Below are 72,089 nucleotides of genomic sequence, written 5' to 3'. Positions count from 1 at the left end.
TTTCAGACTCCCCTCCATATGTTTTGAGCACCTATTTTCTTCTACCCATACACTTTGGCACTTTCGTAAGTCCGATAGAGTTCAGACTTGGCACATACTTAGCCATCATGATCACCCACAGATGGTCCTAGAAGAATTTCGTCACGATGACGTCATCGGGTGACAAGTTACGCTACATTAAAGGTGCATTTATTCTCCATAGGGTTTGTACACGCTTTCTTTACCGCCAGTAAGCTTTGGCACTTTCGCAACTGTGATCGACTTCAGACTTAGTCTTGGCCCAAGACGTCAGTGATCAAGAGCGATAGTTGCAATGTTGTGTAGCGCCCTCGCATAATTGATGTTTGGCCATTTCATGTAAATAGGACCGTCTGTATATATTCGAACAAAACGGCAGAGCTATTTGCCGCAGTAGTCGGGAGCACTGCGTTGCATCATTAGCGGTGATGCTTGATCCCCGCACGTATAGCGCGAATGTTTACAACCGTCGGGCGAGCCGGCATTGAACCATTTCTCGATTGGTTCGATTGGTTCCCCAGAAAAGCGATGATGCTTGATCACCGGACGTATAGCCCGTATATTTACAACCGTTGGGCGAGCCATTGAACCTTTTCTCGATCGCTAATTGGTTCCCAAGGAAAGCCTAGGGAGAAAATAAAGAAAAAGTTAAACCGCTGATACGAAATGGCCAAGACGTTAGTGCGATTAGGCCCGCTGGTCTAATTGTTGTGCCATTAGAGGGCGCACTATGCACCGTCCACTATCGATCACTAGCGTCTTGGGCCAAGACTACTTCAGACTTGGTACACACATGGACCACCACCCGCGGATGGTTCCGGAGGATTGTCGTCAACATGACATCATCAGGTGTCAAGTTACGTCATATTAAAGGTGTTTTTTTTCCAAAGCCTTCTATCTTCTGAAGTACAAGCCCGATTAGGTTGAATCTTTGTAGGTAGTTAACATAGGGACATGCACAATAGCTGGTGTTTGTCCACAAACACATTTCTAGTTGAAATTACGATCTTTATATTAAAATGGAGGATACAGGTTTTAGGTTTTCAAGGTTACGGCGTGTTGTATTATTAGCAGACACCAGAAGCGTGAATCGGCGCTGAGACATGGTGATAATCCATGCATGTCGATACAAGTGCATGTGGGTACCAAAAAACCACAAGTGCAAAAGTATTTCCTGTCATTAGCCTGGACAGTGTCCTTCGGCTGGCGAAATATACAGAGTTGGAATTGAATTTACCAGTCTATCGTGGTCTCTTAGACTGTAGGCCTAAGCACTTGTTTGTCTGTCTGCCTACTTCCTTCATAATTTCCCACCAGTTTTGATGTATCCTTGACGATTCAGCGAAGTTGCTCGTAATTCTAATTACGGGGGGGGGGGGGGGGATGTTACCTGCACCCGTGGCCATGGCCATGTGCAAGCGTGGTCTCTATTGTGTCTGACATTGGTTCGATTGGAAATGGGGTAAGTCCAAGAAAAGGTCCCCTTTTTTGTTTCATATGTAACGCCATGTTTTCTTTAATTACATAATCATCGCAAAGACTAATAACATACACATTCTGGTGGATATTCTTCTTGCAGAGGCCCCGCAGTAGAAGACAAAAAAAACCCCTGAATCGATGAATATCTTAGTGGGTTAAACTTTCGTTACGTATGGGACATAGCGTGCGCGAATTCTTGGACTTTACCCAACGAGATACCTTAACCGCCAAGAGTGTCAAATAAATATGGACGTTGTGTTGAATGTTGAAGACTCCTGTCTGTTCTATGCACGGTACGCACTTTGGTCTATGTACTGAGTGCGCAATCATACCTTAGTGCGCAATCATACCTTAGTCGTGGTGTGTCTTCAACATCTATAACACAATGAAGAAGTTATTCCACATTTGGTTATGTAGGTCTCTCATGTCATGCAACAATAATTGTACAACCTCGCTAGTTTGAGCATGCACTGAATTGCTACTAATAGCATACACCATACATGTAATGTGAAGTTTGACCTCAGCACGGTTTGACATTTTAAAGGAAAAGGAGGTGAGCAACTTTAAGACATTGTACTCTGGAGATTAGTATAAACGAAACTTGAGATCATAGCCATATTTTTGCAATCATTATGACGTTTTTGAAAACAAACTATGCCCTGAACATCATAAACACAGCATGACTACCTAGTGTACAGGGAAGATTTGATAGGACTTCTCTCATGCCGCATCAAGTCCAGCCAGTAATTGCCCTGATGAAATTACATTGATAAAACCTTCCATGGTTTATCTGGAAAGCAAGATGTCAAACTTCACTTTCCCTGGCCACTCTTTCAAGTTTTCCGTCCTCGCCTCTTTCCCCTGAAAATTTCCCGCTCCCATCACCTTTCGGCAAACAAGAAAAATTGAAAGATCAACATGTCGTTATTGATGGCTTGGCTTCTCCCCTCTTTTAACTCTCGATTTTAAATCTCCGACAGAGAGTGAAAAAATCACTATGTACATACGTTTCCTCGCGGTTTATGATTTAGGAGTCCATTAAAATTCTTCAGTCATCCGTTTTAAATACGGCGTGTAAACAGCGCTTAATTTCCTCCCTCACAGCGCCGGAAAATATTGAATCTCGTGGCGCTTTTTGATGGAGACGGTTGTGAAGTGAAGTGGAACAAGAAGAAAGTCCCGCGCCTTTGTAAAACGATCGATAATCTAAAGTCTCTTGTTTTACGTCATCCGTTTCTTTCCTTTATTTCTCATCAGATTGGCTGAATTTAATGGGTACCCCTTTAATCAACTTAATTGTTTATCTTCACTTAAGACTATGTTGCGTAATAGGAGATTTCGTTTTCTTTGGCGTTGCAGAGTGATCCTTTTAAACATGTATAGCCTTTAAAACAATGCTTTAAAACAGAAAACATTTAGTGTTCCCAATAAATCGATAGCCAGCAAAGTGGAATTAAATATTTTGAAACAGTGACCGTTAACACTCTGTGCTAACAGTCGAAGTGTGTCAGCCGTTCAATTAAAAAAAAAAAAAGGCCTTTTGTAAAGTTTTACTGTATGGTTTGTTGCATTTGTTTCTTTCCAAGATTAAGAAAATATCGTTAAAACGACTCTCTACAATTGGCTTACTGTTTCTCATTTTACTAATAACTTTGGTTGCTGTTTTTTAATTCGATAAATTGTTAACAGTGTATTTCTATACCTTTATATTTGGTTCATTTCATCATTCTCTACGAGTTAATTCTTTTCATGCCAACTTTGTAACAGTTTGAAACTTCATCGAAAACACCCCTCAATTTTTCATTGCTCTTCTGTGTTTCGGTTGTAATGCAAAATCCTTTGTTCAACACCCCCCCCCCAAAAAAAAAGACTCGGCGGGCCTTAACAAATAACTTGACGTACCCCGCCCCATTTTTTTCTCATTTGTAACCCTTCTGCCTTTGAAAAGCTAGTGAAAGGAAGGACCCCACCCTCTATACTAGCACACGAGAGAGAGAGACAGAGACAGGAAAAAAAATCATAATTAATTTCTCAATTGAATTATCCCAAAGACAAACCTTTTAGGGAGTTTCTGTCCGCTTCCTGTGCGAGATAGCTGGGGAACAGGCAAACACGACCCAAGGCCACACGGCTCTACCGAGGTACCGGCCCATCAATACCACGATGCCCGTCCGCTGTCTTCCAGGTTTGCCTCCTCTTTTTTATAATACTTTCGACAGAACACTAAAAGCATTTTGATTTAATTTGCTGTCGCCAGGGACGACAAAGCAAAAGTGGGTCGCCAAATATAATAATTCACCTCGGTCTTTTCTGTAGTTTGTGTAAGTTGAAAGAAATAAGAAAGAATCAAAACCATTGTGAAACTCTTCCTTAATCAAAGACATAATGCAGGCAATAATTCAGGGAGAAATGCAACTGTTTTATTTTTCGCTTAGCATCGGCTGTACTATGGTTTATAATGATGTCATCACCTCGATGTCTTCAGTGCTTTAGGCTATCCTACTCACGCAGTCACGTCTCTACAGTACCGATGCAGCCCAGCTATGATGTCCAGCTAGCTGTTTAATTATTCGCTTTGGGTAAGCTTAACAAGGTGTCTGTAGGTGTTCTAATTTCACTGGCATTATATTCACACCAGGAATATTTTTCCATGTACTAGTGAAATTGCATGATGGACTAATTTCCTACTTGTTCTTAGCGATTGCTCTTCCTGTATTTATTTTTAGTATATTCCAATGGTTCGCTCAGAAATATATAGCGCCCTCTGTTGGTATAAGTGGGGGTTACTGAAGCGATTATTTTTTTCCCTCTTTGCACCTACATCTGAATGACTAACTGACTGACTGACTAACTGACTGACTGACTGACTCCCCGACTGTTACTTGCGACCTGGGCAGTGCTATCGTATAGGATTACCCGTAACGCTATTTAATGGAATGGGCTACTAAAATCTGGCCATCATGTAAAACAGATGCATTAAAAGATGCATTAAAAGCTATTCTGAATTAATAGAATAGAACATTTAGGCTTGATCCCAAAATACCCTGATATATTACTTGACTAATTCGTTATCAGCAAACACACATGACTGGATTTTATCAACAGATGGGCATATTTTAATGCACGTCTGATCACACATTTGTCATCCTTGTTATACGGATATGATCGGTACTTTGCGAAAGCTTTTGAGAAAAAGCCAGACAAGTTCTTTGTTTTTATTTGACTATATAAAACTATAAGACAGAGAGTATGAAATTGGTAATGCAAAAACAATGGGTTAGTACGTGAACGTTATGAACTTGAACACAGTGAAAGTGGTTCCATCTAACAGGGTAGGTCGTTAGCTTTCTATCGATACCATAGTTGCATCTCTACAGTCCAAGTTTACCATGCCGTTGCAGTGGAGAATGTGTTGAATAGGGAGGTAGACATGTTGAAGATGTTGAGCATAAATGGAATCTCATGTCTCATGATTAAATAAATCATTTCAAAGATTGTTTGTGTATGAATTAAAATAATAACTTTGCCATGCCAAAATGTACTCAATATATAGCTTTGGCATCTGCAAAATCATTCAGACTTCAACCGTGTAAGCTGAACTTTAGCAATTATTGCGCTTACATTTTGGCTCACTAATATATACATATAATTTAAACATAAAAACCAGTTAGAGTCCAGGCTATGTTTTAAAAACAGGTATGCCAGCTCCAAGCCTCCGTGTCTTAAATATCACGTGGGTGGCATGTTGTGCATGTTGAGCTGTTACCGCCAGCACTTTAGAAACCATTAGCAACACCCTCCTATGAACCTTTTAAAAAAAATCAAATTTGATATTATAATTATGGGCAAAATATCTGGGCCACATTACAGAAACGTATCTTGCCCCCACCACCGCCAAAATGCGGATATGCCACCGGCTGTATTGTGTTGTCACTGATTATAAATCAAGAAAATTAGGAAATTACACTTGTTTTCGTCAACAATGTTGGCGGAATTTTATGTGTCTGTGTTTATTTATCCTGATTGGTCATCCAGTCTTTTTTGGACTTTTTGGTCCATTTCTTTGAAATATGATGCATCTCAAAATTCCCCCATTGTAATATGGACAACATCAGTGTTTTCCAACTCCCTGACTTCCCGATAATGGCCGCCTGTTTTGCCGGAGATGTACTCGGCCTTTTGTTCATTTCTTCCTGCATGTCTCTAGCTTCCAATAATGCAATCCCCTTGTCCCTTCTTATCCCATCTTTTCTTCCTCTTCTTGCGAAACGATAAGCGATTCTCGCATCACTTACAGTTCGCCGAAACATCAGTAGGGAAAAAACACTGGCCACATTTTACAACCGTTTCGTGTCATACAGTCCATTTCCCTTGCGAGCAAACCGTCAAAAATTATACCCAGGAAACACGGGGGACAATAACCGTCTCAAGTCAGAGGCAGTCGGGAGAACTCTGGAGAACAAGGCAAGAGGAAAAGCTTTCAAAAGCGTTTCCGCCAATCGTATCCCTCTCGGTACATTTCCCTTTTCTCTACTTTTACCGCCAAAAAGGGATGATATAACAGTTTCATATAAGAAGGGCGTCAGACTGCATTTACTCTGAAGCTGCGATTTTACGCCAATAATCCTCCCTGGGTGGTTGGGTTTCCGGGTCACGTGACACGGAACTCTAGACCACGCAAATGGCCAGCTGTCCGAGCGCATCAATAGGCAGATAACTTATGATTACGTGGAAATGGACGTGTCGAGTCGCGGTATTATGCCATATCTCTTTCCCGCCAACTGCTTTTTTTTTTACCCTCTCTTTATTTCCCCCGATATACACAGTGCCCTTCTGTGATTGATTTATAGGGCTAATGAGGGCTGATGAAATGTTGTTTTCTTGGATTTCCCGCGTTTTTGGATGGGGTCTGAATGATGGGGGATTAAATAGAAGTATTGCTTGTCTGTGGCTGGTCAGGACTCGTCGTAAGCCAACCGTTCCGTATCATCTTTCCTTCTTGCCCTCCCATGTCGCTCTTAGACAGCCTTTCTGAATCCACGCCGCATCATTCATCTTCCTCCAGACTCTTTTCTGACTCCATCTCCGCTCCTGTCACTAGGGCCACACAGAGATGTATCCAAAATAATTGGCGGGAATCTAAGGCCGAAATGGGATAAAAGCGTCATCAATCTCTCCTCTCTTTTCCCCCACCCGGTGTCTATGTTCGATGATTATCAATTCCACATCCTGAAACTTTCGTTCTGACCGTAGTAATGTGGAACGGATGTGGAGTCCTGCGAACGTGCGCCGAATCATCTTCGTTTATTGTAAACACGAGTTGAGTCTGCTTTTTTCTCGCTAAAAAGCCCAGGGCTACTGAAACACCACAAAAAGGAGAGAGGTATTTCCACACTATTTACGGTTTTTTACCTAGAAAAGCTCTCAAACTATTTCAAACGTAATAGGTTGAAAATGGATATAGAAGTCGCAAAAATTGAAATGAAAAGTTTGCCTGTAGCAAAGTATTACCTATTCCTATACATTTTCTTTATTAGGAGTATTATTTCTCCTAATCCACAAACACTTTCAGAAAGGTAGGATTCGATTTTGCACCGGGTTATTCGAAATCTCAGATTTTGGGGTCTTGACGAAGAAAGATAAATTCCTTACTCTATACAACTGTACCTGGAAATATGCATTTTAGAGTAAAACTCAAGAGACAGCAGGGGTATTGTTATTAAAATGTTACCCAATTTAAAGATAATAATCGTACCGATCAAAATGCGACGGTTTCATTTGACGTGCTGTTACTGCAAAGAAAATCGTAATTATAAAACAAATAATGCCGAGGGTTTTTAGGGGAGGGGGATTTCAGCCACTTGATGGCCTTTTGATAACTGCTCATGAGTGACCCATTAACAAATATTTTAAAAAGAATTTGTAAGATTTAAAACGACAGAAGCATTATCGAAATAAAGCACGATGTTTTATACTGTTTTCATTCTTCTATTATATGCACACACATGTTCGAGTTTAGATTTGACATTGCTGTCTCAAGCTTCGAAGATGTAGCTTTGTCTTTCTCTCTGACTGCTTGATCTCTCTTGATTTCAGAATTTGTACTATACCGAGTCTGATTATGATTCTTAAATGCTAGTTTCTCCATTTAGGCTGGCTTAGAAAAACGTACAATCTTGCGATACCAACTCTCTCTTAAGCAACTCCCAATATTTGTACCGTATACATCACCCTTCACAGTCCGCCATACTAACCCAACAAACTCTCCGTTGCACATGCCGGTTCTGTTGGTTCTCGACAGAAGCCAAGGGATTATAATTGAATTCGTCCCACACATAGATCTCTCACTCACTTGAATTCAATTTCGAATTGGGTCGAATTTATTCAACACCGAAACCAAACAGACGAAATTGTACAAGAATAATCGAATGTCCTGATTTCTGTTATCCAAGGAAACAGTGCGTACCAATGATTTGTGATGACTGTAGCACAGTGCTCTATTTTTATACTTTATAAAGCCTCGTATACTGCGATTTCGTATAGTTTTGAAAATGTGTTGCTTCAAATCTAATAGGTTTTTAGACGTTACATTTACACAGATCGGCCTTTCGTTGAAAACATACCATGTCCACATCAGCCTTTTGGGGGCTAGAGTAGGTTGGTTGTTTACATTTGATGTTTCATTTTATTCGTTGGTTAGTTTGCTTTTTGCTGGAACTTGGTTGGTTATTTTTGTTTATATAGTTAGTTAGTTAGTCGGCCAGCAGATTGATCGGTCTGATTGTTTGCTAGTTTGTCTTTTCTTAGGCTGGTTGGCAGTGGTTAGCTATAAAGTTTGTCGATTAGGAAAGTCATTTGGTCAGCATTAGTCGGTGCGATCGTCACGTGCCCATCCATTGGTCAGATATGTTTAACCGTTATTCATATCAAAGTTTCAAACAGCATTTTTACTTTGAGTGTTTTTTGTCTTGCTTTGTCTTTTGTCCATTTCCTCTTTGTAAGAAAATCAAATTTGAGTCCTGTTCTTTGCTACATAATCGCGGCGTTGCTTTCTAAATAGTCTCCAAAGACTCTAGGTCCGCTATAGTGGAATACGTGCTAGCCACACACCGTGGAAAATACATCGACAGTCGAACGTAGCCGCACTAATTCAGGCACACTTTGAGGCACTTGGTTTCCTTGGCAACGCCAAGGCGATTTTCTCCGTCTTAATGGATTCTCCTTGTCTGATTCCCTCCTGATTCAAGGCCAAACGCTTGTAAATGCCGAGAAATTGAATTAATCGCGGAGAAGTGTCCTTTGTCAGAAGGTTAAAATTGCTTGAGTTTCCCGCAATCAGACAATGGATTTTTCAAGTGCGTGTCATACACTGAGAGCTGGTCGCAAGGTTCGCCGCTGTAGACGGACCGTTGACGATAAGAACGCAGGGTGGTGCCGTCAAATTGTCATTAAGAAGCGATGTCGTCAGTGTGAATTCCAACTCATTATTGTGCAGTAGCTTCTTCATTTTGTGTGCTTGGAAATATTGGGGAAAACTAACACAGCATCCCTGTTGAGATAACTTGATGCAATCTTTGCTAAACCCTGCAGAACCACGGGATATGACATGTTACAAAATGTTACAAAAACGCATTCGTCGCGACCAAATAATTAAGACCCACTGCGGCTTTTTGTGTGTGTGTAAGTTAACAAACCCAGACTGACCAAATGAAGCTTACTTAATTGGTGTCAATTTAACACGATGTAGTAACTATACGTCGCCTGACGTGATGTAATTTTGATGAAGACTAAAACTGGACGTCCAAAAGACCTTTCAAGTGAGAGACCATCGGAGATCTAGTGGTCAACATGCCTTACAACCAAGCAAGGTCCCCAGTGTGAATTGTAATTAATATAATCGCACTACATGCATAATACTGAGAGGCTATACTGAAAATAACTACTAGTTGAAGTTTACCCCAACATTGGGGCATGGTGTGAGCTTTCACAATAAATTTCACCGATACCTAATTCTCCTATAGACACCAAACAAAAAAATGGTGGCTTGGGTAACTTACTCATGTCAGAATAAACCAATCCGACAAGATTATCTCGCCAGCTTGTCACGGTGGTTCTCTCGTCATTCTCTTCTCTATACTATCGTAATTCTCTCGATATAGGGCCTACCTATAATACTTCCCACCTCACAACTCACTGATCAAATTATTGATCACGGGCCGAAATAATGTGCTCAGCTATGTCCGTCCACACAAATTACATTCAAAAAGACCAACGACAGAACTTGAAAAAAGTGATTTGAAAACCAGATGGATTTTGTGATATGCCTACCAAAGCCTCATACTATAATCGCGTAATAATAATTGTATTTTATTTTATGTATTTATTTATCTTACAATTATTTCCTTTTAAAAAGAGAAACATAGCAGCTCTGTCTGCCTTCCCACAATACCCAAGCCCTGTCTCTGATCCCGACCCCACCTCCCACCCCAAGCCCGCACGTACACCCCTACATTATGTATACCCATTGCAAATGTAATTCCTCTTTATCGAGCGGAACCCTGTGAATGTTGAAGAGACGGTTAATCTCCTTGCCTCAATTAGCCCCATCCCATGCGGCACTCGGTCTCAACCAACAGCAAACACTCGCTAAAACAAAACTCCCTAATTGTTTATCACAAATTCCCCTGTGCTCCTCGTCAGCCACAACCCGAAGGTAAGTCGCTCTCTTCGAGCGCGAAACACCAATCTGTCAGGGTCGAGCGAGGCTGAAAGAGGGTATAGTGAGGGCTTAATGTGGACATCATGGGGTTTGTGATGGCCTTTGAAGAGAGCTGGGGCCGTTCCCTTGTCAAGCACCATCACTCACAAACAGGGAGATAAAAGCACCAATCATCCTCTTCAAGTGTTTCCCCTGCCTTTTCACCCAATGGCCGCAAGCCATTGTCTTAAGCACACATCGTCTGACGTTAATGATGGCTGGCGAGATGGATCGGGCCCACATCAAACCATCCGATTGCCGTATTTTCCGAAGTTTTTTTTTTTTTTACCCGTGATCGACTTTGATGCGCTCGAAAAGTCAACATCACGGTTAGTTCTCTTTTAATGGCCATAACTGATGTCGTTTTGAGGAGAAGATTTCATTCTTCAGAGTAATGACAACGGGGTTATAATTATAAAGCAGAGACCAACGAACAACAGACTGAAGTCTGTTAACTCCTGTTATGCGATATTTATTCTAGTTTGACATGGAACATTGAGGAGGCCAACTTCTCAACTGTGACAGTGTGTTGGAAAGTGGGAAAAGCTTTCTAATACTTTGTTAATACTGCAGCGCATTGAATGAAGACAAGGGCTGAGATTGAGGGTTATATTGTAAAGATAGCACTTCATGCACTTAGAAGCAACTGAATTTCGGTACAGAGTGACAAATATTGTCATTGTTTAAATCCAACATCCCTACACATAATAACGCTAAAAGTGTCAAAGCATTGAAATTCTGTAAGCACACCGCCACCACAAGAAAGCTGGGTTTAAAGCAAATAAAGACAGGATTCAAAGCGCAACTCCAGCACCTCCCATACTATCTGAAACCAGACCAAAGTCCCTCCGGTTATTGCTCGTCTGCATTCCACGGGTTAACCCCCTCACTCTCGCCTTGTCACTCCTTTGCAACGCGTGGGTCAAAAACTAGACCAGGCCGACGACAGACCAATTCACACCTCGGGTCGTCCGGGTAAAACTCTCTCTCACCCCCGCCTCTGACTCCGTCGCAAGGGGCCATTGCTCTCCCTAAGTCCCGTATAATTTTCGCGGCGACTCCGGTAATTTCCCCCGTTGCCTGACTGTCCCAGCCAGTGTTATTTTATTCTTAGGCAGTGGCTGTCATGTGTTGACGCGGGATTTGCGGATGATGGCCTGGGACTGAATTTTGGTCTTGGCACCTAATTCGCAAAGGGACTAATCACTGGAAAAGTGATCCGACCGTTGATTTAACGGGGTTTAAGGGCGGTCATCTGGCTCTGTCCCGCTCTAATTTGACTGGTAACTTATTCCGCGGCTCCGGGAAAATGTTGACGATGTTAAGCCTTGCGTCTGAATTTGTTTTCTTCCATAGCCTTCGAATTACAAGTATAGGCCTATAACATCAAGTCGAATGTTTTCAAAATTAACACGAGACTTCATGGGGAGGCGGCCTCGATTTTGTGTTCTTTCTTTCTGATTCGGCCTATTTAACAGCCTTGTTGACCACTTTCCATTTTTCCTGTATGTTTGTGGTTCCTTTTTCTCATTACATTATACAGGGTGTTTTAGTGAATTTCTGCATGTAGCACTTTCAAAATCTAGGATATGAAAGCCCAATACATAAGCGTTTTTTTAGTACAAGAATAATTTAAAGCACTCATGTGTTTTTCAAGTTACGGAATTTTAAGCAGAACCACCGTTTTCAAGTTCTGTCCACGGATCACAGAAAAGGTGTGCGTTCTTTCAACAAAACGAAAACAATTCACACACATCCCTATGTGATTTGTTTTAAAAGTTGCAACATCGTTCATCATAAAGTCGATGAAATTCTGAAACTCTCTCTCCATGGTAGCGATAGAGGGCGTTATGTGGCCAACCGTTTTAAGATCGTAATTACAAAACATGGTAGTCCTATCAATGGTACGTTTTGGATCTCTCCTACCGTTTGATGAGCTCGTATTTCATATGAACGGACTCTCCTCTGTCGATAGTGAATATCCCTATCCAAACATGAAACTCCGTTTGGGAGTGTAGCATTCGAAAGTTTGTCAGTGGTAGTTGGGATCCCCCACCAAGCCCCAAATTGAGTGCTTGTTTAGCAATTTTAGCCAGACACTTCGGTAATAGCTACCACGCTGTGCCTTATTAGAACGGTTGTTTCTCAAGTTGCTGATGGCGCGCGTGTCACGTAATCCATACGGATTAGGATCTCCACAGGGCATCGTAATTAGCCTGCCTGGTGCTGCGCTCCCACTAAACGGTTGTCGTTATGCGCATTGAATGGTTTGTTGCTCTATGGTCCATCCAAGAAGGACAAAGGATACAGATCATGAAAATACAGTGGAATTGTGCAGAGGTATGTACAGTACTATCAAACAAGCCTTAGCAAGCCTCAAACAAATTTTCCGTATATCTTAAGCAGGTGAATAACATGGTTTCTATGGAAACTCATGGGTCGGTGCGCTTACGGTAGCGGCTAAATAACATGGATAGGCCTAACCATTTAAAAAAATTCACGAGCTTCCATGCAAGCTAATTAGTCTTAACGCCAAGATTAATACAAATCTTAGACGAGCAAAGACTCATGTTTGGATATTTTGTCAAAACGAACTTCTTTTTAAAAAATGTATCCCTCACCTCATATTCTCTTTTGTCTATTTTAGTTTTCAAATCTGAGCCTGATTAATTTTTTCAAAGAGATCCCTGATTTGATTTGATCTGATTTTGCAGTATTCATTTGGCTTACAATGACAAAGACAAAGTAAAACAAAAGGAGAAAGCATGCATGCGCAGGACACTCTCCATTTTACATCTCGCTCTGTTTACTCAGAACTACGAACACTTCTGTATCTTGCTTTGCCAGGTCCATACTGAGCCTCACGCTGCGGCAAGAATGGTAACACAAGCAAACCACTAATTGCTTGCGAAACTGGTCGAGTATCCGTTTGTGGCGTCGCTGAATCAACAGCATGCCGATAAAATTATTGGGGAAGAATACAAACACCCAAGTTCTGTCAAGTTCTTTGAAAACCCTATTTATACTTTTGGTAAATTTTCATATATTTTTTTCTACATATTTTAAGAGTGAATAAGAAATTTTCGGCATGTTATGGCTAAGGACAACACTTTAAAATTTGTACGTTAATTTCAGTCAAAACTCCACGAAATGTTCACCATAGAAAAAAAGTAAACCGCTCACAATAAACCATTTCAGTTTTAAAACAACTTTTTTCTTGGCACCAGGTTTCGGAGTAAAATAAAGGAAGTGGAAGCCGACCTAGTTTCGATCGGAATACGAACTATTTAGATTTCTGAAATGAGTGGAGAGGATATCACATACACTATGATGTCATGTACATGGTGTCTCCTATAGATAATAGATAACAGTGTAATTTGCTTTACTTACAGACAATAAATAGGCCTACAAAATTTAACAGTTAACTTTTGTTTCCCGGATCCAGAACCCCTCCCGCCCCCCACCACAATTCCTTTTTTAGCTAATAAACCAGAAAAAACAAGGAAGACAACTGTTTTGAATCGATGCTACACCGTTTTCCCCGCACGGATTTTGAAATAGGAAATAAAAGAGAGATAAGAAAAAGGAGAAAGAGCGCCACCTAGCGTCATTTGCTTAAGGAAACAAGGTACATGTATTAATGGCTGTACTATTTTCGAGTTTCACCCCGAACTTGAAATAGAACTCTATTTTACCAGCAATTCAAAAAGTATTCACTTTTGAATGAGACATCGAACGAAAAATCGGCCAATGTTTTTTATGGAAATTAATATTTACTTCACAAATTTCGAATTATTCGCCCATGGTAGACTGCAGTTTCTGCCCCAATCGAAATCGATAATGAAGTGACCAGTCTTATCTTAGGGAAGATATTTTTGTGCGCTAAAGCAAGCCAAATCAGAAGACGCCCAAATTACCAACAAATTCTTTCTTTTGAACATAAATTATAGGCCAACAAGTTTTAAATTTCAATAGGATTTTTTTGTTTTCAACAGTCGGGTCATCCATCTCGGAAACTGAGTGATTTAATATGCAAGCATAGAGACATCCATGTTTAGTACATAAGCATCGTTGAAACTGTAACGAATATAACGCTGCGTCCACTTTGAACAACCGTCCGCCCCCAGTATTGTGTGCAGCCCCCCCCCCCCCCCCCCCCCCCCCCCACTTTTTGATGTTTTGCGGCAACGGGATAACTTGAATTTCAGGCCACCTTCCTACACGGAGTGGTCAGTCTGCGAATTTGTCTTAACACCCCCCCCCCAACTCTCTTTCTCTCTTTCAAATTGGTCTGGCCACGCCCATGTCCATTATCCGAGTAAAGAGCGCCCTCTTCAAACGGTTTCGCATGAGTCTTTTCCCCTGACCTGAAGACCCCCTTACGATCGTAAGTCAGATAGGCGTCACATTTACAAATCAAACATGAGGCAGCAAAGCCCTGGCCACGTGTATACTTGAGGTACAGCGCCTATTCGCTCGTACCCCCGCACTGCAAACAGGGCGCTGGGAAGGGCTGACAAATCGGATATATTTTGCGTGACCTGTGACCTGCAAGCCATCACGACCACGACCCTGCAAGGTTTGAAACGACTGTTCATCACTCTTTATATTCCCATTCATAAATGCGGCGTCCTTTTTTTGGTTGAAAAAAATAATAATGTTGGAAAATCTGTAAAACTTATCTGTTTTGTAAATTTTCAACTCCCCGTCAGTTGCCCAGGCTCCGTTTCGAATTCACGAAGGGTCGAAAGGCATATCATTCGACGCTCAAAATGTGTCCATATGGTCCGCAATGAAAAAGAAATCACTTCCGGTATGGTGTGTATGCATTTCTATGGCAAACTTTTCGGATAGCATTTGCGCGCATTGGCTAACCGCAATCTACAGCTGCAGTCAGATGCTTTATACATAGGTCATGATAAATTATCCAGAATGCCATCCCCACTTCCTTTACGAGATTCTGTGAAGCTCATCTGCCCTTCCCAGCGCCCTGTTTGCAGGGCGGGGGTACGAGCGAACAGTGCCTATAGCATCGAATATCACTATCACGTTCTTCAATTTGGAAAGCCTGATGGCAGACATTTTGTTGGTAAGCTACAATCATTGTATTCCGAGATATCAAGAACATTAACATCAAAACATCTGGATATCAACCAAAACGTGTTCGGGAAACTTTAACGTTTTCAGAAACGGATGGAATCCGTCCCGTTTTGGTTAAACGCCCGTGTGAACATTGGTTATCGTCCGGAAATGGTAATTAGAAAAAAACTAGCTTTACTCAAAATGAAGATAGGGATGGTACCGTACCAAATACCCTGTGAAATCACTCCGCCTGAAATGGTATCGTTCGGAAGGTGGTCTTAAAAAAAAGTGACAGCGGGAACACTTACGTGCGTTAGCAATGGCATCCAGTTACGGATCCCATAAGTTCATATACGTTTTCTCTGTTTTCTGAAAATGTAGGACTCGGCCTGTAGTGTCCATTGAGCTGAAACTGAGCAATTCGGGTTGCTTCGAAACGATAAAAGTACAAACAAGCAAATGATCACACGTACCTTTACTACGTGACATTGGTGCCTATACCCAACCAAAGATTAGTTATAGCTCCGTATGGTTATAGTCAGAATCTTAAGGTCCGGACACCAGGCTTTTTCAACAAATTGGCCATACTGTGATATGATAAGAAAGTGTGTAGGCCTACACTTGAATCGCAGCTACTAAGCTGACAAGTTTCCGTTGACACGAATGGAATTTTATAGGATCTTGTTAACATGTTAAGCGTCTAAAAAAACAAACTATATTGGCATGTTACAGAACTGAGGGGAATATCGAATGCGACTTGCGATTGCCTTCGTGCAGCTAAACATGTTATAATTACATGTTTGGTACATAATAATATTATGGGCGGTGATCCTGAGGCGAGTTTCACCAGAAAAGTTTGCTGACGTCGCTTCTTACATTGCATTGTTATTCGCATGAAGTGAACCGGCCCCGAGGCTCGGGCTCGAAAAAGATGGGACCAGGGTGTCGGAACAAACATTACAAAAGACTATTTAAAGGCAGAGTTGTAATGACTCGAGTCAATGACTCGACTCGAGTCCGACTCGAGTCACAATTTTTGATGACTCGACTCGACTCGAGTCCCTAATGGTAAAAGTCTCGACTCGACTCGAGTCACTGCAAGCAAATGACTCGACTCGACTCAAGTCCCTCATGAAGAGACTCGACTTCAAAATGACTTGACTTGACTCGAGTCACAAAAATCAGTGACTCATTACAACTCTATTTAAAGGATAATTAAGTTGCTTTGGCTGTGTTACTCGGGAGGGGGTTAACTAACACCTCTGTATCCAAAATCTGAAAAGATAGAAATACCTTTAAGGGGTCCAGGCAATGAAGTTTTCTCAGGAACACATTTTGTGCAAATTTCTACTCCTCTTAAATGTATAAAAACTATCTGACATCAAATCGTGAACCCAAAATGTGTTCATTGTAATCATTCACTTGTGAAAAAAAAAGGTTTGATCGTGCATTGGCTTATTGCCATGAACTGACACAACGGCGAATCACCCCAAACAAGATAATTTACGACAGTAAAGCCAAAACTCTAATAACTTTTTGGTGCTGAAACTAGCTGTAACATTGAGGTTTCTGCCCGGAATAACGTCACAGTTTGTTTATGAATACGGAAACTTTCATTAAAGGCACAAAAAAATACCCTTGAAAATGGCAAGACTAAAAATTGAAAATAAGGTTAAATGGGACGCAAAGGTGCATTCTGAGGATTGCATTAAAAAGAATCGCATGAGCCCATTAAGAAGGTATGCACATTCTAAAGCTAAAATAGCTATCTGCTATTCGGAAGAAACTAAATGTTTTTAATTTCAACTGATAAAATTTCAACAATATTACTTCTATCAATTTCAGCATGCGTTCAGAAAATGAAAAAAAAGTGAAAACAAAAGTGGCACTGCTGACGATTTGCCGAAGTTCCGACATGCTGACACCACAATCGTTGATCAGTGCTGAAACTTTCCTTCCCGCTCTGTAAGCAACACCTTGAGACGGTATCGAACTCCACAAACAAATCTGCCCTCCCCCGCCATGTTTTCCTAAAAACAACACCCCTGTGCAAACCCGGAGCACGACTTCTGTTTGCTGCGGATTGGCGGATTGGCGGGCACACACGATAATCCGCCCCGACCAGACACGTTGGCGACGGTGGGCAAAGTTTGTCTTGTGCTCGGTCAAGCTTCGGGAGTTGTGGGGACTTTATTTTATCTGGTCCTACTTGTCGGCTAGTTCTCTGGATTTTGTATAAGTAAAGAAGTAACTAAATATTCATATCCGTGATATCTTTTGAAGTGAAATCTGTCATCGATTTTGTCTTGTTTGTATACGCGCACGTAAGTTAAGTACATGTATACGCGCACGAAAATCTCTACCAACAATGCACATGTACCAAGCAGTGCATGATAAGAAACCATTTAAATATTGCAACTTGGGTGAATAATTTATTGACTGCAAAGCTCTGTTTACATATACAACGAGAACACACCGGAGCCACAGGCTTTGTGTGTACCACTGAATAAGTCGGAACTTCGCATTTGTTCGAATATTCCCTAGTATTCAGTGGCGTATTGAAGTTTTAGTCCTTGGGCACGTGGGATATTTTCCTCAAAATGTATTCTAATATTCAGGTTGTTTTCATAGAAATTTAATGTGGCAGATTGTTACAGTGCCAGTACATGATATTGAGCGGTAGGGCTTTCAATTCAGACAAAATGGCGAAATGTTGCCAGGGGCTAAATATCCCTCCTATATCCCGGGTCTATATGAATTGTGAGCCTGGCTGACTCCAGTCTGTAAATCCCCCTTGTGTTGAGGGTGTGAACGAGGTGTGAGATAGCTCCCCCGTCCGCTCATTGCGACATCTCCAGGGAGAGTCAACAAAAAGAGAATTTAGCAAACGCAGCCGGGATCAAAGCCCGTTGAAAGAAGCCATCCACCCCCATGACAAGTCCGCCAAACCCCAGCTAATCAGCCCGTCGCTGTTCAAACTATACCAGCCACAGTGAATGAAAGCATGTTAGTTTGCCCTCAACTTGCAGGACAAAGGCAAGCACAGGTTGTGCGCGTAGACTTTGTTTACTTTCACAAGAAGTTTTTTTCTGTCCTCTCTACAATGAAAGGAGGGATTGACTTGGTTGGTTTAATGAATTGTCAATCAATCCGTGCTGCTCAAAGGGTTATTAGAGTGAGTAATGAGTTTGATAGATTTTCTGGAGCTGGACAATAGTACGGTGTAACAGTAGCTAAACTAGGGGGAGGAGGAAGTCCTCTTCTTTTGTCTGGTTGGAACTATCGGCAAACTGTAAAAAAAAAAAAAAAAAATGTAAGGGATGTGCCGTCTTTTATGCTGCAGTTTAATGTGGAGCCTGGTCTGGTGCGGTAAATTCGGTCGGTCACCGACACTCAATCACTCTCTTTTTATCTTAAAAGTTTATGAATTTTAGGTCTGGACATGTAATTATGATGCATGCATAATTATGAAAGCGGCTAAGCTGAAAGAAAGCTTGCAACTACACTCATCACCATGCAGCACGTATAGACAAACGGGACATTTAAAGGTACATGCGGACCGTTACAGACTTTTAAGGGACACTCCATTTTATAATTTTTTAAATCTAAAATCACCTAATTAAGTACGATGTGAGGCTTCAATATTGGAAAGATTTCCGGGAACTGGTTGACTGAGTGCAATAACGATAACGCATTAACGATTTGGGTTTAAAAAACAAAGCGTTTCAAATCAGGCATTTACTGCAGCTGAAATACTGGTTTGATTATAGCTTGCATCAACCGTAAGATTAGTCCATTTTAAACGCGGGCGGTCAATATATTTCATGCTTTGTGTATTAAAGGTGGCAAACTATGTCAAATCAGTAACAAGAATGCTGACACTGCAGTATTTACGCATGGGGAATTGGGAATTAGACCAAACCATCTAAGAGATAAAAGTGGGATCCCAAACAAGGCTGGTACCTAATTTCCCAAGCATTAAAGTCAAGAGCAATAATCATTGGGTAAAATGTGACTCATTTGGGGCAAACGTTAATCGTGGGGAGCAAGGAGTTGGGGTAAATGTCCCCATTATTCGGAGTATAGGCCTATGTACGACATTTTGTCAGCTACGTTTAGTTATTGAACAAGTACAAAATAGAGGTTTGTATCTTAGAGGTTTCCATCTAGGACATTTTTGGGAAAGAATTATACTATTGACACATCTTGTTATATGTTATTTAAAAAAACCACCCAGAATTAAAAAAAAATAAAAATAAATCAAACCCAAAGACGAGCATCAGGATATTGCGGATGGACAGCAAATGGGCCTAACTCACGAGTCGGCCATTGGATTGAGAGTGAGGTAAAATCTTCATTTTTGGAATTTGTGTAGAGAAATGAAAGAAATGACGTTACAAATTAATAGTCTGCTCCGATGAATAATCATTTGTGATTAAACATTTAAGCATTTAAGCCACACTGAAGAAAGAAATGAAAGTGAGGCTATAGTGAATAAATAAATCTGGCACTTTCCCATTTAACAGTTCATAATTTATGAAATACATTCAGTGAACCCAACAAAAATGGCCAACTTGTGCATAAGGCCATTGACGATAATGGAGCTCACCATTATGATTTGCTGCTCTGAAGTACAAGAACACTGCCGGGTCAAAAAGAATGAAGAAATACAAGTAGAAGAAATGATAACATGACTGAATCAGGAGCAAGTAGAAGAAAACAAGTGACACATTGATATTTGTCTAAGCCCGTACTGATGATAATACTTCGGCTTTTGGCCCGCTGTTGACACGCGAGTTTGGAATAACAAACCCATGGTGTGAGACACGCGATCCATCTTGGCCCGCGCCAGGAGCTTCAAACGCTAACTTTGCCTTGCCGTACCTTTAGCTGTTAACCATCAAGGAGAACCCCGAACTCCCGCGAATAGCGAGTTCCCCCATCGGCCCCAGCTAGGCGGGAACTGACGGCGAGGGCGACCCGTGGGCCATCTGGTGAGTTTCGGTAGCTAGCGAACAGTGGCAGAGGTCTGTGACATCTGTCAGATATTGGGAAATGGCGCATACACTAACGCACGCCATGGCGCGCGCTTCTGAAAAAAAAATGTGATCTCTACACTATTACTATATATGATAATTACTTCACTAATGTACTAGGACTCAATGTTTCATGTAACTTGGCAGTCAGATTCTGCTTGTTATTTTTACACTCCGCCTGGCTTTCGATAAATGATGACGGCGTGTTAACATGAAACCACGCTGATGGAAAACGCATTCCGCGAACTGCTGTACATGTACGTTTGACGGTGCCACTACGCATTCTCTTGCGTTTATGAGACGAAATTTTCGTTGTCTTTGCAAATACAAAAAGATACCCCGCTACTTTATAAGTGATACGCAAATGAAAATAAAAAATAATCAATCAATTACCGAAAATGGGACCATAGGGAGACATTCCCATAGACTTGTGCACAACATATTTCAAAAGTGCCCTAACCCAATATTCCCTTGTCCCTTTTGCACGGATTTCGGTATGTTTTCTAATTAGATCACGAGCAACAAATATAATCTAATTGCGACAGCAAAAGTTTGCCTCTAAAGGAGGCTTTGACATTAGGGAGACATGAAAATGCCTAATGACCGATGTCTCCCATCGAGCGAAGAAATTACGATAACGTGTCTCCTTAATGGTACCATTGCATGTATATAAAATAATAACTAATTCTTGTATAGCGCCAAATCCGTCAAAATTGACGCTCAAGGCGCTTCACAGAAATAAAAATAAACCAGTTAAAATTTAAAAACAAACTAAAAATTATACAAAGAAAAACCTTTAAAATAACTAGGTGAACATGAAAAAAATTGTCTAATACAGGCATGTTAAAACGGACAGACACGGTAGTAAAGCAACAGCGAGACGACCACGATAAAGAGACTTAGAAAAGACTTACACAAACAGTGGGAAACACACACCAAAAGGACAGATTAAAAGTCTTACTTGGAGGTACATGTGTATTTTTATGTTTAAATGCTTACAACACGTAGCGAATGTTTACGTCATTTTTTGAGTGGGATAATGAGGTCAGTCACCTGCACATGGTCTTTAGCATGCATAAGGTTTGTTCTCATATCGTTGTTTGTTGACGCACGAATTACGTACTTTAATCTGGCCTATCAAAATTATCTTTGTAATCTAAACTTGATTATAAATCCACACAAACGTGCCATGTCGGTCATTGTGTGGTCATTTTTCCTCCTTATCGAATTGTCACTCCAAACACGATTGCTTGAAAGTAAGAAAAGTAAATTGATAAAAATGTTTAGGAAGTTCGTTATCTTTCGATTCGACAACATCCAGCCTATTGGCTGCTTATGCAGAGGCTAATTGGAAACCATGTTACATACGTAAACAAACTTGAACTCGAAAAGTGGTTGCTATTCAACTCCCGATGCCCGACCTGACCCTAAGGAAGGTTGAGAACTTATTGACAAGTCGGTGCTTAACAAAGATTCAAATTATCTGGTTTAAGTAAACATTATTTGAACCTTTTTGCATATTTTGTTAATATTTATACATTTTTTTTCAAAATTCATTCGAAAAAGTGTTCTATTTTGATTCATTTATTTATTTATTTAATCCTGACCTTTCCCCCTTTGAAGTGGGAAGAGTCAGTTAACATAAAGCAATCGTCCAAAACTCCCCTGCTGCCCTTCTCCATTCTGGGGAACGTCTTGCGGTGTCAGACTTACAACTTCCATGGCCCCTGATTGAGATGAATGCATGATGCTGTCATGTTGTAGCGCGCAGTCTTTTGACAACGTCTCAAGCAGGTCTCTGTGTATAACTTCACACGTCTGATGCTAACCAGGTCTGAAAAGTAGGCGTGCAAAAATGCTATGTCGTGATCTCTTGAAGACATGTGGTTCCCGTTCACCGATTAAGATCAGGAAAGTCGTTACCCTTATGAAGAGTCTGAAAAGAAAACCGATTCCATAGTTCATGAAGATTGTTTTATTTCAGACTCACAAGAATGTCCAAATGGATTTTCGTGGAACGCCAAATTTACGCCAAAGTAGGAATATGCTGGGCAGTTCTAGTGATGCTAGCAGGCAGGCAGCTAGACTTGGAGCCACGTCGGTAATTATTTTAAGTATACGGTACAGGTTACTAGCTCCACGCACGCACAATATCGCTGCAATGCGAGAAGTTGGTTCCCAGACCAAATGATGCTGACTATTGATGTTGTCGCAACCCGGCCGATTACGTACTAGTCTTATACCAGCCGCGCCGATGAAGTTCACGGACAAAATACGACTATCTAACGACTTGTCGTTAAGTCTAGTAGGCAGCATGTACAGTTTTGCGAATTAAGTTCTACCAAAGTAGACTTGTTCCCGACACTCAATGGGTCCGTCAGCTGTAGCTTGGATGTAAACCTTCTGATTGAGCCTTGTTTGCGCGCGTAGTAAACATTTTGCTCTGTCGATTCTATTATCCGTGAGCAAACCTTTTGTGTTGACAAAATTCGTTATAAACTTATTTTAGAGTGAGCCCGAACTTTTGGATTTTCTTTTGGTCCTCAACAAATATGTCATAATCATGCCATGTGCTCGGTATGGTGACCCCAATAGACCATCTTAGTTTTAACCACCCGTCCAGCCCTTCAAGATGCAGCTCGTGCTGTTTTCAGTCAGAAATAGGTCATTGAACGGGACATTCCAAGCAAATTGGAAGGATTTGTCTGGTTTTCGTGTATCAGTTCACGGAAATTGCAGGACTTACATATTGACTTCAACATAATAATCGTCACTTTTTGAAAACTCATGTGTACAATTATTCAGGGTGTATAAAAAAAATAGGTAATCGAAAACAATGGGCTAATATGTAAAAGGTTGGAACTTATACAATGTCAAATTGGCTACGCGCCTTGAAAACTGAACTTTCCCATATGTACACAGGGCACAATTACCATTCGTACATATGAATAATTAATTAGCCATAATCCCAGAACCCTTTGACCTATAGTCATGAAATTTCTTGGGTATGTTCATGATGAGTTGCTCTATGCATGTACCGAGTTTCAAATTTTTTCGTCACTCGATGGCCGAGCCGCCCCCCGGCTGAGTGATGGTCAAAATAACCCGGCCCTTTTAGGGTTAAAGGGAAGTTCATTAGCTTCCAATTAATACCTTATTTGCATCTCTTCAGTGAGCACCATTGATTGGAAAACAAAGGCCAACAAACCCCTGTTTCCAAGCTAGCTGAATAAGTGATGAGTTAAGCTGTCGGATGAATGTGCTGTCACTAAGGACAGTGCGTAAACGTCTTTCAAACATAGCATCTGTAACATACCATTTATCGCACTGTCCTCAACGACAGCGCATTCATCCGAAAACTTAACTCACCACTCAGCAAACTTGGAAACAGGGGTGTTTGTTGGCCTTTGTTTTGAAATGAATGGTGCTCGGTCATCTGTGAACTGAAAAATGCAAACTTAAGATATCGATGAAAAGCTAATGACCTACCCTGTAAGATAGACATCATTTAGGCCAAAAAAAAGTCTCCGGTTTCTGGCATGCGCGCGCGTCGCCGTAGCCATGCGCGTCGGCAAAATGAAAAAGTTTTTTTTTCAATACAAGATGATGTTTCAAAACCGCCAAACTCACTGGTTTGACTGGAATTCTGCTGCTGCACAATTCTAACGTGTTTTTAGAAGGGGTTATGATCGAGAATAAGATTTATGTGGCCTCTCTGGACTCCCATATATTTGCACTAAGTTTAGTCGGGCACCATTTGCAGTCATCAGCCGACATTTGAAGCCAAAAAAAAAAAAAAACCACGTAAAAAAAAAAAAAGCCGCGTCGCCGCACCACTTTTGGGGCAAGCTCCATACCAGAAACCGGAGACTTTTTTTTTTTGGCCTTAAGTTCATAACGTTTACATATTAACCCATTATTTGGATTACCTTCCCCCCCCCCCATACACCCTGTATATTATAGCTAAACCACCGTAAATTAGCAAACTTATCTTAAAGACCAATGAGGTTAGAACAAAAACTGACTGGTCATATCCACAACACTCAGCTGCAAACTATAGTCACCAATTTAGTCAAGTTGTCATTGTATCTAAACATGGTGTCAATTTTACTGCTTTCAAACATTCGAAATGCTGAAACACACATCACAGCCTCTTAATATTTGACAAAAGCTGTATAGCGAATGATACTGTATCAAAAAGTGTTCATGTCAAGGATTCACTTAATGTGTATGCATATGCCAAAGATCTTTACGTTTTGTGCTCAGTGCACATTATAGGTTTTTTTTACTTAGCTTACACCAATTAGCACATAAATACAGTAGAGGGCCTCAACATGAAGTATACGCTGTAAAACTAAAAGGCTTTACCAAATGGAGGAGCGCGCTAAACTGTATTCATTTTTACGCAACAACTCGGCACTGCCTACGGTTGTCACTTGTTATCACTCGTGATTTGGACCAAGTTGGATTGTTTGTGTAATATCGAGAGGTTTATATACAAGGTGTCTGGATACATGTTGCTAGACGTAAACGACGAAGGCCAGCTGTGAACAATGATATGCAAAATGTCGAATGCGAAGTTAAAAAAGTGGCATTTTCTACAGACAAACGCTTGGTGGCGCTCTGCATTGTAATTCGCTTGTATTGCTAATTCCATTTTGATTCCTTCGTTCATGGTCTGAAAACGATGGAGTTCTCAGACATACAAAATACGGACATTTGCTGTACACAATTGCATAATACGTGTCAAAGGCAAGGGCGGATCCAGGGGGGGGGGGCAAAGGGAGCCTTGGCCCCCCCCCCCCAAAAAAAAACGAAACCAATTTTTTTTTTTTGATGTGACATCGCAATAAAGGCTGGCAATGAGTACACCACCATCTTTTCCTCAAAAAAACCAATTGGTTAAAGTGGTCAGAAATTGCCTCAGATCGCACCACAGAGCATCTAGAATCCCCCCCAAAAATTTGGCCATTTTTTTGGGGGGAACCAACATTTTTTTGGGCCCCCCAAAAAAATTGTGTTCTGGATCCGCCCTTGGTCAAAGGGTGAAACTAAAGGTTAATAGGGCATTGAATTAATTCTCTGGTATCTTTAAATACCCCTATACCATCAACCCCCCCCCCACCACCAACAGTATTCACCCATTCCAATCACTCATCTATATCTGCGGGTGGAAGGGTTTTGTTTTCTCCGCATATTAGCTCTTTGTCCCGGCCCAGCCCAAACCTGATCGTGAACACTGTCCAAAGCGAATCAAAAAAATGAGGGGCTGATGAAACAGCTAGATGACATGGCTCACTGAAGCCGCGGGTCTCCCAGCACAAAAGCCGCGGATTTTAATTTTCAGAAGGAAAAAAGAGTTGTACAGTATTCCACGAAGCTCGCATAATACCCGCCCTGTGGCTGTTTATTATTATCCCCGTCCCACACTCACACTAACAGACAACGGCTGCGACCACTGCTGATTACCACTCGTTCAACAATGACAAAGTATCCTGTGGGTGAATCGGGAGGTCTGCGGCACGGGAAATGGCTGCTCTTGTCCTCTGGTCTGCTGTGGGGTGTGCCCCGGGTTCTTGTACACCGTCTGGTCTTTTCCCGCCTGTTTCAGTGACAGAAGGGTCAAGTGGCACTAGTTGGCCTCCGCTGCTTGCTTCATTTCTTCTTTTTGTCAGAAAAACCGTGGCATGTCTTTGATTTGTCATTCCACTCATCTGATCACGGCATTGTCAAAAATGCGCCTATTCCTACATTTGTCAAATTTATGTGCCATTGTTGAGTTAACTTCATTCTAAACAATATCGTAGAATAGAGTGTCGTTTAGGTCAATACTGAAAATGCCTTCTGGTTACAGGTTCCTGGTGTCTGCCCAAACAAATAGGAATCAAATAATACAAGTAAAAGACCATGCAAGAATATCTACAGTTTTGTTATATTACCTGATGAGCGAATTTCCCTAAAAATCTCAAAATATTTCACCATTATTCAATTTTCCTAAAGCACGTAATAAACTCGGGCAGAATTTAATAATATTTAAACCGCCTACATCCTTTATAGTGACACAAATCTGAGCCCCGTTAAGGATTTACAATCCTCGAAAACAAAGATATAGAAAAAAGTTAACAAGGAAAACAGAAATATGCAAAGTAATTCACTGTGCGCCTGCGCCTGAATCCCCTCCTCGACACTGTCCGCCGTTGACCTCATATAACTTGTAATGAGTCTACATTCATTCAATAAAGGCCATAGATGAACCCGTGTACAAACCGAATTTGCAAATAACCAGGGGGTCTTGTGAGCCATATCAGACCCAGAAAATTAACCCCTGTGAGGGTGGGGGACATTGTGAAGACAACCGGTTGGAAACACTTTCATTTCGTCCTTTTTTCCCCCTCCACGCTAAACGCTAGAAACAACAGGCAGCAATTATTGTCAATAACAAGGGGCCATATTCCCGGTCTTTATTGCAGTCCGTGCTTTTGTCCCTTTGTTTGGGTTTTAATATCTGAGTGTAAGATCGATGGCAGTGGCCAATGGCCGGGGGTAGGAGTCATGCATTTATCCGCTGACTTGGTCTGTTTTTGTTCAATTGAAAACGGGTTCAGTTAGGCTTGATGGCTGTATTCGGTTTATCGGTTGAAGGAGGAATCGGCTTATTTCATACAAGTACAAAACAATGATATAACAAGAGATTTTGTTCATTTTCCCCCTATCTTTGATTTTTTTTTTTAAATTGGCTTCCTTCTATGTGTTTGATTTGTTTGTTATTTTCACAATCACAAACAAACAAAAATATATGGATATTAACTACATTATTAACTGAAGGTTACGTGGGGGGAAAAGTTTTTGGAGAGTGAGCTTCCTTCAAGAATAATCGTGAGCCACAGAGTGAGGGCGGGCTAGTGTATGACCACAAAGCAAGGATGCTCTGCTGCTCATGGAAAGAACATAAAATACATGTACGACTTGACTGCACAGTTGCAAATGCACCACATGGCACTGCAGCCTTCATTTGCAGTGTATATTAAGTATAGTTCACAGATCTTGGAGAACAAGGTGTCGTAATCCGTATTTTGGTGATCCAACTTATACAATACCCGGACCTGTTACGGTAGTCTTCAAAAATATCAACATTGTTCCAAATTAATATTTATTGAGAGTTCTTGTAACCACTCTTGTAAATTCAAGCCTGCAAAGTGCCGAGGCAAGGGCCCTGTGTACAAACTGTGTGTATTTAACTACAATTCTTGGCAAAACTTGAGAGGGAGATATCAGTCTGTGTAATCACAAGCGGGGAAAACACAACGACAAAATAATAATCAAGCGCAAACAAAGAGCAGGCGTTGAGCCGAACGCGGGTGCTTATCAGCCGACCATCACGGCAGGTATGGCATAGGAACCAGCCAAGTCAACAAGGTCCGTAGAAACATTGACACAGCGATATCACAAGATGATAAGTCCTATCCGTTTCTTTTACAAGGGTGACAAGCGGGGCTGATATTGCCTCGATAAATGAAAATGTTCAGATAATGATCTGATCGTGGGCCTAGTCTTATGACCAGGATTTCTTGTTTCGTGCATGGTGGGGACTAGGAGAAACTCCATCAATCCTGCAACTAGCGGAACTGACATGAGGTGGAGCATCACCCCGAGGAGAGACAATACGTTAGGGTTATAATCAGTTTTTGTTATGCATCCCAGCTGTCTTCTTATGAACGTATTGCCTCGCGTACTGGTGGCAAGACAGTGGGTCCTTGCGTCAAAACGGTGTTATTTATGGTGCGCTTTTTAATATTTTCGGCTAAAATTTCAACAGAAGATTGATTTTGGAATCGAACTTTGATGGTGCATGCATACATGTTGTACTTTTACATAATATTCACAATGGCCAAGTAAACACTTTACAAAAAAAGAGGAAGAGGTTTCCAAAATAAGACAAACAAGTTGTGCTACTTTCAAATGCGGCATAAATCGTTGACATATAAAACAAACTTCACATTATTATGTCACTCTAATAGGCAATCATATTTCTGCGGTCCTATGTGTCTGTGTATATTGGAAATGTATACTTTGAAATTAAATCAAATCAATTAGATTACAATGATTTGTGTGCTTTCAATTTCCACTTGCAATATTTTTAACAAGGATGATGGATCAACACAAACATTATTCGTTTGTTATAAACAACCGAAACTGCAGGCATTTAAAGGAAAAACATGAACCAACTCAGCTCTCACTCATTGATTCAATACCAACGAAAAGTAAAGTGGAAAAACTGTCATTTTTTCATGAACATTTTGCGTGGACAAGCCCGTACAGTGTGACGACTGAATGCGACATTGACGACAGTGGGTGTTCTGAAGACCGGGGTTTCTGATGGACACGAGCGAAGCAGCACGACGCGGAGTGTACCGCGCAGCGGGGCTTCACTTCCGTCAGTGATCACCCACTGCGATACGGTCAGATTCATCGGGGTACAGACGGCAAGGTACTGACTTTCGGTGCACAGTCTCCCTGAGTCATCGCTGAGCTACCAAGCACGCGGTGCGCAGCAGTGTCTTCTGTCGCTCATCCCAACGCAAACAAACCACCAATGGGCAGCCTTTGTTTCCCAAAAAGCCAGATCACGTGGTGGATTCATTAATACGGTTGGCCAATCAGCGCCTTCTCAGTTCTCACCGGTGGACGTTTCGAAGCCCTGTATGTGCGTTGTATCGTTGTCCTTCACTTGAATGAGGTCTAATCGCACGGGTACGTACTGTACGCTTACTGAACACTGGCAACAATACAACAGCTATAGAGACCACCCATCCGGAGCGCACATAAAACAGTCCACAAGGTTGACAGCGATATTTGGTGCCGGCTCCTACCTTCAACCCATAACACCGCGATCCCACCTCATTCGATTCAATCACTTCACTGCCGTATTCTCATAAAGTATGGAAGTTTGGCAGTTCATTTCCAAGTCGAAGTAAGGCCGGTTATGATCTGATTTTTTTTTACGGGACACAGTGCTGATTTACTCCGATCTTCACCTTCTTTTTCTCGGTAGTGGTATACAGGAGCCACTAATTATCGCTGTCATTTTTTCCACATCAGGCACAAGTTATTACAGGCTTTTTCTTTTTTTCTCTCGTCAAATACAGAACTGACACTGTTGCAGGTGTAATGCTGAACTCATTTTGTACAGAGAGTGTGTGTTTTGTACTGAGAGCAGTCGTCTACTGTCGTCTTTCAACTAGTGGTATGACTTTGTAAACTCGGATATAATACTGCAAAGTGTCAAGCAACTTTAGTACTGGACTGGACTTTGCCACCACAGAACTGTTACTAAGCACTTCAGGAGGGAGCCTACACCCTTCCCGGAAAATAGGTGCAGCTTCATTTTGGGGGAGAGGACCCAGGCTTCTTGAATGATCATGTCGGCAATCACCCTGTCCGTCTACCCGGCCGATCAACCCCCGGAGAAGCGGCGGGTCTCGTGTTGTGTAGGGTGCGGGGGACAGATTCAGGACCAGTATATACTCCGGGTTGCCCCCGACTTGGAATGGCACGCCGCTTGCCTCAAGTGTGGCGATTGCGATGCTTATCTGGACGAGACTTGTACGTGTTTTGTACGGGACGGGAAACCTTACTGCAAGCGGGACTACCTCAGGTAAGACTATATGAGTTCACTGGGTGTGCTTACCTCATTTCCCCACAAAACACCTCTCGACAATTGGCGTAAGGACCAAAACCGCATCATTTTCAAGTTAATGCTATTACACGAACTTTTCGTACTTCATTTTCTGTACAACTGCTCAGCGAGTAGGGCTTCAGATTTCAGCTAGCAAACTTGTCTAAGGCTGCTTATATTAAACTCACTAACTCTAAAAAAAAAAAATCTCCTTATAAAAGTTGTCGAAGCACCAATTTAAATAATGCGATTAACTTGTATCGTCTTTTTGTCAAAGTTAAATAAAGTAAACGTTATACATGCACATCCTCTTTTTTTATTTATAACTTACCAGTTGTCGTAAGTGTCAGATTTCGTCTAATGAGAAAGTTTTCACACTGGCTTTTCTTTTGCGTTGAGCATCGGGCCTTAGGAGAAATGATTGATGAAGAAGTTCCTCTCCATACGTGCGTGAACAAAATAGAGTGATTTTTTTTTGGAAAAGACAATTTTTGGTTCATATTAACGTAAGTTCTTCGAAAAACATTCCGTAACAATTTATATTGGCTCATCCGTTGTATTCTTGAATGCTCAGACTCAAAGCCACACACAGCCCACTAAAGTAAAGAGATACAAGTACTTGGTGCATTCGCAAAATCCCGCATTGAACCAGTGCTACAGAGATTCACTGCTTACAATAATCTTTGACTGCATTTGTCTGACGTTGTCTCTCGTTTATAGGAGGCCAAATTGTAGAACTTGGTGTTGCGCCGGTTTCCATAATTTTGGGGGATGCATTCTGTTAAAAAAAGTGAACCCACTCTGAATCTGTCATAGCTACAAAATATTTAAGACATCATAGTTGTTTAGACACTTGCTCTTTTGCGTACTTTTAGATTCTTCTGGATTTCTTTTGGTGTCACTGCTGGTTCACCAAACCTGAAAAAAAATATGAGGCACGTTATAATGGGAGCAGAGGTGGATCTTTGGCGTTGCTTATTACTTGTTGTGGTTTGTTACGCATGCTCAATTGACTTGATTATAAATATTTTGAAAGCCAGCTAATAAACACTGTACACGCAACAATGCCTCGTGATCTTCCAGACGCTAACTTCAGCTCACTGGGCAGACCAAGCTATTCGCTTTTCATCAGCCGCCTCAACGTGTTTTACGCTTGCAAAACCCTTCTTCTTCTTCTTCTTCTTCTTTTTTTTAAGATGGTCCCTAATCCCAAGTGACTCCCTTGTTCTCAATTGTCTTCTAATTTTGTGTGTCTCTATTCAGCCGTTGGGCCAATTGACAATTTGTTGGCCATGCAATTAACTGGTCTGTGTTTTGCAAATAAAGCTTGGCGCTTGTGTACCATACATACGGCTCTGACTGCGGGCGTTTGTGAAAACGGTGGGGATGATTATGGAGCTTTTCTCAAGCAGAGGAAATATCTGCACTCTAAGATGCATTAACTAAAGAAGTAACGTTTTGTGGGTGAAGACGTCATATCCGTGAACAAATTTTGTTCTTTTACTATAGAAGCCAAATTAAATTACTTTCATTTGTATTGTCCACAAGGCACTGCTGTCTGATTGTGCTAAAAGGAAACCCAGTTCCTCGTGCAGTAGGAGTTCTCTGGAGGAAATTGTCAGGGTTTGATAGAAAGTTGTTCTATGTAGAATTTCAGGAGCAAAGCTAATTTAGGTCTCAATCGGTCTACCACTGCGCTTTTATTCCCCTAGTATAGGTATATAATTTGTCAGTAATCATAAATGTGTTTATTATCCTTTCTTGCCAAATGTGCGGGTGGAAAACATTTCCTCGCCTCCTATTCCGATGACTAATTTATTTATCTCAATTAAGAAATGAATTACAAAATATCCGAAGGCTTTTTTTTTTAAATGATACGTTACCGATTATAATTTTGCCATTCAGAAACATCTAAGGGAATTGTTGGTGTGGTGACGATTTAAAGTCTAATTTTTCTCTGCCATCGTCCAACGTGGACGTTAGGGTTAGACATATTGTTATTTTCAAGCAAATTCGCATGACATGACACGCTTAGCAGAATCAACTTGAGGCATTGAGTACCGTAACTTTAGTGGAAGAAGTACTCATGCATGTTAAGAGTTGAACTTTAAAGGTATATGAAGTGTTCTATTAACACTTTGAATACGGATATATTGCCGGCATACAGGACGGCTGATGTACATGTAGTTCCGTTTTTTGTTGGGAGTCTTGCACACCAAGTCAATTAGAATCCCGTGTTCTGAATAGGTCTCCCAAACCACAGTTCGCCTACACCACGGGCGAACTGAGGAATTTGCAATAAAACTTTAATTGTGCAACCGGCATACATGGATATCGTCACAATAGCCGACCAGTGTGTCCCCTTCAAAAGATTTTATTGCGATTTTATGAGGAAGTACCAATTTAAGAATCTGGAAACCCAAAGCCATTCTCTTTCATTAAAACAAGTTCACTTTGGTAGTTGTTTATAATGCACAGACCGCAGGGAAATGTACAGCTGCTTTATTTGTGCTAAATTTTAAGGTTTTTGTAATGCAGCTTCGACCTATGTTTGTTTGCAAAACAAAAATCAGGACTGACACTTGCTTTTTTTGTTAAATCTGAAGAGAATTGATTTTTTGGTTAGTTCGGAGTGTTAATTATTCAATCTTGCCGTATAGGAACATTACATGTTGAATTGGACCTCGTTATAAAATATCTCTTTTTAATAACTCAACTTGCCTTTTACATTACTGACGGTGTGTGAATGTGATATGCTTGTGCACAAGTTACGTACCATGTCTCGAGTGTAGTTTAGTTCCATAACCAGACAGTCACCGTGGTACTAGAGTAGGGCCCGATCGCAAAAGGAATCAACAGTTCGTGGTCGTGTATGGGTACAGCCCATGTACATGTACATGTACATATATTGTACATGTACATGTGCATGTATAGATACAGGCTCACACACCCGTATCTTGTACGGGAATACCACCAGGTCTGTGTTTGGTCCAACAATGACTTTCATTAACAATGGGCTTGAATTAGGGAATTGGCTCGGTACAAGAAGTTCGTGCTAAACGTGGTCGTGCTTGCTTGCCTCTATTGTATTTTCTCTCTTTGCCCTGACTAGCCGCAAACACTCATCATTTTTGTGGGCCTTCTATATCCTTGAACTGTTTGAAAAAAAGTATCACCTTTCGTATTGAAGCAACGCTGCTGCATCAAACAGTACAGACTCATCTTGCGCTGAATTCACCTTCAACACAACCGTGAATTTTATTATTTTTTTTTACAGCGGAAAATGTAAAAATGCCATAAAACTGCTCATGATTTCAGAAAAGTGATTTTGTTTTGATACTGCCTTCATTTTGGGACAGTGGATACTCTGCCGTAAATGTGTCACATCCAAGAAAAATAATTATCTGTACTGTGGTTTTCTAAACAGAATTTTGAAAATGTCAACATTACTCTTTTCCGATTTCTCTTTGCCAATTGCACTGACGAATTCAATATATTTCCGGCAATTTGTCATGAATGAAGACACACTATGTGAGATGTATTTGTGTCTCGTTCATAAATATTTAGACATTTTTATTAGAGGGGTTCCGTCACATTTACTCGTTGATTAAATTGTGTGCTGGGTACTGTGTCTTTGAAGTGCGGTGTTGACTGATCGATATGTTGAGCTGCCAACTAAGGAAAACATCGTCAAACTAACAAATTCCATTCAGCCGAGATGTCAGCAATGATAAGTCTCGTAAAGTCTACCAACGCCTGTGAAATCAGCTTGTTTAAACCTGCAGTACTGATTTTCTTTTGTTTTTGATCAAAAGGCGAGCTTTCACTGGTATATTCGATGTCGTAAATGATGAACAATGTTGATCCCATAGCGTGCATTGGTTTCATGTAAATTGTCACAGAAGTAAGGCGGGGCTATCACTTATAATGACCCATTCAAAATTCAAAACTGCAAATTCATTTTGTTGCGTTTTGTTCTCGTAGGCCATGTTTGTCTAAATTTCTAAAACCGAAAAATTAGGTTTTCTATAACCTGTGGTATTTAGGTCCAGAAAAAAAGCGAAGTGGTTAGATGTCCATCCCGTGATGCTAGATGGAACACTCAACTAATAAATTAATGGGGACAATATTGTAAAAGCCGCATAATCGAGATCCGTTTTTTTCTGTACTGAATTTTGATATGAAAATTGCACAAAGTGCGATTTAAGTATGTATTTTACGTTATTTTTTGACGATTACTGTTAAGAGAATTCGGGCTGACTTACCCTCATACTAAACTTAAGGTGCGCTCATACTGAAGGCCTGGCCACGCGCTGCGCTCAAGTAAAGGCCAGGCCCAAACGAAGCATGTAGATGGAAGAAACAAGGACATTATTCCATCGCCCGAGCATGTTAATCACATCTGTCGAAGCGTAGCAGTTTGGTGGATGAAATGGGGGGTACGGCTGTAATACGTGAAAAAAAGACTTACTGAGCCACTTCGCGCCTGGGACGTGACGAGTTATCCCTACGATTAATTAGCAATCCATCCAACGCTCGCAATCCCCCACGATATTCTATTACATGAGCGAGCCCTCTTCAGCATGCTTCGAATTATGAACGATGCGTTGAAATTGGGACATGCTTCGATGTATGTTATAGGGGCAAGACATCGACATTGCGTCTTTAAACTTTGTCAGTTTTGTATTTGTTTACGGCACCAACACTGAGAGCTCGAAGTTTCACGCCCAATTCCTATGAATTGAAAAGTTATACATGAAAAGTTATACGGAATCGTCGAGGATTTGGTGTTTTACATTGCCCTCTTAAATTTCATATCTTTGTCCTCTTTACTCTGTTTTTCAAGAACACAAAATATGTCACAAAGTTAAGAAAACACTCTTTTAAAGAACCAAGTGTCAAACAGTGTTAAAAACACGTGTAGTTTTGATTTGTTTGGAGGCCTTTATCCGATATTCTTTGTGTTTTCAAGGCGATGAAATCCATTTTGCAATACATGTATCAGTGAATAAGATTGTGGCAGCCACCTACGCATTATGTAAAGGCATGGAATCGTTGCCAAGCATTTTTGTCCACTATATATTATATTTTGTACACCATGAAAAGGGGTCCTTAGTATGCACCGCGGGGTTAACTCTCTGACTCCGCATACAGGCTGTGAAATTGAATCTATTTGGATTTGTCGAGATGTGAACTTTCATTCCACTTTCACTTGCTCTAAAATAGGACTTCATTTTTGGAAAGACAGACCGTGCCTTGTTAAGAAGAGGTGATCGCCCTGCATAACTTGGTTGTTTAGTTTGGGAGGAGTAAAGGCTTAATTTCATACAATTTAACTACAGTACATGCAATTTTCCAAAGCATGGATTGATTTTAACATTATAATCATTGTCTTATAAAAGAACATCCATTAACATGCTTGGTTTACATTCTTGTGATTTCCAGGATGTAAAACAGAAGTTTAAAGCGTGTGATCTTTACATGTAATCAGCCATTTTGTTTATAATATTAATACACAGGTTGTTCGGAACCAAATGTGCCAAGTGCGGCCAGGGCTTCGACAAGAACGACTTTGTCATGCGGGCGAGGAACAAAATCTATCACATCGAGTGCTTTCGTTGCGTGGCCTGCAGCCGCCAGCTGATCCCTGGGGATGAGTTTGCGCTACGGGAAGACGGTCTGTTCTGCAAGGCTGACCACGAGATGCTGGAACGGAGCGGGTGCGGTGGGGCAGCGGACGGTACGGTGGTGGTAGGCAGCAACGTCCCACCAAACAACAACAACAATGGCAACCACCGAAACTACATGAACGGTAAGTTAGCGAGGGCTATAGTCACAGCTCATCATTCTCGTTACAGTTGGATCCGAGGGGCAAATACAATCGCTGTGTTTATTTGATATGATTGGAAAACTCTGAGTCTTTGTCTTATGTGTTGTCCATACTCAGTCCCATGTTGTCGTCATTGTGTAAAATAATGATAGGTCCGGTGTGTAATTATATAAGTATGTGCCTTTAGAAAAAGCGTTCGGAAATCACCCATTTCATTAAGTTGTACATGTCATTTTGCCATTGCAATTGGTTTGTAATTTTGCCCCGGATCTGATATACGAATGGTTAGTTGATGACAAAAAGGTATACGGCTGATGTGCAATAAATCATGCCATTAATTTATTACTTGGGAATAATAAGTGTAATTAAATAACACAAACGATGGGTATATTATCACCGTATTAGCTAAAACCTTTTTATCATTATTCCTACAGTTTGTTTTTTGAAACAGAATGCTCGCCATGAGCTCTACAATTTTTCATGAAAGAAGAAGCTAACATTCTAGCGTTGTTTAGAACAATGCTAGAACGCTATAGGGTGAATTCGATAGACTGTTGTTGATAGGCCTATACATGTAAAGTTCAAAATCGTTTCGCCTATTTTCGTCACATCGTGAAAAAAATGTCAGTTTTGAATTACCTAGGTAAACATTGTAGTGTTGATCTCTTACTGAAAGACGTGCTTTCATTAATATTTCATGAATATGTCATTAAGTGTAGAATCGTGGAAGATTGTAGCCATGGTAGAACGTTGCGGGCGCTTTTGAATAGCCATGTCTCATAAAAAAAAAATACATGTAATATTTTGCATGATACTTAGAATTATGCGATTATCTGCTAACCAATTTTCAATCGTAGCAAGGACGAGGTTTCGAAGAAACAAATCGATACCAATTTAGAAGCTATAACCTTGTATTGGCAATCGGCAGAAAATCAACAACGACTACGCTAGTGCTCTACTGATAACGCAGAGGGCAAAATGAAATTCTGTCAGAATTCAGGATATTTCGGTTCGATTAAATTGATTGTTGCAGAAATAACGGGGTTAAAATCACAAAACCCGAACTGTACATTGTTATCACAATCCTTCTTGTCTACTTACTAAGTTTTATAATTTCCGAAATCGTACGTCTCTTATATCCAAACTGTGAGTTTATGCAATTTGACCTGAATGATTATACATTTTTGTAAGTATAATTTTGTGTAGGATAAATGTTGGCAGTTAATTTCTTTGTCTTGCGCATGGTTATGATATTTGGCTTGTTTTCTTAGAGCATCTGTTCAACTGTGATTGTTATCAATCAGTCAGTTGGATTTCTCAGGAGTACATTACCCATTGGTGTGTATCTGTTAGTCCTATACAGATGTATGCAGTAGTGATTGTTCATGTGATCAAGCCGCAGGCCAGCCGCATGCGTGCCGTGGCCCTTGCTCGCTCCACGCTTGCATCTCGCTTCGTTATCAAGCCCTTTGTCCGCACCAATAATCAGACCAATCAAAAATATCACTATTATTCCAACATCAAACATACACGGGTACGGTCATCTACAATTTCCAATTCCGCATACGAGAGGTTTCCTCTCTTCTTTTCTTCTGCTGCGTTTTTATCGATGGAACGGCTGCCCTTTCGTAGCCACCTGAGGCCTGTGTAGCCTGTAGCGTGACCCACTCAATAGAAGTTGGAGCTGGCGGTGAGATTGCCAACCGTGTACCGGGGCGCCATGGCCAATATGTCGCGTAATCAGTACCATACCGCACGCTCGCAACCTCCCTCTCCCCAAACTCTAGCACACACAATATCCCAAGACTAATTTAGTCGTCCCCAGTGTTGTTGTTAAGATGAGATTTGTGTGTGAGTTCGCGGGCTTGGCCTTCCCTCGGTAGGACGGTAGGACCCAATCACGTCGGTAGGGCCAACATATGGGGGGATGGGATGTATAATCATACGGTATAATGAAGCCCCTAGTCAGCCCGAGTCCCAAGAGACATAGACGGCCAATTATAATTCAACGATGTCGCTTTAATCATATTATACCGATACCGCTTGATGATAACTCACATATCATATATATATGTGTGTCTGAATTTCCAGTCATGCACTTGTGCTAATTTGAACAAAAATACATGGAGAGACATATCACAGTGCCTTGTCTGCGCATCGCTCAGTGGCATTAACATGCCGACGTTAATCAATTCGGACTATGTCTTATGTTCTGTCCATAATGTCGGTGTGTTATTAGTTGAAGTGAAACGATATTTTGTGATCTTTATAATCTGAGGCTATTCAACCAAAGCTGCGATGTAAATTTAACACCGGTGATGTCTATAGGACCAGTACCATAGCGCCATTAATCTTTTTTTCTCCAGAATGTGATAAGAACAAGGACGATTTTCTGTTGTTGTGTTTAACCTAATGTAAACTTGTATCAGTTAACTTTGAAAGGACCGGGTGGCAAATCAGGACACCATCTGCGATCTCCCCTTTCCTTTCGAGAGAAAACAAGGGGGGGGGGTAATAACAAAGGACAGAGCAAAACAAAGGTTGCGCGTGCATGATGGATCTGGTTGCGACCTCAGCGCGCTATTTGTGCGTTTATCATCTGTTGTGCTGTCCTCTTGTGCAGCACGACTGTCGCGTAGGTAGTAGACTAGGCTTATAAGCCTACATACCTTCCCGGCCGAATGATAATGCCAATAGAATTCTTGTACTTTTTGTATCGAATGGTCAGAGGAAAAGTTTACATGGCTCTTGAGTGTATAGACATGGAACCACTTCATGACTCCACGAGCAGACTACACCAGCGATGGAGAGAAACATGTACTTGTGGGAGACTTGGCCCAACCCAGATTGTGATGCTCTGAGGACTCCCTCTCACATGTTTACTTGCTCAGTCTGGCTCGGGACGTTGGTCTAGGCGTCCCTTTAATCACGACGAGTGGTCTAGACACCAGCCTCTTCTATTGCTTGTCCAGTTTGGCAGGTTGTTTTTCCCACGGCTCTCATCGTGTATATGGTGTAGACAGCGCAGTGGAGATGCCGCGTGGTGAACGAGGAATAGTCGTGGATTGCGTTGTGTGGCATCAACCATCTATCGCGTCATTGTCATACCTGGGATGATCGATACAGAGAACGTATATAATGAGAAGAGAACAACCAAATATGCTATGCCTTTAACTGTTCCAAACATTCAAAACTGTTCCTGACATGTAAGATTTGCTTATGAAACGATGATTATATTGTTAATGTAAAGTGCACTGCATTCTTTTCGACCTGTATTATTCTGCTAAGACATATGTAGATCATGAACCGTTCACCGTCCTGAATGATCACCTCTATTCTCATCATAATGCCCCCGAGAAGAGGCTTGCGCCCGACCCCGATCGGGATATTCCCTCTCATCATTATTCCCCGATCAGGGGTCGCGAGATACCTCATCATCGAAAGGTTGTTATTGTAGTATCATCCTTCAATTAACTGACACTGAGGGCCTAATTGGTGATCATGAGCAGTGGGGCGGTGGACTTTATTCCCAATCAGGCCGTTCTCAATTGGTTCTTGACGCGCATGGACTCGCCGGCGTGTCTGGGTTCGTGTGTCACGACATGGAATAACCTCGTGCTCAAAACATGAAGGCTCTGATCAGTCTTGTGCATCTGAAATTGAATATGAATGTCCTTAAAATTGAGACAAATGGGTCTTGTTAATATTAAATGCCCTTTAAGTTAACCCCGATTTTGAAGGTCATGATTCCACCTTTGTATTTATGTGGAGCTTATCATTTTGTAATGATGTTGATCTCCATTTGAAACCTACAAATCACATGTTTTATCTCTGCCATTTTTTGTCCAACAGACAGTCACTGGTTGTGAAAAGGAAGATATTATAGAAAATGCCTGTCGCCACGGCAAAAGACACTTGACGTAAGACCCTCTCCGATAATTATGGCACAACTCGCCGTAAGAATTGAGTCAGACATAATTCAAACAGCTTATTAGAGATACCTAGTACCTCGTCATCTGTTCACACACCGCGATTAACTCTGTCCTCTCCGTGTGTTTCATCAAAAATTCACAGGAGACGCTTGTTTGTGTTCCCGCTTCCAATTTCCTTTGAAATATTGAACAATCTTGAAACCCTAAGGCCGATGTAGTCAGATTCATAATTCATTGTGCATCGGGAGGAGTCTGATGGGTGATCATCTCGCCTTTATCCCAAGAGTCCTCTCCTCGGTGGCCGTCACGCATCGCTGGCCTGCTCGCGTCGCCGCGACTGAGCCAACATTTTCCCCCTGATTGGCTTCGTCGAACGCATGGTAGAACAAGTCCCTACGGACTGAGAAGGTGGGGGATAAGGGAGGGAAAAAAAGACTTCCTCTTTGTACAAGGGAAGAGATGTCGCAGTGATGAAACAAAACATATAGACGTCACTCAGGCAAATCAAATAGTCGCCAAAGGTGATACTTCATGTCCTACCGCCCATTGTATTAAGACGAAAATCAATTCGAATTTAATATTGAATGCGCCTGGCTTCAGATTAACGGATAGTTCATGTCAGTGGATGGCGAGATCGTTTCTGTGATGATCAATTATTGAGGCAAGCAATACCATGTAGATTTCATGTGACTTGTGAGTTGTGACATTAGAGCGACCACTGTTGTTTAGATGTTAGGTTTTAGGTATTGTGTAAGAGTGAGGGTAAGTTCGTAAAGGTCAAGCCACTCCATGATGTCTCTTTATTTCAGTCCACTATTAAAAAAACGCAGAGGTCCATGAGTTCACGTGCAAACTTGGCCTACCGCGAAGCGCCTTATATTATGTTAAAACTTTTTAAACCTTATTTGTCCTCTTGACGATATGAGATTAATTCAAATTAGATTATTCTGCAATTAAATGGGTCTTATAAATCCAACGTCTGGATTGATGTTCTTCCGTCTTGTTGCAGACGATGACCTTCTTATACCATCTCCAACGGGGCGACAGAGCCACTCGGAACCGATGCCAAACCGGACCGTGCGCTCCCATTCACAAAAGCAAGAGAAGCCTACCCGCGTGCGAACCGTGCTCAACGAGAAACAACTGCACACCTTACGGACTTGCTACGCGGCCAATCCGCGACCTGACGCACTCATGAAGGAACAGTTGGTAGAGATGACGTCACTTAGCCCACGGGTCATCCGGGTGTGGTTCCAGAACAAGCGATGTAAGGACAAGAAGCGAAGCGTACTCATGAAGCAGATGGCTGAGCAGAACGCCAATAAGGTAAGACATGCAGCACAAGTTGAAGGTCTGTAGGTATTGGAATACTGTCCCTTTGTCTATGAACCTACTTCCCTATCATCTCGACTAAGATGTCATGACGGTCATTCCTATCATCTCTGCAAAGTCTGCATGTACACCGTGCTTGCATCTTTAACCGTAACTAAATAAGAAAGGCTTGTGTCATTTTGATGTTGTTGCTGTTGTTTGAAAAAAAGTTTCAAAACTCGTCCCCGTTCCGTGGATCGCGAATATACATGCATATGCCTATACCTCATGTGTGTTGTAGACTAGATATGACAAATAAATAATTACCCCGAGCACATCAGAGAGAGAGAGCAAACCACACCCACAAAACAAGTCTTGAGACTTTTTTACATGTTGGGTTGTTGCAGCAAGTTATCCTGCTCAGAAACTGTTTAAAGTAATTACTGATTTGATGTTCTTTTAGTCAACGTGTATTGCCAACGATATTTCTCATTGCCAACTATGTCTCATAATGTACTCAACCATTTTGTTTTTAAATGTTTGCTTTTGTATCGCTGAACCCGAAAACAAATAGCGATTGGGTGAAATTGTTTCAGATACACGTCTTGCTGACGTCTTTCTGATGGGAGCCATGTTGACTCGTATTACACGAGTCTAGCCAAAATGAGATCACTCCGGCCGTATTAAGTCACCCTCATTGCTCGTAATATGGAAACCATATCAGACGGATTGTAGACGTACAGTGCAAAACAGTGCGTTGCATAATTTAGCAAATAGCAAATCAGTCCTCTGCGCTTTTTTTTTTTTTTTACCATTTTGGTCATTGTATATTTTTCTGTCCACGTAGCTTATATATCGTTTTCTTTTTGACAGTTTGTAAATGTTTGACTACGTTCTATATAGTTGTCTTTTTCTTTTTAAACAATCGATGTTTTCCACTTCACTGTAAGTCTGTAACTACTGTTTTCCTGTACTTATTGCCTTCTCCTTTTATTCACCGCTTAGTGTGTTTGCAAGCGTCAAATCTTCTCTTTCCCCCCTCCAGACATTTCCTTGGTCGTAACTGTATTCTTCTATTCTTCCATTCTTCTATGAATATTAATGAATCACGTCATTTTTGGCGTTAGTCCTGAGATTTTCGGATGTTCGTTCCACTCTGCCTATCGAAAACTGATAGTAGATTACTTAATGATGAGTTTATCTAAACAGCGATTGAAACGTCTTCTAACGATTGAAAAGCTCTAGCAACCTCTTGTGATTGTATTATGCTGTGTCCTTTTTACACTTCCAACAATTCCGACTACGGAGTGCATGGAGCTTTCTAAATGTATTCTAGTTTTGCTCTTTATCATGGAGACAACAGTGCATATAAACTTCTAACGTAGGATATAGGTTTTGTCGACAGAAGTCATGTTCCACTAAGTGTACGACATGTATATCAGTCTGCATGGCCTGCCCTGAGCGCGCCCCCCATCTCACCGATATGAAGTAGAAGATATCACTTTCATACACCAAACCAATCGCTCCGCAGAAAGCAATTGATTGCCATGTATATGCCCACTCACTGAGTCAACAAATGACACAATTATATACCCACCGTAATAACTCGATATACGGCCGAAACACTGAGAGGCGAACACGCCGACTATCGTGTCAAGGAGACACCCCCCCCCCCTCCCAAGTAAAAAAAAATCAAACATAAATATCAATGGAATAACAATTGCCGTAAAAAATCTACGAGAGGGAGAGAGGGGAAAAAATAATTGGATGCCCAGAACGAATAGAACTGGGGCAGACGATAATGACATTATCACATGGGGAGAAAGACGGGGGAAAAACGGAGGGAAAATCCTTCTGAATAATTGAGCGAGTTTGATTTGCCATGTGTTGTCTTCGCGCTTGAAATTGACACTGGCGTTGGCTCGGCACACACTTCATTTTGAAAGATGGCCTTGTGCAGGGACGGATCCAGAAATAATTCCCTTTGGAGGGATAGACAATGTTTGCCGTACTGGAAAATTAACGAGCAGAAAAAACTGTGCTGCACAAGGTTCGCCTCTTAATAATCGATAAAACTTTGGAAACTCATTGCACCAAAGCGGACTGAATTACTCCTTTTGTTAAAATGTGCGCAAGGTAATCTTGCTTTTGGAGTCAGTGACATTCAGGTGGGGCTAATCGTGAATAAAAGCAATATATAAAAGTCATATTGTTTTAATTGCGTGTGGTGTTATCATCGATGACAACAATTTTGAGGGATTGTTGGAGATGCAAAAAAATCATTTATTATATATGATATATTATACATGTACATAGTAAGTGAAGGAAGTGCATGCGCCCCGTGGTGATGCCAGAGATCCATTGTGGTGAAATTATTAGTCAGACATCAGACAAAAACAAAATTTATTTTAGAACTCGGAATATACTTAAACAGCCATTAAGTGTTTTCTTCCAATTGTCGTTTAAAGAAGATGTTAATAAAAATGCCGTCATTGTCATATGGGGGAAACGAAAGCTGCAATTAAAAAGATGATGATCATCATTTCCTATAAAATCTGTTTGTGCTGTTCATGATTTACCGTGTACTAGAACGATGTATTCGCACACAGGTTGGAACCAGACTGTTTTCTTTAAAGATCAATCAATTATTGAGAGCCAGGCAGAACAATGTTAATCAGGTCTTCGTTAACGATGAAAACCACGCTGATGACGCGTCTCGGCACGTGTTTATAGAATGCCTTTAGAGTAGATCAGGGGATGATTTCACTGTGTGAATCGATTAGGCTAAGTTTAGACGACGTTCACATCCCTAGGCTCTTCACCGAAGATGCGGCGTTTGAAGCCGCCGCGATGCGTCCCCCAAAATCGCCCCGCGAAAGAAAAACATCGACTCCGTACCGACTGTGCGTAAATGCATATTCCGTCAGTGTATATTATAGGCTGTATACGATTTTAAAAGAGTGAAAATTAAGATTTTTTTCCGATTGAAATGTTTGTTATATGCTATTTTGAATTTAGTGTAGCTGTTTATCCGATAAAAGGTACAGGTTTACCAGGTTATAAGACTGAATGCCAGTGGTTATTCCCTGTAACTTAGAGTGGCCAACATCATATGCCCTCGACTGGCCTGCAACAGAACAAACGAATTTCACACTCAGGAGTTTAAGAATTGCAACCATAAGTCAATGAATCCATTTACTAAATAATAAAAACTCATATAAAAAGTGCATTATTGAGACACCAGTCTAGTGAAGCGCCGTATGCCGACGCTTTTAATTTAATGTGCCGCCCATTATTGTATTCAAACGGCACTTTACGCGTTGCTTTAGCTGGTCAATTCCAATTAAAAGCTTCGGTATACATATGTCAATTAACCACTTCAGTGGGTACAGGCAACGTTAATAAATCCGCATCTAGATTTGTAAAAAAAGGTCGGTGGGCTGTGCCTTGCGTTTATTTCAACCGACCCTGGCGACCCATATAAAGAGAGCCGTTGGATTCTGGTGCGGAGCCGTGCTCCATGCAGTGCATGTTGCATGGCGCAAACTACATGTACTTGCATTAATTCTCCTAACATTGGTACGTCACCTTTTCGAAGCAATGACAGATATGTGAATTTCTGTATTGTCTGTGAGGACAAGGTCATTTATTTCTCTGCTCCGGCTTATTGCGGTTGACATGGGAACCAACTGTAAAATTCATTGAAGATGGTCGACCTTATTGTTGTTTGATAAGCTGCTTTGTGAATATTTCATTGTACTTAGACCTGCTACAGTATTAGTGGCATTAGGCCTGGTTGACCCTTTGCCATATAGCCCCCGGCTAAAATACTGATTAGCGAGGATATACTGTCTTGCCATTAATAAAATATCAAACCACTTTAACTTCATATACACACAATATTATTATTATTATTATTTAGATCTGTGCATGGGTGTACGTCTCTGTGCGGCATCTCATGCTGTTCAGCGATTTTAGATAATGTAAGCATAGATGTGTTAAGACAAATTGGAAAAGTATAGAACAATTTAAAACGCACATGAGATGTAATGTTCCATTGTCAAATTTCTTACCATTCCATATAGTGGTCCTCACGCTAATACGTGGTTGTGTAGTGCAGCCGTGGTTTATGTTGTTTTGTTTTGCTTCGTTTTATTTTGGTCCCCACGACCAAGAAATCCGAGAGTATAACGACGCGAAGAGGAATTTACGAGGTGGGATAGCGGGTCCCAGTGGGGCAGTTTGCTATGGAGTGTGAGCGCTTGGCTTGCAGCATTCCCTTTACGCCTCTTTCCAATGCTAGAGCCTCGTTACGCGACGAGTGATAGCTCTAGGTATTGCGCATCATAATAACCACCAGTGATGTCTTTACAGAATTTTACTTTGAGAGGCTGTTTTTGATGCCATGAAAAGACGTTCACTTCCCTTTTTGTAAATTGCTATATTCATATTTTCTCTACAAATGTTTATACCCCCCCCCCTCAAGAAAGAAATGTAAACATAAAAGAAAGAGAAAAAAATGGTATGAAATAGAAGGGAATTCGATCAACTGTCTTCGGCTACTCACCAACAGCAGATGTTGCCATATTCGTGTATTTCTACATACAAGAAAAACCTGATCCGTTTGAGAAAGTCGCGAGCGTCATTGCGATTATTACGACCACACAAAATAATACGGATCTCTTGCGTTGATCTCTACTCGATAGTGTCTGGCCGCCGGCGTGCTGCTAATTGACCATGCTCACCGTGGCCGCGCTCCAAGTCTGCGTGCATTAGCGCTCCCATGTGATTAACCTGTTATTAGGCTGAGCTAATTCCCGGGGCCAGACTAGTCCATATCATTTCTTCAAAAACGCAGACAAGATCCCCGCCTTGCATCAGCCCTACCCATTAGTGACACTGTGACTTTTTAAATAATCATAATTCCTACATTAAATGACACAATAATTAATCGCACGTTTAGCAATCTGCAGTAGGCAACTGTTTTCAGGATCTCCACAAAATGTCAAAACCTCACATAAATTACGCACACATTTCTAATGACCACAGTGGGTTTTTGTTTAATAATCTTTAATCATATTTGGCAAACTTGCAAGGACCGGGTCTGTTACGGTCGATTATATGAGGTTCATGTGTGATAACTTGAGTAAGAAAGGGGCGGTAAAGTAAAGTACAAGCACATTTTAGGTCTACCCCTGCAGTATTGGTTTCAAGAATTCCAAGAGCCACAGCTATGTTTTGATGCAATTATAAGTCATTATGTATTAGAATTCTGTAAAAATTAAACAAAAAGGTTAACTTTGAAGGAGTTGTGCTGATTTTCTTATTCGTCAAATGTCTTCGTAAGAACTTGTCTTTCAAGCCCATCTGTGTTCGCAAGAATCAGAGCGAGAACAAAGCAAGGCAGAATTATCCCAAGTTAAAAGTACATCACCCCTGTCACTTTGATTCGGTGCTTAAAGGCTTGAGTACTTAGAGGTTTTTCGCCTTTCATATCTTAATGAAATAATTCCATACCCCTGGGGACGACTTGATTAGTCAGTCACAACGCAACATCCCCTTGTCAACCTCGCACTCAACCACCAGGCAAGTAGTACGATGTGATGAACATAATGCATGTGGACAGGAACTCCCTTGGTATTAAACGCCTCTTGCAGTATAACGCGTGGGCACTGAGTACGGTACGTGCGCAGCTCTGCCAATGCTGAGTACAATGTTAAAGAATACAATAACTCGATGAGATAACTACATGACTTCCTGATGGGCCTGCAAGACATAATGTAAAGAATTTCATTTTTAGATATTTTTTGTCATTCTGTTACTTGAAACAAGCATAATAAGGGTCGGTTCCAATTAGGGCTGTCCCGAGTATATCGAATATTCGAATATTCGACCATCAACCGAATATTCGAATAGCTTGTTGCCGGTTTGAATATTCGAAAAGAAAACAAAATATGCACGTGCACACACGACTGTGATGTTACTTTAATCGTAAAGTTGCGGTTTTTTTGTCAGATGCCACTTTTTTGTCGACGGTAATTTTTTTTGTCGACGGATATTTATTGGTCCCATTCTTTTAGCTGGGTAAAGTCCCTTGATAGTTATACAGTACCTACTACAAAACACTCCGCTAGTGGCCCACAATATCCATCGCCCCATGCAAACTTTAACCGGCGCGCTTTGCATGCAACATTTTACAAGCAAGGAAGGCAGCTGCAGCTGGCGTGTGTAAAACTTGATCGGCAAGTTTCGAATATTCCAATATTCGGTGAAGTGCAGTTTCTTATAATCGAATCTAAATTATTCGAAAATAGACAGCCCTAGTTAGTGCGGCGTAAGCAAGCATTTGCGCTCCGAAGTTGAATACTTTTTAGCCCCACAAAGTGTTTCACAAAGTAGCTTACACAAAAAAACGCAGTACCTTCGGGTAACAAATTAAATATTTCATGAAAGTTACACGTAATTCATGAAAACACCGGAAAATGCCTAAATGCAAAGCATGGTTATGTAGTGACAAACATGGGATTGTTTGAGATCTTTATTCCAGAATTGGTCAACAAAGTGCAGACATTGTATTCAACCATGGAGGTAGGAGTTTTTACGGGTTCTACCTCCGGAAACAATGCATACATAACAACCCGATAGAATCGATTTTTTGTGTTCAGAATTAATTATCTTGGACCATGCTTGGACGTCAGTAATTAAAGGAGCGTGGACTGTCGTAAGCTGTCGTATCTCGGTCAGTCTGGTTTCTCGAATCGATAGCAAAGTTTTGCTGGATAACGTAGTCCGCCTTGATTGAAACCTGTGGTGTTACATCATGGCCATGGGCTTATAGCAAGGCTAACTTACCGAGCACACATCCGCGGTATAAACGGTAATCACACCATTGCTCGCACACTTGCTCTACCGATGACACATTGGCATTGTCCCCTACGAAGCTACGCTCGTCCCGCTCTTTCCATCTTCACCACATCAATCCCATGGCATCGGTATACGCTGACCAGATTGCGTTTACTAGCAAGTGAGTTCCTGGGGAACACCACGTTTTTTTGCTGTGTCAGCTGACTTGGTAACCGCTATGTAATGCACAGTATGCCAAGCAATCGGGAGCAATCGATGCCTGAGAATCAGATATGATCCCTCAACCCGCAATCCAAACACGTACTTCATTCACTCCAGCAATAATGACACAACACACACGCACCCACGTCGGGGGCTTCGTCGCCCAACCATTGATTACCAATCGCTGGCCCATTTCATGAAGAAAAAAAAGCAGAATGAAGGAGACAATATGATGGTACAGAATTATGCTGTAATGATTGAGGGTGACTCTGTAAACTAGGGTTGCATTCCATCCAGCGTGTTACCCTTGACACTCCCAAGTGGCGGAAAATGTTGCTTGCGCCGATACTCTTGGGTCACATCGCTCGAACGGCTAACGTTTGTATTGTGCATACACACAATTGCAACCGCTATAGGAAACGCGAAAATCTTCGAAAGGGTTGCCGAATTTACTGTGAAGAATCGTGAGCATATCTTCGGGTCAATACTCTCGGTTCATGCTCGATCTCCAAAACAAAGCTTTCAAATGGAAACCATTCTTAAATGCATAGAGAATCATATGCTATTCATGCATTTTGTTCGTTTCCAATAGTAACACCAAATCGATATTAGGTTTTGCCCTTAATAATAATAACACCACTCGAAATCCAAAGAAGAATGTTAATACGGTACATGATGAATTATTCCTCTCTTCTTGAAAATGATAGCATAGCCTACTATGGGCGCAACAGTTTCACAGGATGTTTGATCCTTTACATGTATTAACTTACAATCAAGTATGATATTTCGTTAGATTTTGTATTTTGTTTTGAAAGTTTTGCAGATGATCGTATACGCCTTTAAACAGTCTCGTGGAAAGGGCTTCATCTCCATCGTCTATACGCAAATGCATCGTCTTTACTACTGCACTTTTCTTACTGCGCGTATACGAACTTGTCTTAGCGCCAGCAGCGGCGGCATAGAGTGCTGTTTCACCGACTTGGAGCTGTATGTCTCGCACGGCGTGGGTAGGTCTATGGGACACCCCGTACGGTACGAGACGTTACCCGATCACTAAGGAAGGAAACGCCAATCGATTTCTAATGACAGGGCCTCGTGCCTCCGACTATATTTTCCTCCTTCTTCCCCATCCCTGGAATTTCTCCATGTGTGAACATCCTCCCTCGTCCGTGTTTGTTTGCCTTGCTTGCGGAGCCGTTGGTCCTAGAGTGTCCTGAGTACATAGTTACCGGTCGCCCTATTGCACTACTGTAACTGCGTATGGGTCGCCTTACACCCTGAACCAACAACGGCCTGTCATCTCTGACAACAGAAAAACGTCCAACCCTTCGGCGTGCTTTTTTTCCCAAGAGGTAGAGAACACTTCCTATGGGGCGTGTCGGGTACACATGGGAGGCGGGAAGTCAGTCCGTGGTATCTTGGAATATTGGGTTTTAAACATCTTACCTGCTCTTGTGTCATGTAAGTAACGCCGAAACTATCTGGGTGAGATCTGAGGTCCTCCTCCCTTTCCTGTTATAAATATTAAACAAATAATCTGTTCTGAATAGGATTGGCCGCAAAAGCCTTGAATCTTAAAAACACAGTTACACGAAATTAAAAGCGGACAAAGTTCCGAAAATGTACGAAATACACCGTGATTGGAGGACAGAAACACTTGTGGAGTGTGCATATGTTTTGTCCGTATTCAAAGACTGACGACCATGCCAGATGTGTGTGTATAACGTCTTCCTTTAGCCACTATTCCTGATTCGTCTCCTTCATCGCGTCTGATTAATTCTGCGAATGCCATCCATCATGGCTCTTAATATGCGTGAATTCGCTCGCGCGCCGCTACCGTCTTTGCACGAGAGCTCGTTCCACTCTGTCACGTGGTGACCCCCCTCCCCCCATACACACACACAACTTTGTTCTCAACATCTCCCATAAGGTTTGTACACGAAAACCTCCCGAGGACTTGGCTTAGGTCCTTGGGTTTACTGTTGTCGCAAAACCTCCATTGTCCCAAGTCCTCAGTTGTATAACAAGATCAGCCTTACATACACGTGTGGGGAAGACCTTTGTTTAAGGAACCCACACCCAATTTTGTTTTTGTCAATGCCGTATGCCGTCATTGTTTGGGTAGATTTTCGGTTTACTTAAACGAGTGGTTTGATCATTCAGTTTCAACTACATTGTATTAAGAATTTCAGATAAGATCATCTTTTTGTTAATCAAACATCGTTGCTTTCTTGCACAATATTCTTTGATTTTTAAGTAATAATCAGAATGAGAGTTATTCATATTACACCCACGTTTGTACGCTTAAAATGGATCATATTTTGTTGTTGTTGTTGTTGTTGAAATACATAGGCCTACATGAAAGTTACACGCGTAATTTTGCTTTCATTTGTTTATTTATTTTTTTTACCGTGAAGCCATTAATGACTTTGACGTGTATGGTGTTGGCATTTTTTAATGGATGCTTCTTACACTTTCACCGAACCTACCAATACCTCGTATTTTATCCTAAGGACAGTCTTGAAAATACACATTATGCGCGATTGCGTTACACTGTACTTTAGATTTAGTTGGCAAGATGTGTTTTCAAGCGAACATTGTATGCATGCCCTCCCGTGACATTTAAATATTTTTCTGTCAATTCACAATTTTTTTATGCATCCCTTCCAATTTTCCAATCATAATCTTCATTCGTTCATTTTAGCCGCACTTGATTTCCCTTCCTCAAAACATAAGAATCAAACACGAAGTGTAATTATTCTAGTGTCGAGCTTGGCCATGACCATGTTCCGCAATGATTACCGTGAGCTAGCACGAGCGAGGACCCTTTGTCCAGCGGTGCAAGCGTGCCTGTGTTCGGCCCGAACTCACCGCTAGACGCTGGCATGTGTCCTGTCGCTCGTAGCTCTTCATTTTCGCGCGTCAGTGGTGCGGCAAATCGAATGCACCGCAGCGACTGACAGCTTGTTTCATTAGCTGGCTGCGCAGTCAGGCTCTTCGCCGCTGTAATCCCATGAAGGTCGGAGTCTTTGTGTCAGAAGCGAGGAATCTCTGCCGGGCTCATATGCAAGGCTAACTCCAGGCCAAGCCCCAACTTACCATCGCTCCCTGTGCCGTCCCCCAGTCTGATTTCCATAACCTCTGCTTAACATTACACGCGCTATATACAACTATCCAAGCAAACCCCCCAAGGGCCTCCAGCAAAAATCAGAAAATTAACGTCATCTCGGAAGCTAAGCCGGTGTTCAAGGTCGAGCCGTGATTAAAATCGTCACCGAAAACTGAGAGAATCTGACTGTTTATCGGACAATTTCTGTGGTGGACAACAGCTCCGATAAAGTGCATTTGCTCTTTTCTAAAAATTTTAAACGACGTATAATATCCGGTGCAGGAAGGTCTACCCGGGTTGAAATGGCGATGCACTTTTTTAAACGAATGAGTGCATTCCTAACACTGAATTATTCGTTGTAGTCGTGGAACGCAGTTCCAAATTAATTTGATCTAATATTAGATTGTAGCAGGGTTCAAATTCAATTACGTTTGGCCGGTGTGTTCCAACTCAGTATAAATAGGCCTAATTGCTGCACGACCAGAACACAGTCTAATTCTTTCTTGAATAACGTATGGCGTGCACCTACTTACCTTAGTGCTGATTTGGTTTTGGTCAATCAATTTGTCACAATACGAGATCTTGTGATGAGACTACCCCCATTGTATTCCACTGTACGACACAATTACGGGAAATGTACAGAAATCTAAAAAGAATTTGGATTCGAGATACGAATCGCAAGATTCATTCGGTATTTTGTCCCACAGTGCCGCGCATGGCCCATGCGCCGTCACGACTTTGTCGGTTTCTCCTCTTCTCCTGCTCATTCTGAGCCGACCTTATGCTAAAGTTCCCTTTAAGTTAACAAAGTCAACTTGTTGGTGCTGATCACAGACCTATGCCTAGTTACCCTGATAATTTGTACGTGTAGATTACGTGTGGTGTTAATGACATGCAAACACAGTGTAGAAGCAGGCTAGTCCCTGGCCCCTCCTCCCCCCCCCCCCCCCCAAAAAAAAAAAAATATTCCCTGTCGCTAGCAATTATAAATCCTGCATCACGTGCGATATGACTGGTATAATGCTTTCAGTTTTCGTAAGTAAACCTGAGTTTGACTTCACCTTATAATGCTTAATTTGGTTCTTTTCCCACTTGATCAACCCTCCTTCCTTATCCCTAACAGGATCCCAGTCGGAGGGTTCAGAATTTCAACGGTGTACCAATGGTTGCCTCAAGTCCTGTCAGGCACGATTCACAGATGCAGGGTAACCAGGTTGAAGTACAGAGCTACCAGCCACCATGGAAGGCCCTGAGTGACTTTGCGCTGCAAAGCGATATCGAACAACCGCCTTTCCAACAACTGGTGAGTCCTCCACGAATCTCTTGTTCTGTGTACGAAAATCGGGCGCCATGTACATCTGATAACTAATTCATGAATGAAATTTAGAAAAAAAATACCAACATTATTGTGTGAGCAATTGTAACATCAAAAACAAACATGGTGGTTTCGAGTGAAAAGACCGACGTATTCGCGTATGCGGACCAGAAAAGGTGATTTCAAACAATGGGGGCATTTTTCCAAGTTGCTTTTGGGTCACCCTATCATTTGATGGTTCTAAGACGAAGTAAATTACACATTCTGGAAGTAGCAAGTATATACCTCTTGATCACCGTCTTAACCAATTATTATTAAACAATAATTTATAGAGTGTAAGAGTATAAGAAAGTATTCAGAGAATAGTATTAAGTAGATATCGACACCATAATCAGAATCACTATAAACATGTCTCGAAAGTTGCATGATATTTTTTTGTGCAAACTGTTATCTGTGGTTGAACGTTGCACTTAAAGATCGGCCCAATCATTGGACACGTGGACTCACCCTTATGTATTTCTCCCTGAAACTTGTTTGGCCTTTTGGGGGTTTGGGCTTATAAAAAGTACAAGCGGGGGGATTTAAATGACAGTCCTTCGGATTTCAGGAGGATTAAGGACGCTCGAAATAACTGTGAAATTGTCTGAAGAACTAGACTGCCCTTGTTCGGCGGTGGTGGTAGTGAGCAGGACTCAGAATGATTTATACAGATCGTGGTCGGTGGAAATAATGAATAGCTGACGTCTTGGATCCGAATTCGTGATTTTGCTGCGTAACAAAGTTGTTGTCCCAAGAGTCATACTTCATCCGGACTCAACGACTCTTTCGTACATTTTCATGAGGAGGTTTCCGTAAACTTAAACAATGAGCTCGAGGAGCATGTTTTTTTCACGTGTGAAGTATCACGATCCCGGGACGTGAGTGTTGCTTGAATTGCGTCACTTGTTGCTGTGGCTGCGGATACCTTGAATTTTCACGAAATGGCCGTCGATGTGTCCGTCTTCAAGTGGCTTTATAATGCCTGACTGGAGAACTGTCACTGAAAGAGAAGCTGAAAAATACTCGCCTTTCTTAACGTTAGCACGTGTGTATCGGATAACTGCTAAGATAGAATGTTCAGGGACTACTTTGTCAGCGTTCAGTCGCACCAGATGGGTGGGCCGTCACACCCGCTGTGGGATTTGACATCCATTGTTGATATCGAGCCGTTGATCTGGACTTTCTTGGCGGGAGAATACTGGTTGTGTAACAAACCACCATATAACTCGTTGAAAGTTGACCGAGTAAGAATATATAGCAAGGACCGCCACACATTGTCTCATTATTATGTACTACATCAACTTCAGTCTTTGAACATGGACATTATAAATGAAAACCTTAGTCTTGTTTTTTACAAACACAATTTGTTGCGCGTGCGCAATAAACATGACTGTATGTGCGGATTCTACAGAAATCAATCCAAAAGTATGGGTCTACATGCAGAGCCGCGAACTTTACCAATGGATGTGCATATAGGCCTACCGTAAAAATACATTTGTCAGAAATTCAGAATTTCTTGTAAGAAATTCAAATACAAATGTCTTACTTATTTTTCCATCGTCAACAGGATTAGTCTCGCATTAGAACAAATTGTCATTTATTTTCTTGTACCGCTAGGCACTCCTTCGTAGCTGAAAGAAGCTAACTTACTGCAGATTAAAGCTTAAGTTCCGCTAGTTTTAGCCACGAATGCATTAAGCCGGGTCGTTTGCAGTTCCAATGATGAATCAATGTTAATGAATGCAGAAACGAATTGGAAACCCGAGACGTGGACAAATTCAAATGGCTGATTAATTTGAAACCTAGCCGGGTAAATCACTTCTACCTCTTTCTCTTATTAGTAAGGAAATGAATATTGCAATTCGCTTTCGATGAAAAGTGAAGGTAAATGATCTTCCTAGGAGGGTTCTTACGGGTCACCAAAATCCTCGCTGGCCGAGTAGGCCATTTTGGTTGGGGGATGCTTTTTAAAGAAAACATAACGATCACGTCTTCGCAACTTAGAATTCATTTGTATGTTATTATGACAATATGACAAGGTACTATGAATAGTATTGCTTACGTGCAGCGATTTTCAAAAACGAAATGCTTCAGAAATATTAGGCCAAGTAAACAAAAATAGTTTCTCATCCGGACTTTTTTTTATTCTTCCCCAAGACGGCGGATTTTCAAAGATAGCGAGTGGATTTTTCCATATTATGGACTCTTTTGCTGATACTTTTTTCAAAAGGAGCCGTCACCCTTTCTACCGGATTTTGAACTTGCACACATAGCTACAAGTTTGCTGGAAACACATGAAAAATACAAAAAATATTGCAAAAGGACGAGAAACTGGTTTATTTGTTTTACTAGGCCTAAAATATCAAAGTTTGAGTTTATAGTGGGTTAACAGAATGTTTTGTTAGGCCTATTATTAACAAAGAAATTGTTTAACCGCGTTTATTTGCCATTAAAAAAACATGTGTGTTTATCTCCAGTGAAGATGACTCAATTCGCTATTCATGCATGCTTGACCGAAATAAGCTCAGCAGATGGAATAAAAGCGGATTTTCTCTTTGCGTCTGCATTCTTATTCAAATATTGCCATAATATTTAATCAGCAAGGCTTCATTCATGCACAGACTTTCCCCGTTACTCCATCCGTTCTGTTTATTTATCCTGGCTGTCCTCACTGATCGGGTTATCTTCTTGACCTTCTTAAATACAAAATGTGATTTCTGGCAGTAGTGAGCGCCTTCTGATGTCCGCCCCTAATCCCTCTCGCGGGCCTGAAGTCGCCCGGGTAATTTCAGCAAACATGTCCGCAGATTGAAAGCGAACGAGGGGACGACAGGCAAATTAACAGGCCGGGCCACGCTCTCGTCTCATCACCCCGCATCCGTGCTCAGTTTTCCCCCGGCCTTGTCCTGCTGTCCCGACCCGTCGTGTCATTGTGGTGCTCTTGCTCCCTGTTCAAGCATTCGGTGTTCATTACTAGCTAATTTTCACCCGAACGGGCTCGGCGCCGTAGTGTGAGGCTAATATGGCAGTCCGTTTGTGTCAGTAGATGATGTCTCGCCTCATCAGGTCGTGTTTGTACTCTGTCCCCTCAGCCTTTCAATTCGGCTTAAAGATCTCTCGCCTTGACTCAACTCTCTGTCGCCCTAGCTCTTCATGGAATGATTGAGTCTGTGCTGTCGTCCTATTGTTCCAGGATTCAGTCAGCGTACATACGAAAAGCCCCCCATCAACGCATCAGAGCACAAGATAAACAGAAAAAAAATACAGAACATGCGCACGACCCTCGATTTTGAATCTTATTGTCTGAAATTACTGAAACATTGGTTCATTTTTTGACGCCACTCATGGGCGTCGCCAGGATTTTTTTCGGGGGGGGGGGGGCAAAGCACATTCCCCCCCAAAAAAAATCCCTATATTTTCCAGCCTTTTCCCGATTGGTCATTTTTTTCGAAGGTGGGCAGGGACATTCCCCCCCCCCAAACCCATTAAATTTACAACAATATGACTTCGCGCCTCTTTTTCTTTTCTTTTGTCTTTTTTTCCTCCTTTTATATATATTTTTTTTACTTGTTGGGGGGGGGGGAAGCGCCCCCCCCCCCCTTGCCCCCCCCCCCCCCTCGCGACGCCCATGACGCCACTATAGAGATGATTGCCAAATACATTCAGAATGGTGGGGGAAATGAGCGAGTTTCTACTGGAAGCATGTGTTTGAACTGGATCTATAAAACTTGTTTTTTTTCTGATGCAATACAGCGCAAATCCTAGCTATGTCAAATCAACATAGCCAAAAGGAGAAAGCGTCCGAGTGCTGTTATTCATCCGGCATTACAGCCGGAACTCTACGGAGCGTCCTCTGGGTTCAGTGCGGGATTTTGTTTGGTTGGTATTCGGTTCCCAGAGTCGAGGCCTCGGCAACCGGATGATTGCAACTCGTTGGCGGGTCCTGCGCTCCATCATGTCCGGAGGACATGATCTGCACATCCCGCGCTTCTCTCGGACTTTTTATTGTCTTCCCTCCCTGTTCTCTTTCGCGCCATTGCTGAAACCTTCCAAGCAATATTCAAAGTGGGAAACCCGATAATGAGCGACCAGGCGGAAATTGCTGGGTCCAATGTCGAAAAGTAACCGCTACAAAAAAACCTCTTTCACCGATTGTGGTCTTAGTGTGTGTGGCACTTCCGAATCTAGCGTTGTGGAAAATCACTACAAGAGGGAAATAATACGGATGTGCAAAGTCAGCCCCGTCGGGGTTCGGCCCCGGGGAAGGAGGTTGAAACTGAAAGCTCTCTTCGAAAATTTCCTTAAAGAGTTACAATATAACTTGACATTTTCGTGTCAAGAAATCAATGTCGGAACCTGCACATTCGATGCCTATATTAGAATAATGGATTAACTCTTCGATCAGAATACAATACCTGTGCCGCAGTATCACCAACACGAAAATCTAGACCATGGATTATTCTGAATGGATTATTGGTAGAGATGTTTTAAGATATCAAGATCGCTGGACTTCCGGTTTGATATTTACATCATGTCTTTCTGCATTTTTGCTCTGCTAAGGCTGCTAGTTGAATTTCAAATCACAGAGGACGATGGCAGCATTTGGCACAGCCATTTGCTTTGATCTAAACTAAATCTAACCATGGAGCTATAGGATGTGGACTCCGTCCTCAAGGTCCACCAACGGTGAAAATGAGACACGATAGACACTTGAGTTTTCGTCTCAAGTCCGCAATAATCTTTTTAATAGTCTTCAGTCAAATTAAACAAACAACATTCAAACAAACAAACAAACAAACAAACAACAATCTTTTACCCGAAGCAATACAAATCAAGCAGTTTGTAAAATGACTATCAGCAGTATTACAATGTGATGTAGCTTGTGTTGCACCAAATAATCTCAATCGGATGTCGCTCGGTCAGGTTCGTCCTTTATGCGGTTGTCAATTCAAGTTGGACATTTGGACGGGTACCCAATCTTCCACTTCTCTTGTCATTATATACTTTCCATTCATCAAGGGAAGAAAAATGAGACGTTAACTCGTGTTGTAATAAACACATACCCGTACCACTGACACACGACCACTCGTTTCGTCCGCGGACCGATTGTGTGATCTCACAATATGCCGGACGTATCGTCTTCCCTTGATGAAGTTAGACTTGACTCAAGTCGGATTTGACTAAGAATCCCAAACATGTACGCTGTCCTCACATGTCGGCCTAGAGGACCAAGGTCAGTCCATACGAGCATGTACATCATGTGCATTTAAATGAATGCATGTGCTCAGTATTCTTAAATCCTACTTAGCAGATCCGACACGACACCCCACTTTTTTGTTTTCATTTTCCTGTCGCAATATGCTCAAGCTGGGCCCATTCATGGCGAAAGCGTTTTGTCCGTTTATCGTTCAGAGTATATTAACCGTCATGGATGGCACACTGTTACTGTACAATAGCTTACACAGTACTTCCACCATTGTCTTCAGACCACCATTTTTGTGTAGGCTCCTGGATTGGTGTACAATGTTAATGCCATAATTTACCATTACTGTATTTGATAATTTACCAGTCAGTTAAAGTACCATAGCAAAGCTGTGGCAAGCTTTCTAATGGCTGTCTGTGTATGTGGGACAGAGCTAGCTAAGCCTTGTGTTCTCTTTACTTCGTAATATCTTTATCAGTGCTTGATTCGCGAGATCGAAATACATTTCAGATACGTTAGCAACGTTGGCGGCGCTGTCTCCTCGACTCCACACAAATCGCATTCTCCGTTTTCTGCAAAATTGGGTGGTCGCTACCCAGTATGGTATGGATGAGTTCACTAGAATGTTTTCACACTTGGCAGATTGACCATTATCTAGTCTTTGTTTCCTAACATGGAAAATAACGTGACCGGGAGGGTGCGTATCTTAAAGAAGTCATAACATCATATTTATATTGTGGCGTAATTGGCACAAATGACGGGCAGGATCAGACTTGAGCCAAGTCTATGATGGAATTGGAATGGCATGATCAGCGTTGAGATTGCTTTTGAATCCCGCCAAAATTTATGGCATGTGAAATGAATACCTTTTGTGTGGCACGTGGTTACACAGAGGATCTGGATATGTTTCATCACTGCTGTGAGATATCGCAATATTCCATCATGGTAACGATTATTCACCATCGAGATGATTTTTTTTAAGGACATGAGTAGAAAATATAGATCAGAATGGGAGTTTAATTTGTTCGGTAGTCGAAGCCATTTGTAATTCAAAATATTGCAAACGTCTTATTGATTGCAGTTGTAATAGTCAGTATATCTTTGTTATGTTTACAACAGAGTTTTACATTTTGGCCTATTCAAACGAGATAGGCTAAGACGATCTCTTCGCTTCCATAGCACATTTTTTGAAGGAATATTTCACTTTTAGTCCATTCCTTAAACACATCGTTCTTTAGTTGTTAGACGTTTGTTTTGGTTGAGGGCCGTATAATGTATACGAGCATACTAAACCGACAATTTGAATATTTAGTGTAGCGGTGGCTTCGGTCTGTACTTGTATATAGTGACTTACAAACAAAATGACCCAGATTACGAGTTGCCTCCTATCCAGTAGTCCATAATGTATTGCCTCGTCCCCATGGCTTTGTAGAGTGGTTCCGCTGCTGCCTTACCGTACGTGTCCTGATTGCTGAACTGCCTATCGCATACTCTCCCCTAAGGCTGATAACGCTCGACATGCAGCGAGGATATACCAGATTGTACAGTGAAGACGCACAGCAGTATATACGAACATTTCTAATGTAAAAAAGGAAGAGGCAATGGTCTAGATCTGGGTATATCTCGCCTCGCTTTGTCTCCTTGACTGGTGGAGAAACCATTCATTTGGTCATCACAAAGCAAAAAGGATTTGCAACGTGGGCCTCTATGTAGTCGGGATATTTCCATCACACGATGTAGTCGTGCTGGAGTTTAACGACACGCTTTCTAAGTCAAACTTCCACATCGATATGGCTTGAATGAAGGATGAAGCATGCAGTGTCAACGAAATTAATATCTTGGGTGTGTAAAACAGGATTATGTCATCATGCAAGTTGCATGGTTTACATTATTCGAGACACAATATCCTGTTACACTTGGCGTGTGGGTGTATTCATTCCAATGTTCACAAATGACCTTTCGATGATGAGGTATTGAAGTATCTCGATTAGTACTGGATAATATGTACATACTTGGTGCATGAAAATGTGTACAGACAGTCAGAACCTTATAATCTTTCATGAAAATTAATTCATGTACACTTAAGAAGAACTTTCTTCGTATAAAATTATGATTATAATAATACATGTACTAATAATGCGGTGCATGTACATGTATAGCGCTTTAAACCAAATGTCTCAAAGCGCTTCACAGTTATTACCCCAGTCCTGTGCATGAGGCCATGACCCCAAAGTTTGCATTCTGGTCACTACCTTCACACTTTCACAGGTACACGCACACTTGTTCAGTAGTTGTGGGGACTACACACGAGTTGCCCCATGGTACTATGGGGACCGAAGACGATGATGGGGCAGCAGTTAGTCCCCATAACTCGGTCCTAATTTGCCTAACATTAAAAAACGTCCCCATTATGATGCTGATTGTTGCCAGGTTTGTAAGTCAGGAATCTGTCTTTGCGTATACCCATTGGTTTCTACAGTCCGGCTTGGTATCATCCTCCTCAAACTGGATGCACATTTTGCACAATATCCATGTACATACTATGTACTTGGGTGTCCTATTCTAGCCATCACTGTAGTTATCACCTCGTAGACCTTTTGGGGGGAATTTTGAAATGCTGGTATCTATGAGCTGTCAAGAGGTATGACTTTTTCTGGTGGAGGAGCTTGCGTTGGACGTGCTAATGATGTGGTATATTTTCTACGTGTGTGCATGTGTTTTGAATGTTAGATCGGCTGCATATACGATGCATTGTGTCTATCATACCTATCGCTCTGCACCCGTTATGGTATTCATCGTGTTGTTTAGTAACCGCAATAATTAGACACAGGGAAGTCTAATAAGTCGTAGAGTGGCTAGTAATCTGTACTGTTTGTAAAAAAGAAAGAAATAAAAGGGTAAAGCAAAAAAAAACCAAGCATAACAAAAAACCTCGGCAGAGGGTCATTGTACGAAGTACATTACAACGTCTATTTGAATGGCATGCATGGCGTGTCATCGTGTAAGGCAAGACTCCTGCTATATAACATGACAAACGGGGACATTTTCTTCTTGTCTCCTCGTAGCTGCTGTACCGTCCTCGCAAGCCAGTTCTTTCTACATTCACACGACCATGACGGGCTGCACCGAGCGACTCTGTTTTGTTGGCGACACGTCCCGTGCTCGCTCGGCCGGAAATTTGGGCTTAGGAACGGCCGAAAAAACAGGGAAGGGAGAACCCTAGACTCCCACAACCCCCGTAACAGATCTCTCCCCCGTCTTGGCTATAGCCAGGGCCAAGGGCCCTTCGCGTCCGTTTCAGATCGGCGTGTAACACGCATCATTACCGAAGTATATCTCGTTACGGGAGCCAGAGAAGACGGCTATTATTACCGGGGTGGGATGCCTTGCATTCTATCGATCCGTTCAGCCTTGTGTTTTTTTTCTCCTTCCTTTCTTACTGTCTCTTTCTTCTCATTTTTTTGGGGGGAGCCGGGGTTGAATCTTTCTTACCTTGTGTCTGTCTTGATTTTGTTTTTATTTCACGACACACACTTTCAACCATGAACTTTTAAAACCTACCTCGATAAATTATTCGAAAAAAATCTGTGAAATTGGTTAATGGCTTTAGTTTTAGGGATCACTACCGTTCACCACTGTTCATTAGTAGAAAACAGCGTCTGTATTATGAAATTTATAAATATCATTGTTTGCGTTAATGTATACTTTTTTTAATTTTACCTTTGAACATAAAATCGCTTTTTCTTTAAAACACCGATGTTCACACTGGGTCAGCAGGTTACGTTCATCTAAATAAAGTGACATCCTCATATTTATCAACTGTCTTGCACCAGGGTCTTCTTCTTTGGCACAATATTCAATTTTCCTATGTACTCCTTAAACAATCGAAGCACTAGTTTAGGCGTACATGCTTTTTTCACTCCCGTGGTTTAGACATCACAACTTTAACTGTCGATTTCGTCAATAGGGACTGCCCGTTGTCAATCAAATATATAATCGAATTACAAACATCTGCCGACATTGTGACGATGTTTTACATTGCCCCTTCTTGTCTATTGCAAACATCAATACAGTAACAGACCACTGATTTTTGTTGTCTGTATTGTAAGCTGGGTCGGCGATAGATGGTATAAGAGAAGAGCACACAGAACTCTTGATGGAATCACGAACACTGGGATTCATTTTCAGCGTCTTTCCAACACGGATCTCTCCCTGGCTGCCTAGTGTGTACTCACAGTATCACTTGCTGACTTTGTTTGGTCATCGTCTTCATGATTTCTCACCAGGCGATAACTTAATAAGATTACCCATTCGATTCGTCTTGCGTCTTAGCAGTTTTTAATGTCGTCTCTCTCAGGCAGTGAAATTTAGCTCACTCGCCGCAGGCGCATCCATTTATTATCATCTCACACATAATTTCCTATAATCTCTGGCAATCTATTTCAAACTCTGTAGTTACATATTGCATTTAGTTTACTGAAGACTCCTTACACCTTTCTTATATAACTGAGAGTTTGTGTCTTGTTGATGTACGCTTTAGGCATTTTTTTAACAGGAGTAATAAATGAATCACTGTAACATTGTGTAAATTGCTGGAAACTTCTATAAAAATTTGAATTGTTATTCATTAACCCATCGTTTCCATGTGCTTTCAACTCTTTAGACTGCGGTTAATAATGTGAATTGAGAAATTGCATGTATTATTGCGACCATGACTTATAGACAATTTATGTATTGTTTCTTTTACTTTTTTCGGATGCAGGTTAACTTTTCCGAACAGAACCTCGGGCAGTCCAAGGATATGCGAGACGATAACTCTGCAATTATGAGTTTACCGCCAACGCCGGATTCATCTGACCGGGTACATGGCGGTTCCAACGGCCACATGGATCGGATGGATTCGCTAAGCGTCAGCGATTGACGTGGATTTTGCGTTTTAAGTACTCATCGACTTTCCATTGTGCAGTATAATACTTGAAGTTGAAACCTTCGCCGTGGAATATGAGCTGATGTGCAGAAGGGTGAGAGACTTGACTTCTCAACCCCCTTTACAACATTAAAGAGGCGCTTTAGTGAAACAGGAAAAGTGTGTTCAGCATAAACAGGGAATGTCATGATGGGAGGTTCGAGTCCTGCTGCGGATTAACACCGTTTATCCAGGAAGCTGTGACCGTAGATGTGTACGAAGGATCCCAAGGCACTCAAAGCAAATATCCAGGCCAAAGAGTGCAACCACGGAGCAACATGGCGTGTCAGTCGGCAAAGGTTCGAATACAGTTTGGATCAAAATGAATTCATTCACAGAGAAACAACTGTCAGCACGTGTAGTCGACTACTACAGTTACATGTTTGCACGCATGACTACATGTATACTCTATGCGTTCACTGACTGACGGGGCACTGCGAATTTCATAAGTTGTGAAAACGTTGATGCTCGTCGCCCTCAAATCTAGTGCAGGAATGTTGCTTGATGTTAAAATTCCTGTTCATGATTTGAGCTTACGGTAAAATAAAAACGAACATTCCTGCTTCACTACGCAGTGCACACCAGGCCTTAAGTTTGTGCAATTAATTTCGTTTGGTTAACACAGATTGTCACATTTGAAATACATTGCGTTTCCACCATAAGTATATAATGATGAGCATCAAGCAGTTTTACAAATTAGGGCCTACAATGTTTTCGAAAATAATGCATGAACGGCATTTTATTTATTTGCAATGCTGGAAGTACGAAAATATCGATTGCAATACAAAACTCGCCATCCAGTATAAATGTTTGTTTGGTTTCGACTTCGCATAGACGGATTTAAATTAGAATCCAATGAAATGTTCTGAGTGCTTAGCCATTTTGATGGTATTGCGAACCTTTACTTTGTTTAATCCTAACCACAAAAGAGAACACTGAAGGCACTCGGTTTCAGAACTGATTTGAAATCCGTCTATACCGCATGGCCTTTTCATGAATCAGTACACTCTTTGAACATAAACCACTCCGTTTTTCGGATCGGTTGCATAGAGATGTACATTGAACCTATAGTTTCCGATTTTTCATTCACATTACATTGATGATATCACGTAGAGCTTCAATTTGTTTAAATCTAGAGTATCTTGCTGCATGTTGGTGTACACGTTAGGTATGATTTTCGTCAATCTTTTACTACTGTTTAGCAACACTGAAGTGAAAATGGTCTTTTCATTCATGGCTCTCCTTCAGGATCAAAAATCAGGGATAATATATTCCAATCTCACTTTTCAAGTATAGTTTGGCTTTTAGAAGTTCAAACGCCTGAGAGAGATCCTAACTTGTCGGCAGTTAACAGTAGCTCCTATAAATGCCGATATGCAAAGCAGGCAATGTTAAATATGACGTCATTGCTTAATTCCTAGCTTGATGTTGCCCCGGTAACAAATCCACTATTTGTGCTGGCTACAACATGCTTGTACGGTTTTGGGCCGGCATATGCATAATATCTTGGACTTAACGGGACAGATACCGACACAAAGGTTCCAGTTTCAAACCTTCAAATGTTTTCTAATTTTAATGCTTTATTTTTAAGATGTGTCTTTCCCGTCAGTTAAGTATGAGAGGCTGCATCAAGCATCTCACCCAATCTCGGGCATTTAGCCCCATGTTGCAAAGTTGTTTTTAATATTTTGTTTCTTGCCAGTATATACTATATTCAATTTTGAATGATTCGGGTTTTTTTCCCTCTTTTTTTGGAGGTACATGTATGCGTACTTGCAGTGGCTACGCTCACACCATGTAAATTATAAAAAAGTTTGGTTCATTTTCATTATTTATTGAAAGGTATTACATGTACTTCGTTGTGTAAATTCAGATAGACTTATTTGTATATATCATTTGGCCCATTCAAAGATATTCCACAGTTTCAGAAAAACAAGGGCTGGTAATAACATTTGTGTCTTTGTTCATCCCACCTTAATTCTTTAATTGTCCCAATATTTTAAAAGTGAAAACATGGCAATATAATGTGTATGTTGTGCCCGATCACGGATGAGTTGGGTTCTTTTTGCGTGTGCTCCTCTCGGTTGCCAGCACTTCTTGTATCCGTTCACGACCTTTCCCTTTTCTATGAATTTGAATAAAGTTCCAATAGGGCGGCCGGCGAGGCCGATTTCCAGCCGAACCGTGACGGCACAAGCGGCAGCCGAATTTGGGTTTCCTTTCAGTCTAATCACACGACGACCCGCTTGGCTTTGCTACCCGCACAGAATTCGTCTGTTCATTTTACAATCGTTGGCAATTCCATTCCCCGTTCATTTTTTGTGTGTGAAAGAATCACAAGAAAGCGAACGTGAGGTAACTATGACCACTAGATAGGCGAGAGGGTAAGAGCAGCGGCAAAAGTGTAGACCCTAACCAGAGATTAGTGTTTTGTCTGGAGAGAATGGGTCAATGAACCTGGTCTTTTGTGATTTGGCAGGAGCAAATCACTAACCTAAAACCAAAAATACAACCCACGACGGAGATGATGCTATAAATTGGTAAATTCTTACGAACCGTACATTCTGCGTCACGGTTTAAACTAGGGTTTGTCAATTTGTGGTGACATCATCAAATACGTCGTTCTAGCTTCCTGTAAGGTATTCGTCACTGGACTTACTTTATGATGGTATATTTATGTGCAATGCTTAATTCCTATGAAACACACCAAACGAAGCAATATGTCGATGATCAAATATTCTAATCACAATCTGTACTATCAACTCTCTTCGAGAAAAAAAGGACAGTTTTTTTAATCGGCATTTGCGTAGATAAACAAGGCTTACTCCATTATAAATGTATCTGTATGTTTATATTTTATAGGGCACCAAAACGCAATATCACTTTACATTACTTCGTTGAAGTCATTACTTTGTCGCAGTGCTTATACTGACTATTGTTTACCGTCGATATATTGTTGATATTGATATTATCTTCATCGTATGTGTTAACCGTATAACGAAATACAGTCATGTTATTCTGAAAAATTGTACGTGTACATAGGACATACAACGTGCACCAGTTATTTTCATGTAAAGAAAAGATGTGGATATGATGTACGAATTGGCGTTTCCTTTTACTTTTGATCTAACTTATTTGTTGTCGGTGTAACTGCTATTTGCTGGTGTATATTTAAGATGAAGTGACGTTTTCCAGTCGCATTTTGGCAAATAAAGATATCACCGGTGGCTGAAACCTATATTTATGCATTGCGTCAGCGTAATGTGTTCTATATAAAAGGGACATTGTTGCATCCAGCTGCAGAGGAGTATAAGGCAATTATTGATGTGTGTTTAGGTTCTGACTTTGAACACCTTGCTGTAGCTATTTTTATTTCATAAGTTTACGGCCTACCGTTGCTCATACAAACGGAGTATTAACGGGAGTCGACTGTACTTGAGAATTATCGCCTTTTCATATGATGTTTTTACACAAAAGGATATTGGTCAGACCATGGTCAGACGGGGATTATCTCAGCACGGCCCATCCATAGTCAACAAGTGGGGTATATCCTGACAACCCCTCCCTGTATTTACATGTACATCCTTTCTATTTATGACAAAACAAATCGAAACTAACAAAAATACCACGGAGCGAACAGCAGTTTACCTTCAAACAGCCAATTCGATGCTATAACAGCCTGTTTAGACCAATATATTATTGTCTGCCATACAGACCCCTTCTAATCTGCATTTTGGTTCCCATGCACTTGAAAAGCAAATTGGGCTTAACTAAATTAATTGCCCCCAAAAGTTACAGGTACTGATGCTAGACAGGTTACACTCACTATATTCAAATTCATAGGCTTAATATTATGCACCATGCAGAACAGGGTACCTATTCAACATCAACCATGCGTAACAGGCTTTTGTGACATCAACGGCGTTACCTACGCCAGCCTCATACGGTTTTATCTCCTGCTGTAATAAATAAACAGCTTAGTCGAACTAGACAATGTTCTTTGTGTGGTAAGCATCAGTTCACTGGTTTAGTTTGACATCAGACGACGCCGCTATGAACATGTAGTGCAATCATTCATCATATCCCAAATCGATGGTGTTTGAATAGTGCTGGTGGAGAAATTAGGACAATAACCCAATGTAGGACTCCGTACGATTGCAACAGTCATGTTCCACCAGTAAGCAGTACCAGTGTACTGGCTACTGTAGTCCTTCCTTGATGCCCAGAACGCACTGAGAATACATACGACTATGTTTCTTTGCTGTCTGCTGTCATCATGTTACTGTTGACGTTTTCCATGTTTGGATCTACACATTTTAGCCCCGTTTGCCAATCCTTGAACCTTTAGACTGAAAAAGTCATCTCGTTTCCATCGGCATGAATCATAAAATGTCTCCATTTTGCTAAAAGACGAATCATATTTCAGAGACCCGACAAACTCGGTATGGTTTTCTGGAAGAAAATAAGAGTACATGTACATTGTATATTGAAAATGTTGTTGAGTAGCGCATTTGTTTTGGAGTGGATACGACCAAGGTATCGTGAACCTTAGATTCATGGGTCCTCTACCCAGGGAGTTGGTGGAACTGTTCTGACTGCATATCTTTACGTCAAAACATTAAAATCAAGTCAATGTTAACAGTTATTTGAATAAGCGCCTCGACTATCTGTAAAAACATGTAATGTCCACAGTCGCTCACGACCCCATCTTATAACCCTAAACCAATATTATTCTTGCACTAAGGCTTAAGATTTTGTGTTTTTCTTGATTGGTGTTACTTAAAAATAAAAGGGGAGATAAGTGGAACTGTGAATTACATCTAAATGTTCATGTATAAGAATATACGGTATTTGCCCGCGGTTTCAAAGGTCTGAACCTGTCGACTTCATCATCGCAAGGGAACTGTCACCAGGTGCCATACATAGGATGGACTCTACATGCAGGATCCATATAGACAGTGACAGAGTCAGATACTGCCATGAAGTACCAATTTATGTCATATGGCATCCAGTCTAGGGTGTACAACCATTATATATAGACACTGACAGTAACAAAGATGTATCGGAATAAAAAATAATCGCAGGTGATCGTGGTCAAAAAAGAAAACTACAACATGATTCCTCCTCTCCCTCTGCTAAGGTAATCCGTCGGCTCGATTTAAGGGTTGTTTGGGGCATTCGGGAGTGTTGAATGGTATCATTACGGGTGCTAATTCGGGGTCCAAGGCGGCCCAGCGGGGGTACGTGGGGTCTAGCAGCAGCACTCCTGTCCTGGCTAATCAAAAGGTATTGTTAAATCGCGCCAAAAATCACGCCTACAAGAAGCCGTTAAATTGGAAGTAAGCCCCAAATCGTCTGTATTTAACTTGGCTGGGAGTCAGTCAAGGGCCCTAGACTTTAGCCGGGATTAACCAACTTTGAATGATTGGAGCTGCTGGAGGGGCGCAAAAAAGTCAGAAAGGGTGCCGCTTAAGACAGCTTTAGCAAAATTTTCAGCACCGTTTAACATCACGAGAATCAATAACCGATCGGTGGCTTTGAATGAAGGGAGTTGTGAAGGCTTGCCGCCGGGGCTAATCCGCTGATAATCCCATCCCTTAGCCAGGATAAGAATAGGGAATGGTCCCTAGGTGAAATAGCAGAACTGGTGCAATGAGTTCAATAGATATCATTGTTTGTATCGGCAGTGCGAGAGACATGCATGGGGTTTGTTTTTATGGCCGAGTATCGACATTCCAGCACCTGAGGTCTCAAGCTGTGGTTTCTTTCAAAACTTTCCACTATTGTAGGATTCCTGGACACAAAGGGCAGATTACATCGCCAGTGGCTCTTTTTTTTCTTCGTCCCTCTCACATTCGTTTCACAGCCCTCCATAAAGTTGGGGTGTTTACTGGGGATCACGCAGCAGGAAGACCAGCAATTGAACTGTATAACAAACCCTGTTTGGTTATATCTTGGACAACGGAACCTTCGAACAAAACGTTTTGTGGAAGGTACAAAAAGCGTGTCTGTGAAGGCTGTGAGTTGGCCCAGTTGGAGGTGACAACCAATGGCTTGCATGGTTAGTGGGGATGGGGAACGGATATTACGCCTTGGGTAGGATTAGGGGTTCTAATGAGATCGATTTTGAGATGGGTTGCATTCAAGACGACAATGGGTACTAATTGGGCGGAGGGTATTTATTGAACTTACAAAATGGCCGCCCCTCCTCTGAGGTCGAAATTAAATAAACCCTGGCTGATTGAATCGGGTTGACGTTGACAGCCAGCCTCACAAAAAAGTGGTGACCATTGTTTGGGTTGGTGAGGAATAATCGGCTAATGCCAACAGCTGATTGACCCTTTGGGCTTGTTAAAATAATAGGGTATGTACTGCAAGCTAGGAATAAAACGCTGCTGGTCCCAAATTCTCAGGGCTGCCGAAAGGCCAAACAATTATGTTCAGCAAATTGACTCGATGAGTAAACATCAGCTTAAGGCAGGTCGATTTTGCCAGGAAAAAAAAGATTTTACTGACATAAACTACGAATGGGGCATCCCCATGCATGGCCTCTGATTAAAAATTGGCATAGGCCATTGGCTTGTGTTCCTCCGGGTGGGAATATTCCAGTGCCTTTGAACACTCATGAAATCACCACATTCATCAAAACGTTATAGAAACGAAAACCTATACAGCGAACGATTCGCTCTTTGCACGCTTCCGCCATAAGCATGCAGAGCCTCGATATAGCCGGTTCAGTGATTCCCGTGTATACACAGGAATCACTAACCGGCTATTTTTATTGTGTATAGTTACCAGATCGAGGCTCTGCATGCTTATGGGCCTTATTCACGAGTCGGCCATGTTGAATTGAAAAGTTAGGTAAAGTCTTAATTTTTGGAACTTGCGAAGAGAAATGAAAACAACTTAATATATAATAAATTCCAGTATGCTTCAATGAATAATTTAAAATATGTAATTAAATATCCCCTATTGTTTAAAGCCACATTAAAAAAAAAATGGCGGTAGAATAAGGCTGTATTGTGCCTGCATAAATAGTCTGGCGCCATCCCATTCAACAGTTAACAATTAATAAAATACATTCAGGGAACTCGACAAAAATGACCAACTCGTGAATAAGGCCCATGGTTGAGCGTGCTAAGAGCGAATTGTTCAGGGCTTTTAGTGTAAAAGAATCGGGAAGAAAGTTTCAGAATGCTACACCAGGTTTGACGCAGTCCAGGGATCAGTGCCCTACCAACGATTAGAATTTCATTAAAAACTCAGAACAAATCGTCAGGGCCGGCTCCTCACGGGCCTCCTTTCCTTATACATGTAGTGATAGTTCCCTTTAAAACACACTGCGCAAAGTAAGAGGGGTAGCAAGATAGGTGTGGCATTAAGTCATATTGATTGAAGTGGCCACTTTGGTCAGTGTTGTACAAATATGAGGCTCGCTGACCAGAACTCGGATGACCAGAGATGACCGATGGACCTGTCCGGTCCAGACCAACACTGCAACACACAACCTAACGACTGAATAACGATTATTTCTGGTTTTTTGTCTGTTCATTACACGCTCGGAAAACCAAGTATATCATGGAATGCTTAACGGTACTTTAAACTCCTTTCGTTTTGCATCAAAACTCTGAGTACAGCATTTTTCCCTTGTTTATACTGCAGTGGGAAAACATATTGCGTAACTGCACCAACTTCAAGAGGGTGTAGAGCATAAAGTTAAACACGGTACAGTAACCACTTGAAGCCGTGTTTTCTAAATAGGATGAATGTGGCCTCCTACATAGAGAACAAACTCGATGAGCAAGCAGCTACCGATGCTAAGATTTGACCGGTCGATTGTGTGCGGTTACCGGGCCAATCGAGGCGCGACCCCCGGGAGTTTAGACTGTTCAAGCCGCTCCGTCGTTTCGTTGGTCGTAATTCTGATCGTTAGTAATGTCTGCGATCTTGCGCGTCGAAAAGTGGATGCACAGAGGAATGTGGAAAAAATAATCTAGAATTAGAAGGTTTACAGGTAGATGCGACGAAAATATATTTGAACATTTTGAGACATTACACAACAGTCGAAAGCTAAAACAGGCAAAGAGGCAATTATGATTATTTATTTTTGATTGCTACTGGCGAGAGGCACAACAGAAAACAGTGTTTTTGTATCCCAATGCTGCAAAACTCATACAGAAAAATCGTCAAACACGTCTGTTCATGGGTACCATTTAGTTTGTGGGCATGCGCGAAATATTACCGCTGTAAAATGAATATATTTTTCGCATGCGTCTGCATGAGGGTCAAAATGGCTTGGATGTTTTCTTTGACAAATTGTGAAAAGATGTAGGGGGCCTACACACTAAAGGAGAATTCTATATTAAAAATGCATTAAATGATATTTTAAGAGCTGTTTTGATGATCTGAAGCCTGAAACATAGAAACTATTGTAAACGCCTGATTGCGTTTACAATAGTTTCAATTTTTCAGGCTTCAGATAATCAGGCTTCAGATAATTACGGAATCAAACAAAGGTATCATTTTGTATTTTTTAACGATTCTTTTAAAACAACACCTGACGATTTTAAATTATTTTGCCCAAGAGTGTATTATCCAATAACGAGGTATAGGGCCTATGTGCATATAAAGTCGATGAAATATTCAAGACTGCAGTGTCTGTTTAAACCGGGCTCTTTCGGCAGGCCGGGCTCTTTCGGTTTTTTAATGGAATGTACATGTACATGTACATGTACATGTACTGTACATGTACATGACGACGGTGCATACATGAATGTACATGTACAGTGCACCGTGTCTGTACAGTGAGGGTATAGAGAATCGAATGCAACAGTTCAAGCGCCCAACGGCCAGCTATTTCCCGCCTTCCCGAATTGTCCCTAGTTGTAATAGAGAGTTCGGAAACCAGTTTATTTATAAAAGTGCCGTCCTCGTAAAAAATACCATTAATCGCTGGATGATTTTTTTTAGCAAGGGGCTCTTTTTGCTGAGAAAATGCAATCCATATTGGCATTAAGATATTCACCAAAATATTCCGATTTTGAATTGTTCGCAACCAGGAAAAGAACTTAAAGGGCCATGCAATGTATTTTTAATGGAAACCTTGAAACTGCACCTCTGTGTCCCATTTAACTATACTTTTAATTTTCGTTTTGTCATTTTCAAGGGTATTTTGGTGCCTTTTTTGTTTTTATGTTAATGCGAAATTCCATTTTCACGAGCAGAAGTGTGATGTCATTTCGGGATGTCATTTGCCGTCGTAAATTTTCT

At 41.4% G+C, this 72,089-nt stretch overlaps 1 protein-coding gene across 2 annotated transcripts; it reads left to right on the top strand.

Annotated features, from left to right (window-relative positions):
• The first annotated feature begins 29,075 nt into the window (after window positions 1-29,075).
• Window positions 29,076-66,057, top strand: LOC119745412 (insulin gene enhancer protein ISL-1-like). 2 transcript variants are annotated; one of them, XM_038221736.1, is made up of 6 exons: window positions 29,076-29,344; window positions 29,520-30,028; window positions 35,569-35,861; window positions 40,821-41,137; window positions 52,420-52,599; window positions 62,616-66,057. In XM_038221736.1, exons 2-6 carry the CDS (start codon window positions 29,787-29,789, stop codon window positions 62,772-62,774), a joined length of 1,191 nt encoding a protein of 396 aa, XP_038077664.1. In that variant the 5' UTR covers window positions 29,076-29,344; window positions 29,520-29,786; the 3' UTR covers window positions 62,775-66,057. The 2 variants fall into 2 exon arrangements, with proteins under 2 accessions (XP_038077664.1, XP_038077665.1); XM_038221737.1 differs by having other exon boundaries at window positions 29,101-29,124.
• The last annotated feature ends 6,032 nt before the right edge of the window (window positions 66,058-72,089 follow it).

This window comes from Patiria miniata, unplaced genomic scaffold, assembly GCF_015706575.1.
Source record: "Patiria miniata isolate m_02_andy unplaced genomic scaffold, ASM1570657v1 HiC_scaffold_7, whole genome shotgun sequence".
In the NCBI taxonomy this organism is placed as follows: Eukaryota; Metazoa; Echinodermata; class Asteroidea; order Valvatida; family Asterinidae; genus Patiria; species Patiria miniata.
The sequence above is the reverse complement of the archived record's forward strand: the minus strand, read 5'-3'. Positions and strand labels throughout refer to the sequence as shown.

Bases quoted from the DNA above. Each gene is read 5' to 3' on its own strand.
- LOC119745412 (XM_038221736.1), top strand. From the start codon at position 29,787: ATGATCATGTCGGCAATCACCCTGTCCGTCTACCCGGCCGATCAACCC. The intron at 30,029-35,568 runs GTAAGACTATAT...ATTAATACACAG, and splicing joins TGCAAGCGGGACTACCTCAG to GTTGTTCGGAACCAAATGTG. The intron at 35,862-40,820 runs GTAAGTTAGCGA...GTCTTGTTGCAG, and splicing joins CCACCGAAACTACATGAACG to ACGATGACCTTCTTATACCA.